The sequence below is a fragment of the Apodemus sylvaticus genome, chromosome 15 (assembly GCF_947179515.1).
Source record: "Apodemus sylvaticus chromosome 15, mApoSyl1.1, whole genome shotgun sequence".
Classification (NCBI taxonomy): Eukaryota; Metazoa; Chordata; class Mammalia; order Rodentia; family Muridae; genus Apodemus; species Apodemus sylvaticus.
Window position 1 is genome coordinate 22,637,570 of NC_067486.1, and position 72,089 is coordinate 22,709,658.

The 72,089-nt window shown below is 37.6% G+C and overlaps 1 protein-coding gene across 1 annotated transcript; it reads left to right on the top strand.

The window, feature by feature from the left end:
* The first annotated feature begins 1,478 nt into the window (after nt 1-1,478).
* On the top strand, nt 1,479-49,843 carry Samsn1 (SAM domain, SH3 domain and nuclear localization signals 1). Its single transcript, XM_052158074.1, has 8 exons — nt 1,479-1,643; nt 22,778-22,849; nt 26,041-26,190; nt 29,161-29,290; nt 31,344-31,495; nt 34,286-34,492; nt 37,746-37,896; nt 48,937-49,843. The coding sequence occupies exons 1-8, from the start codon at nt 1,587-1,589 to the stop codon at nt 49,134-49,136; spliced, it is 1,119 nt and encodes a 372-aa protein (XP_052014034.1). The 5' UTR covers nt 1,479-1,586; the 3' UTR covers nt 49,137-49,843.
* Nucleotides 49,844-72,089: the final 22,246 nt, after the last annotated feature.

Consider the following 72,089-nt stretch of genomic DNA (forward strand, 5'->3'; position numbering starts at 1 on the left):
AAAGAGTGACTTCAGTATTTAATGAATTAGTGAATTTCAGCTCAGACTCCTGGAGGAAGGCAGAGAGGTAGAGGGAAAAATTGAGAAGGAGGGGGGGGGGCAGAACATGGTACCTAGAGAAGACTTCCTGAGAATATGGTGCTACTGTTTTTAATCTGAGGAGTTTATGAACAGAAAGTATTATTTTTCTTGAAGTAGCCCACTTAACAGGAGACAGCATTTGAAACACTCCACAAACTCATCTGACAAGGCCTCATTTTTCAAGGAAGTTTAAGAATCTTTTACTTCTGGATATTTGGATCTGGCTTTTAGTAAAACCTTTAAGATAATATTGGGCTATTCTAGGCCCACTCAGTAGACACTGCATGCCTTGTCTGAAGGGAGGACTGAGCAGTCAGTGACATCATCCAACAACCAGGAATTATCAGAATACAGAACACATACTATGGAGCAGGAAGTAGTTCTTTAATTAATCAGGGATTTATAACAATAATATGCTTGCTTTTTAAATGTTACTGATGCCCAATCATTAATTTCTGGAGTTAGAATTCTATTACAGTTAGGTACTTTTAATCTATACCCTATTACAGTAGCTTTAGGGAACATTAATATTATTTAACTTCAAATTGATCTTCATATAGAGAGATACAATTATGCATTTAGAAAGATACAGACGTATTTTACATTTAAAAATTGGGCAATGAGGATGTTCACAGCTAGCCATCAGAATGAGCACAGGGACCCCAATGGAGAAGTTAAGAGGACTGAAGGAGCTGAAGGGGTCTTATCTGGCATCAATGGGAGTGGAGGCTCTTGGTCCTGTGAAGGCTTCATGCCCCAGTGTAGAGGAATGCTAGGGCAGTGAGGTGGGAGTGGGTAGGTGGGTGGGGGAGTACCCTCATATGAGCAGGGGGAAGGGGATGGGATAGGGGTATTGCAGAGGGGAAACCAGGAGAGGGGACAACATTTGAAATGTAAATAAATAAAATGTCCAATTTAAAAAAACTGGCAATGAAACTGAAAGGTAGGTTCCCTGGAAAATTTGGAAAGGGGAAAGAGAAAAGGTAGAAATGATGTAACTATATTATAACCTCAAAGAATAAAATATTATAGAAATATAAAATGAATTATTTAAATAGTCTCAAATTTTTAATAATAAAAAATCACAATATGCTATTTAATTTCATTTATTGGTTCAGATACTTTCCTCTTGTACCATCTTATTTAATGTGTTAATTTTTTTTACTTTGACATAAATGGAGAAAATAAATATTGTTTTCCAAATCATTATACCCTTAGTAATTACTCTAGTCATGTCAAAGGTATGAGATAGGAATTATATCATAGACTACAGCACCGAGAATACAGTACCGAGTTACCAAATAATTACGGTAAGGAAGGAGAGGAAAAAAAAATCTTCACCAAAACAGACACTGAAGTCACATCCTGACCAGAAGAGGAAGTGTCACATCAGACACTTCCTCAGTGCTATCAGATGCTGTGTATCACGGACAGCAACTGTGCCTGCTCTCAGTTGTCTCTGTAAAAGCAGAAACTGTACTTACTAGAGGTGGCCTGAATTCAAAATGCTAAAGAGGAAGCCATCCAATGCTTCAGAGAAGGAGAAACACCAAAAACCGAAGGTAAGTTTATTTTCTAAGAGAGCAAAACAAACCAAAAATATTTTACTAGAAAGAAACACATGCACACAAATGTATGATGCACACACACACCATATACATCCCTCTCACACATACAAACATATACGTGTATGCCCACACATATACATACACATACATACCCAAACTCACTCAAACACACAACACATTCAAAAAACACACACAGTGACACACACATCATACACACACACACATACACATACACATACACACACACAGAGCCTACACCATCACCCCTACTACTTACATGACGTTTTATCTGTCACTTCTAAATTAATTTAAGTACAGGGCTGAATGCATGAAAATACATATGGAAGGATTTGCATACTGATAGGCAATTATGGTCTTCACAATTGTGTTTGAGATTCAGCCCTTTATGGTGGTAGCTAGGATTGGGTTAGGATACATTTACAGAACCCTGTTTGGTGGCCTCTGCTCAACCATTAATATCATGCATTCTCTGGATATTTTTCATTCCTTGGTTGTTCAATGTCATACCAGTGTACTGAAGGAATGGTTTTATCTGTTAAATTGTAGACATTTAAAATATATAACAATAAGAAGACTGCAAATTGGAGAAATTTTAGGGTTTTTTTTTAGATTCTTTTTGTAAGTTGAATGTAGTTATGCATTTTTACATTGGCACTAGAGAAAGAATTGTGTCCTATTTTGGGAAGACACAAAATTTATAAATTAGTAAATTTGATAAGCCAGTCTTATGAAGAATGTTCTTTTATTCTTTCTCTTGATGGCAGCTGTCATTAAAGATAATACAGAAAAAGTCAAGTTTACATTTTTATAGAACTTAAAACTGGTTTTACTAGTAACATTAATTTCTTTAGTTTGAAATTATGTCAGGACATTTCTGTCCTATTTACACTTTCCTGAGGTTTCTCAAATAAATTCAATCTGTTTGTTTGTGAGATAAATACTAGTTGATTCTTTGTTTTTAAGGAGTTCTTACTTTGTCATCAGTTTCTAATTCTCATTGGGAGAATAGTTTGGGGACTGATTTTTCCTTCTGAACTGAGGAGGAATGTAACAGTCCTCAAAGATTTAAAACCTTCTCTAAAAGATCTAAAGTAAAATGAGAATAAATTATTTCCAAGTATAGGAAATAGTTGATTTTCAACATTATTTTTTTCTAATACAAAAATTCAACAAAGGTTAGATAAGCATCTTTATAAACGCATGGTACAAAAATATATTGCACTTTCTGTTTTTTATTACTAAGATAAAAATTGACAGCAAGCATCCCAAAATACACAAAAAAGTTTTTTTCAACGTATCATTTACATTTCTTCATATATAAATATTATATTTGGTTGTGAGTCTAGCCTTTAACAGCTGAGCCATCTCTCCAGTTCCTATGATTATTTTTATGTACGATCTCCCTGATTAAATGAAAATATTCAGTTGACTACAGCTTTGGGAGATACTACAAAAATTAAGATAGAAGAGTAGCTTTCCTTAAAATGTTTCAAAAATGACATTTTACTATTTCATAAGGACTGTACTACTACACCTTACATTCTCAGCACATCATTTCTCTAAACTGTTTTTAAAATGATCTCTCATTATATGCAATGGTCTTAATCACAGCAATTACTAGAGTACATATGAACTATTAGTTATTTTAGTGTTGTCTGTACATATAAAATAAAAACACACTTGATGCACCTAAGAATAAAATATATCATGATAGTCACACTGCAGACATAAATAGATTTAATTTTGTGCTGTGAAACTGATATCCCTCCAATTACTAAAATTCATGTCTTAGAAACAATTCTAACTAATTCATATTTATTTTTCAATACAAAACTTTTGCATATTTCATGAATAAAAGGTATGATCCACAGGGAATGATAAGAACATGCATTATGTTCTGATCCTAACATCGATGGCTATTCGAAGGAGTACAAATTCCTCCAGCTATAAGAAGGGAGAGTGACGTCTGTCTAGAACGACACAAGAGAGCTACCAAGAAACTGGTTTGAAACACAGGATGTTACTATTTATACTGATTATCTATCAGAGGATATTTTCCATATCCTGACCCTGTGCTGTGCTCTCATAAGTACGGAGGGGATTTCCTTGGTTTTATTGTGACTCACCATATACTACGTTTTAAAACTATAAATTAAGGGTTTTGGATATGGCTGCATGGTAGAGAACCTCCTTTGTCCATAGGTTTAATCCTTTTGCACCACATACAGGAAAAACCTATTATATTTAATATTACCTTAAATAAAAACTACCTTTTTGTTTAAATAGAATACCCATGGGTACTAAATTATCTGGGAGTAACAAGTTCTGGCAACATAATAAGATGACTCTATGTAATTCAAATGTAGCATCTTCCAATGAAATGGTAAGTTGTGGTGAGGGTATGACTCAGTCTATAAAATGCTCTCCATGCAAGCACAATGACCTGCAGTTTTCCATCCACTGTAAAAATTACAGTGTGTTGTTATGTGCCTTTTAATCCAGCACTGGGGAGGCAGATACTGGAATAGACCTGGAGCATGCTGCCCAGCTAGCCTAGCCGAGACAGCAAGACTCAGCTTGTGAGAACTGCTGTTTCAAAGACGAAGGCAGACAGTGGCTGAGAAGGAATAACAGCTGAGATTGTCCAGTGGCCTTCACACACACACATATACATACGTGGACAGAAATCTGCACCCTCACTTACATGTGCATAAGTACATACATGTTTCATATGGTAGCCAGACATATACACAATCTAAACAATTCTCATTCTGTATATTATAGCCAAAAATATAGTAGACTTTGTAGTTGCATTTTCTAATAAGTTCTGTAGTTGTGATGTTAAAAATATTTATAAATCTAATATGCAGTAATAGAATTTACAGAATGCTTATCAATAAACATACTAATAAGTTAAATTTTAAAATCAAATTATAGTTTTGTCACATCATATTTTATCATTTGTGATGTACTTTTCTTTTATGTTTCTGTTTCTCTATTTTGCTAAAGATTATTCTATCCAAATAGATTTTATGTAAAAAGAATGTCACTCAATTTGTTCTAAATATTAAAAGCAAAGATTGAGAGTCTCAAACCAAAGATCTTCCATGTTGGCTACTCTCAATTACCTGAAGACATATTATAAAATAGGCGACTGTATATACTAAAAGGTTAATAAATTCTTATAAGTTTAGTATGCCCCCAAACTTCATCTGGCATACTGGTAATTTCCAATTAAAAATGAAACTTGATGAATAGTGTCAAAGAATTCTACATTTAGATTAGTTAAAAATAACCTTGCTTTGCACCATACTTTCCTTTTGAGTTGTATTTTACTGTTTTGGCACTAGTGCTCAATGCTGTCTTTGGCTTCTGAGATGTGTGAGCATATTCCACATGCAGACCCAATAGGTTTTCATCTATACTGTTTAATATGATCTATAAATGCTCATATTTTTCTTAATTGTCAAATGATTTTATAAATTTATTATCCAAACTTCTGGGCTAATATCCACTTATCAGTGACTGTATTCCATGTGTATTCTTTTGTGATTGGGTTACCTCACTCAGGATGATATTTTCCGGTTCCACCCATTTGCCTAAGAATTTCATGAATTCATTGTTTTTAATAGCTGGGTAGTATTCCATTGTGTAAATATACTACATTTTCTGTATCCATTCCTCTGTTGAGGGACATCTGGGTTCTTTCCAGCTTCTGGTTATTATAAATAGGGCTGCTATGAACATAGTGGAGCATGTGTTCTTATTACATGCTGGGGAATCCTCTGGGTATATGCCCAGGAGTGGTATAATGGGGTCCTCTGGTAGTATCATGCTCAGTTTTCTGAGGAACTGCCAGACTGATTTCCAGAGTGGTTGTACCAGCTTGCAATCCCACCAGCAGTAGAGGAGTGTTCCTCTTTAGCCCAGAAGCTCAGAATACTCAAGACACAATTCACATATCAAACAATGACCAAGAAGAAGGAAGGAGAGGCCCCTGGTCCTGGAAAGACTCCATGCAGCAGTATAGGGGAATACCAGGACAGGGAAGTGGGAGAGTATTGATTGGGGAACAGGGACAGGGTAGAGGGCTGATGAGATTTTTGGGGAGGGGGAAACCAATGAAGGGAAAATCATTTGAAATGTAAATTAAGAATATATCTAGTAAAAAATAAATAAAATCAAATGACAAAAAAATTATTATCCAATGCCAAAATTAAGGGCTTGTATCTTTCTTTGCTTAGATTTCCAATACAGTAAGGTCTTAACACATATGTGGAAGATTATACTTTCCTTAGTCTGTTAACTATGATTTTGGGTAGCAGGTCATGCACATGCTTAAATTCATCTTTGGTTCATTCTTGAGTGTTAAAGAACACATCTAATATGCCCAAGATTTTTCAAGATCCCTAGGAAGCTTATTGTTCTCTCATGGTCAACTTTTGTTTCAGGCGAGCGAACATGCTAGAATGTTTATAAAGAAAAAGGTATGAACCGCACAGAAGAGATTTGGAACTGTAATTAGGACAATGCGGACTTAATATGTTGGCGTATGGTAATCTGTATAAATACATTTTAACCGAGGTCTTCTTTGAGTTAAGAAGATTTAATACCACTGTCATTGTAAAGGGAAACATCAGAATAATGGCACTTCTTGAAATAGCTTTTTTAAAAAAGGTTCTTTTTAATCTAAAGTGCATACAAAATGAGACACCATTAGTGTCACAGATGCTAATTTTCACTAGCAGTGACTGAAGTGGCATTCTTTCCCATTTGCATTTGATCCCAGCAATGATGAGAGGTGATGAGTTGATTATAAGCTGTTTTCCCTGCACTGCCCGCTGTGCAAATTTATGCTCCTAGACAGGGATGACACATAGTTGTGGCATTAAAGAGATGCCTGCATTGCTTTTTTTGTATCAAGGCTGTTAAAATACACATTAACCCTTATTTAACCAGATACAGAAAATGGAGGCTCTTCAGGACCTGGTACTTCCTTGAGACAAGACACTTGAATGCAGAGCCTCTGTCCTTTGAATTTTTTGTTAATACTTTGAGAATTTTATACAATAAAAATGTGATCATATTATCCCCATAGCCATTTTCTAGATATACTGAGGATATTATATTATATCTGTCCAATTTTATCATTCAGAACTGTTATTTTTTTTCTTACTGGTCAAATATAATTATTTGTATGTTTTTTTTTTAATAAGCCACCAAGTCTGATTTCTGTTGACCACATATTCATGGGATTGGGATCATCCACTGGAGTGTGGTTGACTTATCAGGGCCACTCCTTTGAGGAAAGTTAGCTCTCCCTCCCTCTGAAGTTAGGAACTGTCAATAATAGCTCTTCCTTGGGGTGGGAGCTTGTGAGACTCCACCCACCATGCTGGCATGTTGACTCACTTTGTCTCCTGCAGAACTTGCACATGCAGACATAAATGGTGTGATTCCATGGAGCAGGAGTTATGTCATGTCCAGAAGATACTGTTTTGCTCTGTTCTTCCCTAACCTGACTCATGATAATGTTCTACTCTGTCTTCCATAATGGCCCCTAGGGCTTTGTGGGTAGGTAGATACAGATAGATGTCGCTTTTAGGGGTGAACCATCCTCTGCTACTTATTCTCTTCAAATTGATCAGATGTGACTTTCTGCATTAACTACTACCCATTGCACAAAGATAACCCTTTGACGAAGTATGAGAACTATAGCAATCTATTGGTATAAGGATAAGCAGTTAGAAGACAGTTCACTGCAATGCTATCTAAACAAAACAGTACTTTCAGGGCACTACTGTGGCCTGTGAACTACTCAACTCTGGGTTCTTGAGTAGATTTGTACCACCTGGTGTGAATTTCCTCCTAAAAAGTAGGCCTCAAATCCAATCAGAAAACAGTTTGTTACCCCACCCTTGCAATTCTCCAACTCTCTCTCCCTCTCTCTCTCTCTCTCTCTCTCTCTCTCTCTCTCTCTCTCTCTCTCTCTCCTCCCTCTCTCTCTCTCTCTCTCTCTCTCTCCTCCCTCTCTCTCTCTCTCTCTCTCTCTCTCTGTGTGTGTGTGTGTGTATACACCTAACATTTGTGCCCATATTGTACCCATGGACATACTTGAACATGTTGTTCAATAATATAGCTCATGGGACTCACAGCTGGGTAGATCTCCTGTCCTGTAGCATACATAGTACCTCCCAGTATTATGAGAGGTAGCCAAGAGAGAGGAAGATTCCTGGTGAGTGGCAAATTGACTTTTCAATATCCTTTGACCACAATTTTTGGTGTCTATTCAATAGGGTCTCACCATCAAGTTCTGGTTGACAAACAAGAACACTAGTGTTTGCCTGGTGGATAACAGGAACTCCCCTGATCAACAACTCAAAGAACTTATCCCACATTAGGTTCCACTAATTTTAAACATCTTTCCAAAGCCTCGATGACATAGCACTATACACTATTAATTTACAGAGAACAGTGTAACCCTGTACATGGGAAGTATTTCACTCCAGGTTAAGAAAGGATTTGGATTTTATATAATAGCGTTTCTATAACCACATCTGTGCCCTACTGTTGCTGCTGTTTCTTTTTTAATTTAATTTTAATATTCTCATTTAGATAAATTCAGTTCACTGTTTAGTGTTTCAACTAATATGAGTTGGAAAACGGTGGGTCCATCACGAGAAGTAGTATCATGAGTGTACTCTGGACAAGACTTAGAATCTGTCATCCATTTGGACAGATGACATCCCTTTCAATGTATTCACACTTTAAAAGCAGTAAACACTGCTACTAACCTATACCCTCCTTGTATTCAGTTCATGCCCATATGCTAAGAAATGGCTCAAGTTTACTGTTCACTGGTTTAATGAAATCACCGATAATTGATACACAACTTTTGGAGGGATTTTCCTTCTTCCTTCAACATACATTTATGTGTTGGGTGAATTCATAGCTCATTCAATTTACTGTTAAATTGATTAAAATTATTAGCTGTTTTTTAGTGATGAATACTTTTCCAACAAATCACTAAGTTGCTTTAGATTTTCCCATTTTATAGACTGTAAATCCAAAACCAAAATTTAATCTCAAATCTAATAAGCAAGTAGCAAAACTTTGGGGCCAAATGGATTGCCAATATTTAGAAAGAACAGTCAGCATGCTGAAAAATCCAAAGGTAGTAAGAGATTTAAGAAAGCATGGCTTCCCCTTAGTATAATACCTGAATATTTCATATCCTATAGGAAGAATTCAGAGCCACTACGTGGACTATCAACACACTTCGTTTGTTAAAACTGGACTTAATGAGCGATTTGTCTCATGTCTCTCCATGCTATAGAGAAAAATGACTTCATTATCCACAGTGAATGTATTTTTTCAAACAAAGAAATCATGTCTATAAACAATATATCTAAGTTTCTAGGTCATGTCTTACCAAACTGATCCATTTCTCCTTGTTTGCTAATATTAAGAATTTAGGTGGAGTTTTAGAAATAACCCATTCACATTCACTTCTAGAAGTAGGGTAAAAAAGCAGTCCTCCATTAAGAAGAAGGGATGTTTTGAAACTGTCTGTGGTGGTAGCTATGGTGATTCCTACGCACAGGAAGAAAGCCACTGTCACTACAGTTAAATTCACCTCATCTGAAATTAACATGGGAGGAGGCTTGGTTTCTATGGTCAGCAAGAGAAGACGCTGTCACAGAGCATGTAGCTTTGGCCAGAATTGGAGGCCCCACATTGTCTTTTTCTGTGCATTTTGCTCCAGGATCTCTTTATGAATTACTGACAACATCTTATAAAGAATCCAGTGGGATTTTATTAAGAAACACCTTAATGATTACATCCTTTAGTTAGTGATCTCTTTGAAGTTCTTCACACACAGTTGCCCTTCTGAATCACTCAAGTTAGAAGACAGAGGGCAACAGTTTAGCCACAAACAGTCAAAGAGCTCCGACCAAAGTCCAGGTGAGGATGTAATGTTCAGCTTCTTCCTTCTTCCAGCTGTCTTTGATGCCTTACTTCTGACAGATAAGACCTGCACCCTACTGCCCTGCATGCTTGCCTCTCTCATACCCTCCTGCCCATGCCACCTTCTCATCTTTCCTCGTGCAAATGTGCAAAAAAGCTACTTTTTTTGGAGCTTCCATGAGGCATCACTTAAAACATAAAGGAAGAAAATCTGTTCTATGCCTTTAAGCAGTACTTTATAGTTACATATTAGTATCTTCTGAGGTGCTTTACAAAGATTACTAATGTTCCGTCAGGTTTAGGGGGGCTCATAGAGACTTCTGTACCAGATGCTATGATCTCTCTCTCTGCAGCTTGTCCTCTGGAATGTCTCTGTGTATTCATGAACTCATGCTTATTTGACTACTTAGCTGAGTGTCATCTCAAGAAAGCCTGCACTGATGATTCTAACACTGTAAAAGTGCTTAGTAAGCAGAACAGTAGGCAACATGGACTAGAGTCACCCAGACCTGGGCTTGAAGGTATGACTTTGATTATTTTGCAACCAGATTGTGGGCACTTTATTAAACCTTATTTGAGCCTTGGTGCTGAGATTGGGAAAGGAAGACATGATAAAGCCTCTCATGTTGTTGTAGGTTGTTAGCACATGTATATTTCCTGGCTTAACTCTGTTAACTAGATAATCTTGCCATCTTTCCAATTTTGTAATCCTTATTTCATAACTGTTACATTTTCTTGGCTATGGTTTGTTGCACCCCAACCAGTTCTCCTGTCAAGAACAGAAGATATATCTTACTCAAGTTTGTACCCTTTGACTTGAGGAGAACTCAAGAAGGATTGAACTCAGTCTTTATGACTTTCAGACTACATTGGCTTTCTTTCTTTCTTTCTTTTTCTGACTGTCATCAAAAACATTTACAGAATACAAATTGTAGTGATTTTTCAGCATACAGGCACTGAGCATGGTGTGACTAATGGGGAATATTAGTCATTTACAGAAGTAACCTACTTCAGAGATGCCTAACAACCCATCCATGATAAAGATCTGGGCAACGTACAATAAAAAACAGAGCAACTGTTTCTAGAATCAGAATGAAGTGAAAGAAAACAGTAAGCAAACAGTGCATTATAATGTATGAGAAATCAAAGACTGTTAGTAGGACAGTGTTGCTTTGTAGGGTGCATTATACATTTAATATTATATATATAATGCTTGCTTATAAATAATGTATAAAATATAACATATATGTATGATGCTTGCTTTTATAATGTATAGCATATTTTACATTATATAAGCACATATAATTATATATGTATATATAGATATAGGTATAGACAGATGATATAGATATATAGATATAGATATAGAGATAGAGATAGAGATAGAGATAGAGATAGAGATAGAGATAGAGATAGAGATAGATAGATATAGATAGATATAGATAGATCGATCAATATAATTGGAAGCAAGCATTTCATTTAGCTCTGCAGACTTGCTCACAAACATGAGGTGCAATTGCAATAGCATTTTCAGCCTTGATGTCAGATTGACTTTACCATTATCCAGAGTCACTAACCAAATCAGGTCCCAGCAGTGGTGTGTCGCATCAGTGCCATCTCTTCCAACAGCAATAATTCTTTCCTTGGTATGGAGTATGCTTTCTTTGTTTAGAGAAAACTCGCTCACAGTAAAGAGATACTTGAAAGTCCTAACTTTTGGTATCCTTGTTTATAAGTGAGTCAATGTGAAGTTACTTCTGTAAGCTTGACAAAAATTCTTGGATCTGACCCAGAGACTCACCCAGTATACTAACTGCTGTCATTTCTAATAGCATTTTTAGTGTAATAAAGCAAAACCAGTAAATAATGGGTTTTATTTCTATAATTTTGTAGTTTTACTATCTAGAATAAGATTGAAGGCAGATTTAGTCAATATGATTGGAATTAGAGATCAACCAAAGAATACACAGAAACTCTATAGGGATATTCCGTGACTGTTCTATTGTTATATTTGACTTTCTTGTGTAATGCGTATGCTTATCTTGCATATTAGAATTAAATAATGACTATTAGAATTGCATAGTCATCATTTTCCATTGGTTCAATGATAGCTTTTGTTTGGGTTGTTTAAGTTAGATTTTCTACAGATTACTCAAGATTAGGACTAGCTCCTTATTATTACCTCATTATCAATATCTACCAGTTTTAAAGTAGCCATTCACAATGAAAAAAATGAGTATAATTTAAAAAAATATAATTTCTTCAGAAGTAAATGTATTACAGTTATGAGACATGACATTGTGGGCCGCAGAGTGTTCATTAGATCAATTACTTTTATCGCTACTATATATCCCTCAATACACTGAAATATACCTGCAGCCAGATTTGAATTTAGAGGAAGAAAAAGGGTATTATAATGATAGATTTAGTTGTAATAATACATGTATTTGATAATGAAGAATCCCAATGGTGTCTTTCAAAAAGTCTTAGCACCCAAGCTTTTATTATTTTTATCCAGGTATTCCTTCCCTGTTTGGGATTGCATATCATATATTTACCCCACATAAACATGTCTGTTCTTACTAAGGAAAAAAAAAAACACGTTTTAGCTCCTAAGGCCTGGGGCAGCACTTGCTGCCTGGGTAGAGAATGTTTATAAGCTTTACGATATTAACTGCGGCACTCCACCTCAGGCAGCATAAAGCATGCAAAAAAGAACTTTCTGTCAGTTTTATTATTTCTAAAAAGGTTCCCCTTGAAGCAGAAGAGTGACCTTGCTTTGCTGAGCTGACATATGCCACTGGATTAATGGTGGAGCTTGGCTGAAGGGGGAGCTCACAGACACATTACAACTCCAGAAGCTGGGCTGGCGGTGACCATTAATCAGGGCCACCAAAATCATGCCTCAAACCCACCCATTTAAAAGTACTAAAAATGACTTAAAAAAACTTTTTGAGAATTAGCTTATTGTTTGTCATTACTTGTGTTCAAGGAGATCACTGCATGACTAAAATATCCCCCGAGGAGACCTTAAGAAAGGTCATTTTGTTCCAGAGGCTACCTATAGCAGAGAGTGGTTAAAATCTAGGGGGCACACAGAGTGTTTGTGCTCCTGAGTGTCTGATGGAAAATTACTGGATGGAGTCCTTCTTTCCAACTTAACTTCCAAACCTTTAACTATGATTTCATACCAATGCGTACTATGAATGAACTTGACTTCTTTCTGACTATACATGCAACACTAATATATATTACAATCAGATATTATATATTAGATGATAGACTTAGTTGTAGTAACATATGACTGACAAGTTTGTTAGAGGATTTTTCAAAAACCTAAAGTTCGAATCAACATATTAAATGATTTAATATGTTTAAAAGTGTCCTAAGCTTGGAAGTGTCATATGCCCTTTTATCTCACTGATAACAATAGACATTTTCATGAATGTACCACCTTTAATTATTGAAAAGGTTAAACAAAGACTGAACTATTAACTTCTAAAAAGAATTGTTCAATAAATAAGAAGGTAAATTACTCTTACCATTTTTGAACTTTCTTAATACCAAAATTTAAAATTTTGCTTCTGCTTCATACTTCTTATTTAGATGAGTGTTACTTTATATAATACTGTGATATAATCTCATTTGTCAGTAGTGCAAATTGAAAAATTAGAAACTTTAGTAAGAGCCCTTAATAGGAAACAAAACACAGATTATTTTTTTAATTAATTTAAAACTCGGACTGCCATAGCAGGGCAAGGGTATTGGAAGTTCTTCTATCTAGTAATCACCTTCTCTTGCCTGGATCTTAAATATAGCTTTGGTTGTCAGACATATTTTACACAACATATCAGAATGCAGAACTGTTTTTGAAGTTAACTTACTTGACTAAATCATTAGAAGATTAAAATCATTAATGGCATGACCAGTTCATATCATATATTTAATATTAATTACAGGTTAAAATTATCAAATGTGCACAAAAGTTACCTTTTAAACTTACTTGGAGAAGAATATATGTTTTTTTCATTAGAAATTTGAATCCTTTTCAGCATCTAATGAAATGATCATATGTTTTTTTTGATAAAATTCAGTATCCTTTCATGCTAAAAGTCTTGGAAAGAACAGGAATTCAAGACCCATACCTAAACATAGTTAAAGCAATATATGGCAAGCTGATAGCCAACATCAAACTAAATGGAAAGAAACTTGAAGCAATCCCACTAAAATCAGGGACTAGACAAGGTTGCCCTCTCTCTCCATATCTTTTCAATATAGTACTTGAAGTTCTAGCTAGAGCAATTAGACAACATAAGGAGGTCAAAGGGATACAAATTGGAAAGGAAGAAGTCAAACTATCACTATTTGCAGATGATATGATAGTCTACTTAAGTGACTCAAAAAACTCCACCAGAGACCTCCTACAGCTGATAAACAACTTCAGCAAAGTGGCTGGTTATAAAATCAACTCAAGCAAATCAGTTGCCTTCCTATACTCAAAGGATAAGCAGGCTGAGAAAGAAGTTAGGGAAATGACACCCTTCACAATAGCCACAAACAATATAAAGTATCTTGGTGTTTCTCTAACCAAACAAGTGAAAGATCTATATGACAAGAACTTCAGGTCTCTGAAGAAGGAAATCAAAGAAAACCTCAGAAAATGGAAAAAATCTTCCATGTTCGTGGATTGGCAGGATTAATATAGTTAAAATGGCAATCTTGCCAAAAGCAATCTATGGATTCAATGCAATCCCCATCAAAATCCCAACTCAGTTCTTCAGAGTTAGAAAAAGCAATTCTCAAATTCATCTGGAATAACAAAAAATCCAGGATAGCTAAAACCATTCTCAACAGTAAAAGAATTTCTGGTGGAATCAGTATCCCAGACCTCAAGCAATACTACAGAGCAATAGTGCTTAAAACTGCATGGTATTGGCACAGTGACAGACAAGTGGACCAATGGAAAAGAATTGAAGACCCAGAAATGAATCCACACACCTATGGTCACTTGATCTTCGACAAAGGAGTGGAAAACATCCAGTGGAAAAATGATAGCCTTTTCAACAAGTGGTGCTGGTTCAATTGGAGGTCAGCATGCAGAAGAATGTGAATTGATCCATTCTTATCTCCTTGTACTAAGCTCAACTCCAAGTGGATCAAGGACTTCCACGTAAAACCAGACACATTGAAACTAATAGAAAAGAAACTGGGGAAAGCCCTTGAGGACATGGGCACAGGGGAAAAGTTCCTGAACAGAACACCAATAGCTTATGCTCTAATATCAAGAATTGACAAATGGGATCTCTTAAAATTACAAAGTTTCTGTAAGGCAAAGGATACTGTCAAAAGGACAAAATGCCAACCAACAAATTAGGAAAATATCTTCACCAACCCTACATCTGATAGAGGGCTAATAGCCAATATATACAAAGAACTCAAGAAGTTAGACCCCAGGGAACTAAATAACTCTATTAAAAAACGAGATACAGAGTTAAACAAAGAATTTTCACCTGAAGAAATTCAGATGGCCTAAAAGCACCTTAAGAAATGCTCAACATCATTAGTCATTAGGGAAATGCAAATCAAAACAACCCTGAGATTTCACCTCACACCAGTCAGAATGTCTAAGGCTCAAAACTCAGAAGACTCCCATGAAGAAGTATGGAGAGGGTCCTGATCCTGGAAAGGATTGATCTAGCATGGGAAGGGAATATAAGGACAGAGAAAAAGGAGGGAGGTGATTGGAGAAGGGATGGAGAGAAGAAGGTTTATGGGACATATGGGGAGGGGGGATCCGGGAAAGGGGAAATCATTTGGAATGTAAACAAAGAATATAGAAAATAAAAATATTAAAAAAAAAAACTCAGAAGACAGCAGGTGTTGGCGAGGATATGGAGAAAGAGGAACACTCCTCCACTGCAGGTAGGATTTCAAGCTGGTACAACCACTCTGGAAATCAGTCTGGCAGTTCCTCAGAAAACTGGACATGACACTTCCGGAGGACCCTGCTATACCTCTTCTGGGCAAATACCCAGAGGATTCCCCGGCATGCAATAAGGACACATGCTCCACTATGTACATAGCAGCCTTATTTATAATAGCCAGAAGCTGGAAAGAACCCAGATGTCCCTCAGTGGAGGAATGGATACAGAAAATGTGGTATATTTACACAATGGAATACTACTCAGAAATCACAAACAATGAATTCATGAAGTTTTTAGGCAAATGTTTGGAACTGGAAAATATCATCCTAAGGAGGTAACCCAACCACAAAAGAATACTCATGGAATGCAATCATTGATAAGTGGATATTAATTAGCCCAGAAGCTTTGACTACTGAAGACACAATTAGCATATCAAACAATTCCCATGAAGAAGGAAGAAGAGGGCCCTAATCCTGGAAAGGCTTGATCCAGCATTGTAGGGGAGTACCAGGACAGAGAAAAGGGAGGTGGAATGATTGGAGAATGGTTGGAGAGAAGAGGACTTATGGGGCATATGGGGAGGGGGGAATGGGGAATGGGGAAAACATTTGAAATGTAAACAAAGAATATAGAAAATAAAAAAAATATATCTATAAAAAAAAGAAATTTGAATCCTTATCCTTCACACAGCTTTTTCCTATTCCATGGTGCATAGAAACTAAGATTGGTAATAAGATAGTTGCTGAAGGCAATTTTGATCTTTGGGTAAGGGTGGTGGATAGGCTGCTACCTTGGCTACCTTGGCTCTGCGTGTCTTTCCTTCCTATGTCCGTCCTCCCAAGCACTATCTGTGTACTGTACCCACCATACAGACATGTGGTCAGGAACTCTTAAAACCTAGAAGAGACTTCTGAATATTTCTCAATGCAACGCCCTAAAAAGCTTTAAAAAAAACTATCCTTACTAATTTGTATAAAAAACCAATTTTAAGTTTGAGATATTATTGCCCATTCAGACAATAAAAAAATCTAATGAAATAAAAATGTTCCAAATGTAAAAAGATTAGCCATTAAAATTATTATGTCCATATGACAATAGTTTTTTCTGCAACATCTGAAGAGGAATTACAGTTTATATTAGTAACATTTAGTGTCTTCAGGAAGAATTTCTCAAATATAGTCATTACCCCATCGCCTTTTTTGTTATTTCATTATTTTTAAAGCAATATTACCTTTGGATTTGGTGATTTATAAGAGTACTTCAGTAAACAACAATAGAATCTCTTAGAATGAAAAAATGTTGAAGCAACTTAAACATTTGTTAAACATTGTTTTGATGTGAGATCATTTCATGTCTAAAGTTTTGATCATTTAAGGTAATATTCCACAGAATTAAGATTATAGGTATGGGCCTAGACATACATACATGATAGTATTATTAAGAATGAATACTTTTATGATCATATGTGTGGGGGCATGCATGCACTTACCAGCTTATCCATGTAGCTTCCCATGCATATATGGACCCATGCATGTGGGGCTAGAAAAGAGACTCTATTGTTCTTGGTAACAGCATCTGCCTCATTTGGGATAGGGTCTCTGGCCTGATTCTCACTCCTCAGCCTGGACTGGGTGGCCAGCAAGCACCAGGCACCCACCCTTCAGTCTGAGTTGCCTTTCTACCAGGCAGTAGTGTTAGTGTTGAAGGCATGAGCTTGCAGTTCTTGTTACTTTTTTAGCTTGAAGTTCCCTGACACCCCACAGACTGTCTTCCATTGACACCACATGATGCTGTGATTATTTAGCACTGAGGCAATCCTAACAGGTTATTTTAAGTGAGTTAAATGTGATTTTCACTCTCCAACATCTTAGCACCTGAGTCAGCTGGAACAATCAAATCCTCGAATGCTTTTGGATAAAGGGTGACAGACGGGTTGAGGTTTAACGTTTTATAATACAGTATTAATGGTGAACTCAAACGGAATTTTGATCGTGATAGTGGATATTAACAAATGTCTTATGAGTAATGTTTAGCTGTGAGAACTTGTTGGCAGGGAGTATATATAACTTCTAATTTGCCAGGATACTTCAAAATACTGTGGGTGTCTGATCCACATATGCAAATATTTTCTTTGAAATAGATTGACACTTCTACCAGTGCCTTGCTCAATTTTTAAAATTTATTATTTAATCCTTTTTTAAAGTCTGGACTTTATCCTGGTCCTCCCTCTGACAGCTCTGCATCCCATACCTCCTCCACCTGTCTCCACGAGGATGTCCTCATGCCCCCACCCCTACCCCACCAGAACTTCCACCTCCCTGAGGCCTCAAGTCTCTCAAGGGTTAGGTGCATCTTCTCTCACTGAGGCCACACCAGGCAGTCCTCTGCTGTATGTCTTGGGGGCCTCATATCAGCTGGTGGTTCAGTGTCTGAGAGATCTCATAGATCCAGGTTAGTTGAAACTGCTGGTCTTCTTATACGGTCTCCCTCATCCTAAAAGGAGGCCTATCCTGACTCCCCTGCAAAAGGCCTTGTTCAACTTTTATAGTTATAGTGTACAGAGACTTTATTTGACAACTCTATAAGTTGGTAGCTGGATACGAAAGAAAAGTAAGGTCACATTTCCTGGTTTTGGTCAAAAGCTTGATTCATACTTTTAAAAGACTCCACAGTTTTCTTTCATGTTCATATTACAGACAGGAAGTGGCTTAGGTAGCTTGCTCAGGTCCCTCACGCTGTCCCTGTCAGAGAACTAACCCTTTTCACAGCGGTGAATATGTTCCTACGTCTCTGTAGTAAGAGATGCACACAGGTAGTCAGGAGCTCTTTAAACAGAGAATTCCTCAGTATGGCTCCTCATATAGATTTTGAACATACCATCCATCCTTGTAAGCTTCAGGACATTTGATCTTCCAAATCCACTAAAAATGTTGGGTGTGGCACCACACCCAACACTGAGGAGGCAGGAGCTGAAGGATATCTGGAGCTTGCTGGTCAGTCAGTTCAGTCTGATTAGTGAGCACCAGGCCAGAGACAGAAGTGTGTTCTGGTTCTACCCTTTGCCCTGCCCCTGTGCCCACGCACATGTCTCCCCGTGCCCTCTGCCCTTCCCTTTGAATACCATCTCATTTGGGCTTTAGTCATGAAGACTATGTCCTGGTTGCTTCCCCTTCCGCAGACATTGATAGTTATTTTCTATATCCAGTATTATAGTAGAGATTGGCAAAATAGTAATTTTATAATTTCATCAATTTTAATAACTAGAATATATACATATTCAGAATAACTTCCCATGATCAATTGTTTAGTTAATTCTGAAATATATTTCATTCAGAAAGGTCAGATTATTGTTTTTTTATTTTTGTTTGTTCTCAGAATACAGCTATTGTATTTCCCAAGACAAATAATGATATTTCTCCCCCACATGATGCTAAATCAATGAATTCTGACATGTTAAGATATACTGAAATTATTTTCCTGTATATTACGTGTACTACTTCCATTAAAAGTAAAATAGCATGCTTTGGGCTACAATCTATCCAAACACTCAAAACCTTCAGTATAGCCCCTTAGCTATTTGGAAGGTGTGTCTGTGCTCAGACAAAGCACCAGGCATAAAGTTGTATGCATAAAATCTAATTTGTGAGCTAGAATTGACACAAAACTGGGTTGTCATTGTTCTAGACCTTTATATATGTGAGTGCAGCTAGGAACAGAATGTTTTTAGAAGTGGGTTGGGAAAATCTAATGGTGCTTTCCATTGGTATTTAAGACTGTGGGGTTTATTTAAGCATTTTGTTTTATATCTGCAATGACTTTATTTTATTCTGATAATCTTGAATGGTAATGGCATTGTTACTGATTTTAATCGTTTTCAGTGTTTTCATATGTACCAATCCTATTAACCACGATGATGGCAAATGTTTAAGAGTTAGTTTGCCACCCTATTTGGCCCTTGCAATATTTCTGTGTACAGATTGCCAAGTTACTTTGTTTTAAAATGACTTGTAATACGTTTTCCCTTAAGCAATCAACTCAATTTAAAGTTAGGTAGATGTGTTTCATTTGGATGTTAAAGTTTAGGGACTTATATTTGGAATGAATTTGGGAAACTGTTACACAGTTTTGTATTCAAATCTGTGAAACAACACATATTCAGAGAGACGTATTTTCTTACTGCCATGCCTGATCACTTGTTTTCACTTGCATCTCTTTGAAAGAAAGCCTGCTTTTGCCTTCAGGAGACATGCAGAATATTTTCTCACTTACATAAATGGTCACTTGTTCTGCACACAATTCTCTGTTTTGTGTTATTAGTTTTACTACATGCTAGCGAGTTCAATTTCCATTGAATTAGGGAAAAACACATTTCAGTGTTTTTTAATTTATACATACATACACAATGCATATATATATATATATATATATATATATACATTCTACTCATCCTCTTGATGGATGTTGGGGTTTACAGGATTCTGGATAAAATATTACAATGAATGTATAGTAATTCATATCTTGATATACTCATATGTTAGCATATTTGGATGTTAGTCTGGCATCGAAATTTAGAAATATGATTGCTATGACAAAATACAAATATATATGAAAACTTACCAGATGTTGCCAAATTTCCCTCCACAGATGTTGTGCCATTTTACAAGTGATTTACGGAACATAATTGAAGGGTTGTATACTTCATTTGGCTGGGGCAGAGCTGGGATTGAACGTAGAGCCTTGCCCATACTTGCCAAGTATGTGTTCTGTTTTTGAGCTACACGCCAAGCCCTTGTATATACTTCCACAACATGTAAAGGGCAATCACGATCTAAAGCCACCATTATCAAATATTGCCTACAGTTTGAATTGCTTTTTTATTCAAGCTGATTTTCCCAGAAACAGTTTTTGTTGTTGTTCAAGTAATTGATCTTGACCAGAGCCTCTATCAACAGCTAGTGTCTGCAAAATGATCACACTGTACACATTTGTGAATATTCAAACATATTCTCTTTCATTAAGGACTACTATGTAGGAAGCAGGATTTGCTTCCTCATAATTCACCTTTTCACCATAAATTTTGACAGTAGAAATTATAAATCCATTTTTTGTCCATACCTCATAGTAGACATTAACTCTTTTCTGACATAAGCTATAACCTATAAATATATTATGAAACCATCTTCTCGGAAAGTAACTAACTTTTAGAGTGGATAATGAAATATGGTAAGTGCCCTTTTACATAAGAACTGAAAGTTGTTTCTTAAGAGTATCTCAGGGTGGGCAGACTGACTCCCTGGCCTTTAGATTGTTGAGGAATTAGTGTAAATAGGACTGACAAGATCCAAAGTAGTAGGTTTTTATCTTTAAAAAAATCACTATTCCCATATCTGCTTTTCTTTCTTGGCATAATGGGGGAAGAATTAATTTTAAGAGGCGGTGGGTATTGATTACTTAATAGCACAATATAGTGTAGAGAAATACTGAAGAAAATCTATTCTGTGCCCTCCCATGAAATAGACCCCGTTATCCAGCAGTGGGAAGCATTCTGTACCTCATTAATATGTAATAGGCACCATCCATTGGGCTGCATATAGGTTCCTGAGGCCCAGGTTATAATAGTCCTTAAGAATCTCCTATGTCTACCACACAGTAATAAGTGTCCTTGATGGATCCATTTGTAAGCAGGTCAATAGCTTTCCTCACTTCCCTCTGATCTTCAAGTCTTGATGGCCGGAGGGAAAATGTCCAGTGGGCAAGGTAAAGTGGGTTAATCTCCAGTTTGGGACGCTCTGTCTGAGATGACTTGGTATTTTCCACTATGGAACACAATTTCAGCTAACTTGTCTCTACTCTCACTACAAGCAAGATGAGCTGTGAGCTAGTTGAGCAAGGGAGGCGAGTCAGCCAAGGGCAAGTTATCTATGGCAGCCATAATTCTTGGAACAATGTTCTAGAGCACAGTGTCTGATAAGCTAGCTACACGTCACAAGTCCAGGGTCTTCTTACATCAGTTCATTTTATAAGAGAAATACCATATTGTAATGGCAGTTGGTGATGAGAGACATGTCTAAGAATGATCCAAGGATAAAGCTTCTCTGGCAAAGAATTTTTGAAGTGAGAGACAAGTTCTGAGTGGACAATAACAGATTCTACAGACTACTGACTACAGCCATCACCCTCCCCCTTTTTTCAAATTGCTAGGTTACTTTTTCAGTAAAATCTATCAATTTCTAAAACATATTATTTTGAATGAGGTACAATACTTAGGACAAGCTATCTTCTTTGGATTTTTAGGTACACACACACACACACACACACACACACAGACACACAGGATCAGATACTGACCACCCTAAACAATGAATACAATTAAATAGATAGTGAGAAAGTCAATTTTTTGACTCAGTGATTTTGAAGAATTTTGAAAAATGATTCAGGAGAGCCATTTAACTTTGAGGCTTCTCAAGTTTATTTATAATTACCTACCTAGACTGAGTCCCATAAGAATAATCTGACATTATAACACTAGGGGTGTAGGAAACTTCACTGCACAATGGGGAGAGGGAGTAGGAGCTCATTGTCAGTCCATGTGGAATGAAGGGACTCAGCCTGCCTCTCCATCTTGCACAGTGCATGCCTGCATATTCAGTTTATTAATAGCTCCACATGTATGCATTTCTTTCTGATAACCAACAGAGAATTTAAAGCTAACAAGAGTATATTAGTGAGAAGTGCACTTGGACTAGTTTTGTTTTTCAGTAAGCTTAACTTAGGAAGCAGAAGAACAATTTCTCAGACCCTTGTTTAATTTCATGGTTGCATTTTACTGGTTGCCCAGATTGTTGGTAAATACTGCCTGACCTTTCCTAGTGCAAATGAGTTAATGTTTAGCTTACCTAAGGAAGGCTCAGTTTACAATCTTTACAGGCTTCAGCTGCTTGGGTCAAGAGCCTAAGTAATACTGTGAATGATTTTTTTTTTTAAATAACTATGGTCTTAACCACTATTACACAAATCAAAGGAAGATATTTTAGAAATTTTTAGTATAAAATATGAATAATAAATATTTATATATTCAATGCCTTTTGATAGCCTAGAGGACTTTTCATAGCCTTCCATATTCAAAAGGCATTTCTGGGAAGCTATAATAAATTTATTGCTTTCAGTTGTGAAAGTCACAAACCTTAAGTTTCTTTTCCTTTCTCAATTTTACAGCGCAGCAGCAGTTTTGGGAATTTCGATCGTTTTCGGAATAATTCCGTATCAAAGTCTGATGACTCAATCGAGGTTGGTATTTTATTTCATCTTCATGAATATTATGATAATATATTATAAAAGTTTATAATGTAAAAGGGTACTATTATTTTTCTGAGTTAGGTGAGGAAATGAAGTGCATTTTTCAAGTCATGTAAACTTACACAGAATTTTGAAATAGATGAACAAATATTGAGGGCCTAGCACCGTGCTGGGCATTAAGGTAAACGAGCTATTTAAAAAGCTTACTCACTGTTTGGGCAGAAGAAGAATTTCAAGTTAGTTATAATTTGAAGATAGTTATAATTCAAAGTGACATTGACAGTTCCAAGTCCCCTGAGCATTTCCATGCTGAAGCAGTAGGCATGCCAGGCTGATAGCATGCATGCTCAGTGGGCAAGTGGCCGTGATGGTCATTCTGGTAAGAGGAGCATGCTGCTATAGCACTGAACTCTGTCACTTCTAGTGTATACAGTAAATGTCTTACTGCGTACCACAACATGCATATTTGTAAACTAAACACGCTTTGTTTAAGTGTACTTTAACATTAAATTTTGTATATAATAAAAATAGCAGCACCAATGACAGCTATATTTAATGGAGTGCTTGTCATGAACAAAGTCTAGTGTTACCAATTTGCTTATCTAATTAGGAACTATTGGTATTTCCATTTATGTTGAAGAAATATCTGTGTTCACTGATCATAATTCCTTTTCTACTACAGAGTTATCAAATGCTGAAGGCAGAACTTTACCTCTCTGTAACCACACACTGCTGTATTCTGCTGCTATTTAGTTTTTAACAAACCTATGAAAGTATCTCAGGTTCGTTCACTGCTGATGGAATAAGTTCTAGTGGTTTTGTAATTTGTTAAAGCACTTAGCAGAGCTGGTAAGGTAGTTTCTCATTTTTTAGAAACCCAGTATCAATTCTTCATCCTTTTCACAGTTACCTGCACAATGGCAGGGTTTCTGTCAGGAACTCCGGAGTATTGTTGTCAAGGAAGATGGAAATACCTACTTCATAATGCGCAGAGACTGGAAGCAATAGCCAATAGCACTTTAAAAGATCATGACAACAGAGCTGTAGATTCTACACAGAAAATGCCGTTCAGGCTATGGAGAACTTCACAGAAAAAAAAAGTAATTCAAAGTATATAAGACAGTTTCTCTGAAGTTTCTATAAACAAGGATAGGAAAACCAAGCAGTATTTGTATTGCATTACTTGACGCTTCAATAATAGTATCAATATCAGTTGTAACTGAATGGCATTTATTTCAGTTGATAAAATAAGTTTAAAGTTAAAACTAAGTTTAAACCCAGGAAAGAGGAAAGAAAAGGCCAAATACATTTTTAAAGAGCTTCCCAATTCTTTTTTATTCTGATATTTTGAATTAAGCAAAGTCTCTTTGCCTTTGTAACCTTGAATGTAAAAATTAATAATGTGCAATGAGGGTTTAAATTGGCTGTCCATTCATATTTATCATACGCAATTTGGGGCAAGATATGAGGCAAAATATAATATTGATTAATAATGATGTTAACTATGTGCTTAAACTCTCATATTAAAATATTCATGCTCAGTAAACAGAAGTTTCCCGTCCTTTTTTGTGTTCGGGTGTGAATGACTGTTCACCTGTCAAGCATGGTAAGCAGTATTCATGCAGACGACCTTCACAGGTCCTTGCTTCCACATCTGAGGTCTCAAGAACATCTAATCCAAATATGTCTTCCAGTGGAGGTGGAAAAACTGTCTTAAATTTCTACATCAAGAATTTCATTTCTTCAAAGGTTACTGAGGACCAGTTAATGTGCCTGGAGATATCCCTGAGACTAGAATGAAGTACATAGAGGAAGCCTTTACTCTGTGATGGTCATTAAATGAGCAAATACTGTCAAATAAAATAAGAGCAGAGATGAATACTCAGGTAAAAGGAACAAGAAGTGTGGACAAGCATGGCGAGTGACCAGTCAGATGACTTCTTTCGTGTAGTATGTGTTAAATGGAAACTTGGACAACTTAGAAAATACATTTGTGGCTATCTAAGGAAGCCAACACAAAAGCAAACCTAAACCTTCATGATAAGAAGATGAAAGCAAAGAGATGCATCATCATGACCATATTTGATCACCATTTCTTTCAATCTTACTATACATCTGTGAGTCAGAATCGCCACAAATGACTTGAAGTAACTGTCCTCAAACACTGTGTTTTTTTAAAATGCTGCTTTGAAATCTGATAAGTAGTGAAGAATAAGTTCTTAAAGATATGTTCGTTATATCATATAAATTCTATATGACATAAACACATATTTTAGAAACATAATATTGATTTAAGATAATGTTAATTATGTCATTAAACTTTAATATTAAAGCATTTAAGATCGCCACCAAGAAGTTTTCCATCATAAATTGTACTATGTCTTTTATGTTATACTGTTGAGTTTTGCAAGGAAACACCAATACTTATATTTTATTCTGAGTCAGAGGAGAAATCAGTTTTAGGAAGATTGCTAAGGAGTACCAGGTAACAATAACCCAAATAAAAGACTTAATTAGTACTATGTTTGCAATATATGGACGTATTTCTTTATTAATGAATTGAGCCAAGTAATATTTACTATTACCTAAAGTGAAAATGGGTATCCATGTACATTGCATAAAGACACTGTAGAATTCAACTGATTTAATTGACTTGTCAACCTCTTTAAAACTAACTTTGAGCATGCCAATCTGATTGAGACCCAGCAGGCTATTCTAACATTCTTCCCTCACAGATGGGTGTTAAAGGCCTTTCTAATCCTTCCATTAAGTGTTCTCCAGTCTACAGATCTGTAATCACAGGATGCCTGACGGTTACTGGTTACTTCTGTTTTGTTTATCTCAAAGAAGAAAACTAAAGTGGTTGTTTAATAGAGCTATTAAACCATAAATGCACAAAGAATTTCACTTGTAAAGATGAGAACTTTCAGCAAAGTTATGCACGCACCCAGTTGGACAATATGTGTTCTACCCAGTGAGTATACTGCACAAGAACAAAAAATTCCAGGATGGATTCTCCCTAAAGAGGTTATCAATCAATGCTCTTTGGGTTGGACACAGAGCTCAGATGTAGCTAGAACCTTGCCTAACCTGTGACATACTGAGCACTGAAAAACCCTTGACTCAAATACATGATCCTTTCTTCTTTACTATCTTGACTTTTGTAAAACATTCTCTACCAGGTCCATGACAGGGAATTGACAAATGGAAGTGAAGGACAAAGCAAGACTTCAAGCAATGGAGGAAGTCTAGGTAAAAAAGTGAGGGCAATTTCATGGACAATGAAGAAAAAAGTAGGAAAGAAATACATCAAAGCTCTCTCTGAGGAAAAAGTAAGTATATTTTGTCATATATACATATATACATACACACAACACATGCACACGCACGCACACATGCACACACACATGTGTGCGTGTGTGTGTGTGTGTGTGTTAAAAATATTCAGTAGGCTCTTCCGCTAGACCTATATTGTTTGGTGTTTTATGAAGCACTTTGACATTTTTTTCTTCATCTATCATGCCCATAAGTTTTGTAGTTATTTTTAAAAAGTGACTGTGCACATGAGTACCATGAAGTGGTACAGATATCAAAGAACAACTTTACACAGACTATTCTCTTTGTATCTTTGCACAAGTTCCTTGGATTGAATTCAAGTCCTTGGCACAGCAAGCGCCTTTATGCTGAGCCATTTGGATGGCCCAGTTCCATGATTATTAAAGCATCACTACTCACATTTTAAAAGAAGATAAAGAACACTGTGAATTCTTTCTTCTACTCTGAACATTAACCATTCACAATATCCTCCTGCTTGTAATATCCAAAGAATAATTAAAACTCTAAGTGTTTTATTCAAACTAAACCTGATTTAGACTAAGGCACTCACCTCCCCAGCCTGCCTCACCACATTAACCACTTATGTCATTTCTATTATCTCTCTAATATGATCCAGTCTGGACAAGAGAACCTGAAGTGATGTCTGAAAAGAGGGATCAGAACATATTGGAACCCAGAGTAAAATGTCGGAATATCTTGTTTAAAAAAAAAATCCCTTTACTATAGAGCAGTGAAGCTAGTCCTCTTTTAGAATTGACTTCCAATAATAAAAAAAACACCAAGGCTTACCAAGAGCAAAATGCCTGTGAGCTCTAAGAAGGGCAAGTGCAGAGGGCAAGGGTTGCCATGACAAAGCTAGGCTGGCAGTTATAAAGTCAGTCCACTTCTCAGAACATTTTGGCAGATGTGTGGGGGAATTCTTGAACCAAAGCTTCCCACTAGTATCACCTTGCTTTTTAGCAGAATAGGCACATATACTACTTACATGTTTTCTGCCCCCAAGCCAGTACAAGGTCTGGCTTCCATGCAAAGTCACAGATAGATGTGAAGGGGAATGATCAGAACTGCTTGGGTGTATTAGTCATATTTCTGTTGCTAACGACATAACACAGTAGACTGATAATTCACGAAAAGCCTTGTTTTGGTCATGGTTATGGTCCAACGGAAGGGATCATATCTCATGTTATTCTATTTGGTGGTAAGGTTTCAGGACAGCAGAAGATGCCATGCAATGACAAATACAGAATGTGTAGAGATGTGTTAGTGTCTACCACTTTGCTAGTAAATCCACCAATCCCAGTCATTGGAGTTTCTGTTATGATGACCGCATCCAATCACAATCACCTCCCAAAGGCCCTGCCTCAAAACATTGAAGTCAGATTGTTCCCTTTTATGATACTGCACAGTGGAAACTGATTACACATGGGAGTTTTTGGAGATGACAGACAAAATGGAATCCTAACAATCAGTCTCTAACCCCCAAGGCTCTCGTGCTTCTCACAATACCCATGACAGTAAGATGCCATCCCAGGGCCGTCCAGGTGTCACCTTTCCGTGGCCAGCAGAGTGCTTGCTCTAGGATGCTCTTCATTCCCTGCTTAGAGAGTTACTATGCAACTATGTTACTATGTAACGCCTCCCTTCTTTTTACTACACTGCCCTGTGTATCAACCGTAATTGTAAGTTCAGGTTTATTCTTATCTTTCCTTTTGCTTAGACAAGTGTCTTTAGAAGAAAATGTGAGTTCTATTTTCTCATAATTGAGGTCAATTATTATATTATAAAAGAGTATCTTTATACATTTTCAGGTGGATTCTGGGGAGTTTTTATCTTACAGTTGAAGTCTCTGGAATTCAATTCTCCTAAGTCAACTAACTCCCTCATCCTTGTTTGATTTACTAGTTTTCTTACAGTCTACAGTCCATCTCCTTCACAGCACATATATGTATCACACTAACATTCTATGTACTGTTATACTATTATTATAATTTCCGACTACTTTAAAGAAACAAAAAGTATAGCTTATACAATATGCACAGTCCATTTAGACTAGAACATAATTGGTTGGAAACAAAGTACTTTTACTCTGTTATCTTGTTTATTAATGTAGCCACAAATTTTAGAAAGGTTGCAAGTACCTAGGCTGTGCTTTAGAACCTTTCCCTGAATGACTCAAAGAAGAATAGATAAAAGCAGAGAATCAAACTAAACCTATGTATATTAAAACTTTTATCAATGCTCAGTAAAGCTCAAAAATAAGACTATTGAATTACATTGTGATGGGTATTAAGAAATTCATAGGGTTTTGTCCAAACTTTCTAAAAATGGAAAACATTTGAGATGTTTTCAAGGAAATGTAATTTGTTTTGAAATTGTCTGTCTTTTCTAATTTTATGCAAGATTTGGTTTTCACTTGACTAGGTGGCAAGCACAGTGTGAGATTTGTAAAGCTCCTTAGATAAGGCTGACTTTAGAATTGCAAAGTGAGCATGTTTTATTCATATCTAGTGATCTGGTAGCGTGCAAATAACTGACATGAAACAAATGTGCAGAGTTTAAAGCTGTGGTATCAGATCTCAAAGGATTAGTAATGGTGGCAAACAGATAAGGAGAACATGAAAAGTAACTGCACTTTAGCAGAAAAGGCATTCATGCCAACACATCTAACATTTCTGATTAAGTACTCTTGATATGATATTCATCTTTATTTGCAAAAAATAGACCATTATAATTGCAGTTGAATTCCACAATAAGCAATGTCTCATCTAGAAAATTTTCCCAAGTATCCTCTAAACTGTTTCCCTAGAAAAGGAACTGAAGATTAATGACTCTTATATTTTATGCTGATGTATTCATGAGTGTTTTATTGTTTAAATGTGTCTTGCTTGTTGAGTCAGTGCACACCGTGAACTTCTCCATGGAAATTTGATCTGCACACTTAACCTCTAATACATTTTCTCCTGAAGGAGGAGGAAAGTGGAGAGGAAACCCTCCAGTATCGGAACAGTGACCCCGTGATTGGAACACACACAGGGAAGATCTCGCTCAAAGCCAGTGACTCTATGGACAGTCTTTACAGTGGGCAGAGTTCCTCAAGTAAGGCTCATGAGTAAGAGGTGTCACCGCAGACATGGAGCCTGGGATACGCTAATTGAAAACAGTGAATGATCACTCTGAGATTGCCTATCAAATTAGAAACAAAGATCCAGATACTTGATAATAGAGAAGTTGGAAAGGTTAGAACATTGAATACACACAGACTTACCAGTGATTGCGATACAGAGCACAGCATATTTCTGATCCTCTAGCCTACAGGGTTCTTGGGAAATGCCTCAAAAAGTTGTGTTAGGTAATAAAATCTGATGCCAAAATTGTGTGCTCTGAAAACCTAGTATTATCTTGATCCGAAAGACATAAGATTATTTGAAAGAGAGAAGTAGAAGTCTGTTCTTTACTTTCCTTTCATGGGCCTTCTTTGATTTTTCCTTTTGGTTTTTGTCCCTCCTTTCCTCCCTCTCTCATTCCCCCACCCCTCCTCTTCTCCATTCTCTTCATTCCTGTCTGTCTGTCTGTCTGTCTGTCTGTCTCTCTCTCTCTCTCTCTCTCTCTCTCTCTCTCTCTCTCTCTCACACACACACACACACACACTTTCTCTCTCTTAATTCTCTACTTTTCTGCTAAGTACAGGGCATTTGCCTCAATTCTGTCATTTCCACTTACTGTGAGTAAGGAGAGACTGAAGCAGTTAATAAGACTGTGGGAGAGATATCACCAGTGGGTGGGAAAGGAGATTAGCAGGAACTGTAAGGAGTGTGGAATCAACTCTGATATTGGTCTAAGAAGGACATTACTCAACATCAGTTACATTTCTTGCTACGATGGTTACAAGAAAGACCTAAGAGTGCTGGTGCCTTATATCTTTTATATAAATAAACTGTTATCTATCCTCCAGTCCAGTCTCTTCAGGACTTTGAAATGTCACTGCAAAGGTTATTTTCTGCTTGTCTTTAAGTCAACTGCTTCTGTTATTCAAAGATGTCTCACAAAGAGCAGATGATTTGAATATTCTCAATTTTCTTCATATTAGCTAAAGAACAGCTATTTTTGATAAAAGCTAATGCAGAGGCTTTGAAGGATGTTTTGGTGTGTGTGTGTGTGTGTGTGAGAGAGAGAGAGAGAGAGAGAGAGAGATTCAGATTTCATAAGTATCCAGTTCTGCTAAAAGTTTTCAAATTCAAGGTTATGATACTGAATGGGAGAAGAATTGTATTATCCCACGATACACTGCGAAGCCAGCACCCACACTTCATCCAGAAGGGAGGCATGGGGGAGGTAGTGTTTAACTTACATGCTACATTTCTCTTCACCCTCAATGCGGAACCTACAGGACTTTTGCCTTATTTCAAAATCCATGTTAGTGAAACTACAGCTTTTGCCTCCTAGAGCAGCAAAAGGTCAGCCTGAAGGAGGAAGTGGGGAGACCACGAGTGTGTGTGGAGGGGAGCAGCCAGGCACGTTCACTGCTAACAGACTTGACATTACAGATGGGAGGCAAAGTGGAGGAAAACAGAATGTTCTCTCTGTTTGCTTTGCTCATTTTTGATTTTTCTCACCTGAAGTTCAAGATCAGAAAAGAAGGGACCAGAAAATAAGCACTCAGGCAGTTTAGGATAATTTGGAGGTTCACACTTTTGGGCAAAGAACCTCTCTACCCCTGTGGCAAACAAGCTGTCACCTTTTATAGGCAAAGATGTTTCTTTCACATGGCCTTTGGTATACAGTAAGAATTCTGGGAAAGACTTTTATTACAATTACCTAAGTTGTATAGTACATTGTTTTCAATTCTGAAATTATCTGTCAAGGTCAAAGTTCGTCTGTTGCTCCAACTTAGCAAGTGGACATTGTTTAATGTTCTCTGAGACAGATCAGATCCAAATGAGGAGATCTTTCAAAATGAGATGGTATTGGAATAAAGAATAGCGAGAGTATTCAGACTGGTGAGAAAGCATCAAACCCAGCTCAGAAGAGAGGGTGCCCAAGGGGATGTGCCTGAGAGCTACATATGGCTAACATCTGTTGCTCTAGTTTGAGGCAATGGTATAGGAAGCTAAAAACCTTGGATACAAACTGTTCACCTTTCCTTAATCAGGTGGAGTAACAAGCTGTTCAGAGGGAACAAGTAATCGGGACAGCTTTCGACTGGATGATGACAGCCCCTACTCAGGACCATTTTGCGGCCGCGCCAGAGTGCACACAGACTTCACACCAAGTCCCTATGACACTGACTCCCTTAAAATCAAGGTGGGCCAACATACATATGCTTGCTGGTTTGTCAAACACTAGTTGCATGATATACTTCAGGGACTGAAGGCAGTTGGCAGGAAGGATGTATGTTCTTCCCATACAGTAAGTTGGATTGCTCACAGCGGGGAAGAGTTGGAACTTAGCATGAACTGGGGTGCAAACCATCCTTCTACTGTGACCATTAGTATGAGATAATGCAAATTCAGAGTCTGTGGGGGGAGAGATCGATTGTCTGCAGTTTTCTGAACTCTGCAACTCTTAGAAGTAGCCAGCTAGATACGCACACCAGATTCATACTAGAGTAAAAATAATGGAGCAAAAGAGAGGAGAGAAGACAGAATGATCTAGCAGGAACCCAACAGAGCAAAAGCTGGGGGAACCAGGTTTGGCTAGTTCTTCCTATGTGAGTTGCCATGGAAACCAGAACTTTTTTCCCTAATGATGACCCTTTCCTAAATTTCTTCTTAAAACAAATTACCCTCAACTTTGAGGCTTCAAATAACACATATTTATTCAATCCCAGCTTTTTCAGGTCAGAAACCTAGGTATGTATGGCTTACCTGTTTTCTGTACAATGATATTTCTGACTTAAATCAGGCCGCCAAATTAAACTGTGATATCCCCTGAGACATGACATCCTTCTTTAAGGTCCCATGATGTTGGTAGAATACAGTCTCTCATATCTCCCTATGAAATTACATCCATGTGGCACTGAGGTGATTCTTAGGAGCTCTCAGAGTACATGATAAAGATCCCACAGTTATCACTTGGGGGAAACTGACTGAGTCTTTGTCTGGATCAGTTGCAAGCTTTGATAAAATGTGTAAGTTTAAAAGATATGAAATACAAGACCTTGAAGTTAAACATGATAGGAAAGGCCCAGTAAACTCTTACCACTTCTAGGAACTCATTAGTGCTTCTGGGGAGTTTGCTGATCTCCTTGATGGATTGTATCTGGTCTGACATTTCATTCTCTCAAGAAATGCCAAGACCCACACCCAAATATACAGACATACTATCCCAAATTAGAGAGACCGTCTTTCAATCACACTCTATTCTAAATGGCTAGAACAAATAAAATTGTGTTTTACATCAATTATACATTCACAGACCAGTAGAATAATATATATTTATGTATAGCTTTAAGGCTAGAGCCTTAAAAGCAGCAAATATTGGTATTGATCACATCTTTGGGGATATAAAGTTATATCTCAAATGTGTAATTATGACTCTTGTAAATAGGCACTTATTTTCCCAGAAATAAAATTTTTTTCATAAAGAAATATTCCCAGGAATTTTTTTTACTGTTTCAAATAACTGCAGCCTGTAGTCAAATATAGTTTTAGATATAAACATACAAAACGCTAGTTGGTTTGGCCACATCAATGTGCCTAGTTCATGTTTCTATGAAAATATAAAAGTGATGATGATTTTTTTGGAGGGGGTCTACATTTTGGGGAAACCCAGTGAGGTCACCATGTTACCTGGAAAATCAGGGTCCTTGCATGGAGTCTCCTTAATAAAATAATTTAAGAAGGGAGTCAAAATTAAGGGAAATTTTATTATAATTTACAAAGAATAAACACAGGGCAGCAAGCTATAGGTTTCAGCAGCTACAAGGAAGAGGAGGAAGAAGAGGAACATAGAAAGACACACCCTTTGAGTTAGCTCTGTGGAGAGGTCACCCATAAGGCAGACAAGCAACTGAGAAGTAGTGATAGATATAAGGGAAAGAGTGAAGCCAAGTGTTAGAAAAAAACACTTAGGGAAGTGATGGGAAGGTGGAAAGGTAGAGCTATGCTTTCCTAAGTAACTCAGACCGACCTGGACAATTGTCTGCAGCCCTGTTCTAGGGTTGACGACTCAGGGAAGTCAGAGTTGTCAGAGTACCCTAGCTCATTAGAGAGCTCATTATTCCTTTTTCCCTGGAGTATGGCTTAAGATCAACCCACTTCCCAAGGGTGGTCCTTGGGCTAATTGGTCAGACCAAATAGATTCATTCTTTTATATTTTGAATAGATCGGAATGTTAGGAGTCCACCCCGACCAGAGAACTATCTTTCCCTGTGGGTCCCCACCGATCACAGCTCAGTGCAGCTGTGACATGTATGGAAGAGTGCCATCAAGAACCAAGCAGCACACCTGGCCAAATGAATCCTTCTGTTACATATTCAGTAAATCTTACACTTTCATTACTTTATGTGGAGAAAACAGTCTACATGGACTTATTTTGTACTGCAAATGTGTTGTGTCATGTGAGCTAAAACCATGGACAGAGTCTACCGTTTCTTTCTTCCCTGCCTCCCCTTTTAGAGGGCGCATTGAATGATGCTTTCATGCTTTAGTCCTATATTGATTGTGGAAGTTAGAATAAAGACTGACCCTATCCTTAACTTCATTTAGGCTCTTGAGAACTCATATAATATCACTGTTTCTATTCCTGTAATGCTTAAAGCAATAATCTGATACCTCATGCTTTTTACCTAGCAAATATATAATAAGCAGGATATAACAGTATACATTTAATATATCATGTATATTGTTCTACAAATGTAAGTTAGTGAGTTAATATAAGGTCAAGAAAAGCATCTTCAAGCTTTCTGGTGTTTTCTTCATTCCATAGTGAAAACTGTCTTGAAGAAGTGAACTCACATGGATTTCTGAAATCTTTGTAGATTTTTTGCACATTACCCTTGTTTCTCTTTGTTCCAACAGTTCCCTTCTTTTTACATGTTATTAGAGTCTGACGATGCTTCAGAATTTGATTTGTATTTGTCTTCATTCCTAGAAAGGAGACATCATAGACATTATCTGCAAAACTCCAATGGGAATGTGGACAGGTATGCTGAACAATAAAGTGGGGAACTTCAAATTTATTTATGTGGATGTTATCTCAGAAGAGGAAGCAGCTCCTAAGAAAATAAAGGTCCGCAGAAGCAGTAGAAGAGAGAACCCCCAGAACCTCCAGGAGTTCTTGAAGAGGATTCACCTTCAGGTTAGTAAACATTTGGTCTGTTTGGTTTTATTGCAAAGGGGATAGAATAGTGGAGAAGGGTGGGCCATTATTTAACACAGGGTTGTTAAAAATACAAGATTTACAGCACGGGAAAACCAGATTTTTTAGAACAGCTCTTATTTTTCCTTTATTACTTTTATTATGCATGGAGAGGACTTGATGTAGCACCTTTTGTACTAAACCCTAAAGTTACTTAGCAGCCAGTGACAATAGAAATTAGTGTAAAGAAATGGGAATGAAAAAACTATATATATATATATATATATATATATATTATATATATATATATATATTATATGTATGTATGTATGTATATATACATACACTCACACACACAAATGAGAATATATATCATGTATTATTCCTATATATGATAGATCATGAAAAATGTTGATGTGAGAATGATTAAGAGAATAAGAAGAATATAGTGACTGAGAAGAAAAATGACAAAAAGGTCAAATTATTACATAGAAAGATCAAAATGAAGTAGAAAGAAAATTACTACAAATAGGCATCTCCAAAGAGATATTAGTCACTGGTGGTGTAGTGATCACTGAGGAGAGGTGTGTGCCATAAGACCTTCACATGAACCCGTTGCACCACTGGCACTCCGATCATCTGACTATAACCCTATTTCTCATATTAGTGCCTTGTTAAATCGTATAATGCACAATATAGTACAGTAGGCACTGTAGTCTCCATTCACGGGCTTAGATTCCACTTGGAAAATTAACTCTTCAGTACTTTGACAAAGTAAGTAATTCATCGAAACTGCATAAATGATATTTTTCCTAATTGGTGTTTCTGAGTTACTCAGCTACTGTTTCACCCACATGCTGCTTAAGTTTCTCTACTGTAAGACTGGCACAGTGTGATCCTCCTGGGAGGAAATGCAGTTTGAATCCTGCCTGTACAACCCAGGGGGAAACACCTAAGGGTGTTGTACTCAAGAAGTCACAGTGGGTTGTGTAAGAATGGACACTTGGCTATTTTGCATTCTTCTAAAATGCAATTTTTAAAAAAGAATTATCATTCTCCCTCCCCCGTTTTGATTAAAATGTGGCATGGAATATGTTTACTGATTGTGGAGCCTAATAAGTTTCTCTCTTATTTGCATGCATTTAGGGCCGAGGCTTCACTTCTTTCCTCTCTCCCTCCCTCCCTTCCCTTCCTCCATCCCCCTTCCCTCCCTTCCTTTCCTCTCCTTTGTTCTTTCCTTCCTTCCTTCCTTTCTTTTTCTCTTTCTTTCTTTCTTTCTTTCTTTCTTTCTTTCTTTCTTTCTTTCTTTCTTTCTTTCTTTCTTTCTTGCTTTCTTGCTTTCTTGCTTTCTTGCTTTCTTGCTTTCTTGCTTTCTTGCTTTCTTGCTTTCTTGCTTTCTTGCTTTCTTGCTTTCTTGCTTTCTTGCTTTCTTGCTTTCTTGCTTTCTTGCTTTCTTTCTTTCTTTCTTTCTTTCTTTCTTTCTTTCTTTCTTTCTTTCTTTCTTTCTTTCTTTCCCACTACAAAGTATTCTGTAGTACATGGCACACTCCCAATTCTGAGTTTGGAGGCTTGAATAGATTTAAGTAATCATATTCAATTTTAGTAACTGAAATAAAGATATTGAAAGTATGATCAAGTAAAATGGGAGGAATTTTTGAGGAAGCTTATAAAACATTTTAACTTCACTTTGCATATTCAATCTGTCAGAACAGGCATTATAGAAATAACACATATACTTTATTATCAGAAGTCTATGCATTTTAAACTAATATATGTTGATGATAGACAAAATATTCCTACTAAGGAAAGGAAATACTACTATCTTCAACTCTGAGCCTTTCACCTGTAATTAAAATTTTAACTTAAAAATTAAACAGCTCTGTGATTTGTAAGATATACAATAATTTTAATCAGTTAAAATGATGCAATCCTTTTGTTCACAGAATTCTGTCTGTTTTAAGTTTATTTTTACTTTTTACATTTATTTATTTATTTATTCATTAGTGTGTGTGTGTGTGTGTGTTTAGGTCAGAGAAAAGTTGCAAGCGTGAATTTCTTACCATTTTGTGTTCTGGAACCTAATGTATTGAGGTCATCAGCCTCGGAAGCAAGCAATTTCACTATTGATCTAGCTCACCAAAGCTCAAGTTCATTTTTAAGCTACACTAAGATAATAACGAGAGCAGATGATTTCATGACCAAGAAATCAAAAGGATAGATTGGTTCAGAAATATTTCTATAACTTAGTCTATTAGAAATATTCTTTTTTTTTAATTTTTTTATTTTTTATTGATATATTTTTATTTACATTTCAAATGATTTCCCCTTTTCTGGGTCCCCACTCCCCACAAGTCCCATAAGCCCTCTTCCCTCCCCCTGTTCCTCCATCAACCCCTTCCTGCTTCCCTGTTCTGGTATCCCCCTATAATGTTGCACTGAGTTTTTTCAGAACCAGGGGCCACTCCTCCATTCTTTTTGGACATCATTTAATATGTGGATTATGTCTTGGGCACTCAAAGTTTCTAGGCTAATATCCACTTATCAGTGAGTGCATACCATGATTGATCTTTTGAGACTGGGTTACCTCACTTAGTATGATGTTCTCCAGCTCCATCCATTTGTCTAAGAATTTCATGAATTCATTGTTTCTAATGGCTGAATAGTACTCCACTGTGTAAATATACCACATTTTTTGTATCCATTCCTCCATTGAAGGACACCTGGGTTCTTTCCAGCTTCTGGCTACTACAAATAGGGCTGCTACGAACACAGTGGAGCATATGTCCTTTTTGCATGCTGAGGAATCCTTTGGGTATATGCCCAGGAGTGGTATAGCAGGGTCCTCAGGGAAGTGTTGGTCTTTTGGCTAAGATCAAGTATAGTATCTGTTCTTATTAGAAATATTCTAATAGACTAAGTTTTCTACAGAAAAACTTTTAAAATGTTGTCTGTGTCAATTAAGCTATGTAAGAAGTAACAGTGCCAGCTGGGAGAAATGGTGCAGCTGGCAAATGACCCCTGTCACCACCACCGTACATTCTGGTGATTATTTCTGCCCACATTTGCCCTTCTGAAGGTTAAGAACGTACATTATTTTTCTCTCAATTGCCCTTGAGTTTGTTTGTGTAAACAAAATGGCATTAGGCAAAAGTTTCATTTGTGTTTTGGTTCTCACAGGCAATTCAATTTAGAGAAAATAAATATTTGAGCCTTACTAGTTTACAGATTATACCTGTTTCACCTCCTCCTCCAGGAATATACTTCAACACTTCTGCTCAATGGTTATGAGACCCTGGATGACTTGAAGGATATCAAAGAAAGTCATCTGATTGAATTAAACATTGCTGATCCAGAAGACAGGGTGAGGCTACTGTCTGCTGCTGAGAGTCTTCTGGATGACGACAGTAAGTACAGGTGTTCATCTGTTCCCTCCCAGTCACCCACGACCTAATGTAAACATGGGTTCAGTAAAGGACAGCCTCGGAATCATATAAACATTGTTTCCTATAACATGAGGGTATTTTTGCACAATACTGGATACAACTCTGTCCAAAACTTATAATTAGGGACAAGACTTCCAGTATATTCTTTGGATAGAAAAGATTTCTCTGCTCTCTTGTTTTGCTTCTGCCAAGCTATTAATTTACACACAATTGAAGGTCTGCATTCTCAAAGACCAGGGGACTTAGAGACAAATATCCTAGCGACAGCAGGAGCCATTAGGAAGTAATGCCACACATGTCTTCTGTAGCACAACACAGAGTCTGGCTCTAAGCTAATGAGCCTTCCCCACACCACAAGAAAATTCATTTCATTACCATATAGTCACATCCTGTGGGGGGTGGGGGGGTTGTGTTGCTCTTTGTAAATGTTATAATAGCTTGCAAAAATATTCAGCGCTCCCTCTTATTATCAGAGATGGCTCTCTGTATTTGTAAATATAAACTAAAGATGAAATAATGAGTGCAGATTCATTTGTGGCTGAGTACGAGTTATAGCAGCTGGGTTTTAAAAACAGAGTAGCATTCGTTTTTACAACTGCCGGTTCTCAGAACGCCATTTCTATTAAATCTAGTCAAGCCTCCACTGTGGAGTTTAGTGTGTGCCACAGACTGCAGAGTATTTTGTAATGAGAAGAAACAATGAAACCTCATCCTTAAATACATGCAAAAAAGACAAAAGCTAATTAGACTCCACAGATAAGTATGCATAGCTGTTATGGTGTGGACTCATGAACAATAATTATAGAAGTGAGGTTGCAGAAACACCGCGGGAGTCGGAGTCAGAGGGGTGGAAATCACGTGATTACAATGTACTCATATATGGAATTCTCAAGAGACAGGAAGATGGGGGGCAGGAGAGAGAGAGAGAGAGAGATGAGAGAGAGAGAGAGAGAGAGAGAGAGAGAGAGAGAGAGAGAGTGGAATCTAACTTCAAAGCTTAAAAATAATTTAAACCATCCAGTCAGCCTTCTCTTTCAAAAATAATACTAACAGTAGCTTTTCGTTACTTTCTTCAAACATGTAAACGCAGTAAAACTTCATTCCAAGGTCTATACTTTTATTTGCATCCTTAGGGCTATTCCCAGCTGAGACAGATACTGAACCTCCCTGTTTAAAGTGAGAGTGTGAGGCCAGGAGTGCCTTGTGCCTCAAACTTAGGTTCCTAGGGATGTCAGGGAGGGAAGATTCCAACCCAGTATTTGGGAAGCAGTGCTGGGCTTCTTAGCACTACAAGAAAACAGCTCAGAGAGTGAGCAAGTAGGGAGACATGATTGGCACCTCAGGCCTCTTGACTTCTTTAGTGAGTTATACTGTACCGGATCTCACGTGTTCTACCAAACCGAGCGCGGTCTGTCTATATTGGTTTCACGTGCATTAGGAGTTAGTGTACTTCTTGACACACTTTCTTATCTTTTTCATACTTGAAGTCTTGCATTTGCACAGATATTTATCCATTTCCCACATCTTCGGCATGCATGACTAACCCAGCACAAGAAGAAATGATTGTAGGCTTCATTTTTTTTTTAAGATTTATTTCTGGGGACTAGGAGAAGAGCACGGGAGGAGGATGGACGCAAAAGGCAGGCAAAGACCGACTTAGAAACGGAGACAGCTTACTCAGTAGCGTGAGCCCAGATAAAATCGGCCCATGTGAATTGATGCAGAGATGCTGCTCAGGGACTCTCCGCTTCTTTTACATCCTGTCATCTTAGTCCGTGGCTCCTCACCAGACACTGTGAGCTAAGACACTAACTCTGTAGGTTTCTCATGTTGATCTCGCATAGTGACATAGCCAAAGAATCTCCACAAGAATGTGAGCACGCAGTGCAAGGGGAAGAAGGGGGCATCTCTGCGTGTTTGAAAATCGTTACTATTCAAACCATCTGTCTTTTCCAATTTCCAACTGATAAAAATATTCAGAAATAAACTTTGAGGGAGTGAAACAAGAAGACAAGGAGGAGACGGAGACGTGGGTCTCTGAGCAAATGCACTACTGGAAAGCTCAGAGCCCCAGCCTGCAGGGCGGCCCAGGAAATATAAAAAAATAAATATTTTTAAATGGAAAATTTCTGCTGCTTCATCAGTTTCCTAAAGGACGTTATTCGAGCATTCCAGCTCAGGGAGCAAGCACAAATTCAGCTCAGCACTCAGTAGGTTGAGGCAGGAGGATGGGGAGCTTAAGGTCAGTTAACTTTTGACCTTATACAAATACAGATTGCTATTGATTTTGAAACAGGAGGGAGGGAAGAAGGAAAGGAAAGGGAGAGAGGGGAGACAAACACAGAAATAGACAGAGAGAAACAGAGAAATAAAGACAGAGAGACCCACAGAGAAATGGAGAGACTGAGATAAAGAGACAGAGACAGACAGATACACACAGAGAGACAGATACAGAGAAAGAGATAGATAGATAGATAGATAGATAGATAGATAGATAGATAGATAGATAGATAGATAAGACAGACAGACAGAGACAGACAGAGAAATAAAATTGGTGTTGAAGAAAAGTGGCAGTATCATGACCTCACCCTCTGAGAAGGAAGAAGCCACTGCAAGCTTCCTTGCAGCAGAGTTTGAGAGGGGAAGGTATGGGTCCCAGAAAGCAGTGCTCTCAGGGACAAACAGAAGGAGGCACCAAAGGGAAGATGTGCACTGCACTTCCTCAGCTGTGTCTCTCATTACCTGTCTATGCTAGCCAGAGAAGGACTTACGGAGGTAATGATCTGAGACCTGGATGATACTTTATCACCTTCGGACTCCCAAATATTACCTTGCAAGGTAGAAAACCTAAAACATGAATAGTTAAGCAGATTTTTTGAGCCCATATATCTGGGACTTAGTTCTGCACACCACGGAGACTGTGTATGTTCCAGATTTTTCTGATCTCTGAAAATAAAATGCCATTGTCTAGAAACATTGTGTGGCTTTCACTGTTAGACATACAGAAAGGACAAATGGCAGAAATGACTTCCCTGCACGAGACTTTAGAATATGGTACTTGAAGGTCAAGAGATGCTAATTACTCAATAAGAGCCTCTTTTGTATAAGCATACACACCGACACTAAGTTCAGGAGACAAACTATAGAGAAATGGAGATATGACTTGTGTCACTTTCAACAAACAACTCCGAGGTTATTCTTAGTTTAACCTTATGGTATAAAGTAGTGTTAGAATACACATGTCAAAAAGATGCATTTCATGGGTTAGCCTTCTCTGATGGAAAGCTATTTATCTTATATGAAACTGCATCACTTAAGAAATAAAGAATGACTCGTATTTGTTGATAAGATGGTGAATTCTGATGACGCGGCACCATGCCGCTGCCGGCTTATTTTTATCTATCCGACTTGGTGAATCACATCCTCTACAACCAAGCTGAAGATTAAATGCACAACCTTCATGTTCCTTGAATGATAAAGACCTTGAATATATGGCTATATAAAAATGCAACATTATTAAAAAGAAAAAGAAATACATTTCACTGTCAGACTAAAAATAGTTCTTTGAAAAGAATGGGCCACATAAATTACCCTCCTTTTATCCGTGTAACTGTAATGCTATCATTGAATCGGAACAGCTCGGCAAGGCCAGTTAATGCCTATGTTCTTCCACTGTTGGGTTAAACATTTGGAGAGTTTTGGCTTTTCCAATCATTCGATATAAAGATTAAGCAAACTGGGCATGTGTCTTGAGTGTGAAAACTTTGCAATAAGCTCCGTGTGAATCTTTAATATATTGGGAGCTTGAGGAGGATGGGAGAAAGGACACAGTGCGGGGAACAGCAATTTAAAATTAAGAAAAAGACAACATTTAGTTTGTCTCCAATCAGAAATAGATAGATAGTTCTACTCTCACTTTGACCTTTGTAAACTGGATTAAATATTTTAGGCCACTGCTTGGCGTGAGGCACAATTCTTCTGCTAGATGAGAGAAGGGTAAATGAGAGGTATTCGACCTGATCACAGTTTTTGGGATAGCCCCTCCTGCCAGTTGTTCGGGACCCACAAGCAAGCTGCACATGTGCTACACATGGGTGGGGAGGTCTAGGTCCAGCCCATTTGTTTTCTTTGGTTTAGAAACTGAGAGCCTTAAGGGTCCAGGTTAGTTCATTCTGTTGGTCTTCCTGTGGAGTTCATATCTTCTTTCGGGCCACAATCCTTCCTCCTATTCTTCCTTTAAAATTAGTCTCTGCTTTGGGAGAAAATGTTCCCAACAACTTGGAGAGAATGGTGTGTGTGTGTGTGTGTGTGTGTGTGTGTGTGTGTTTTCCTGGAAGTGCTCTACAAATAAACATTTAAAGCCCCATATCCCATTATCTTACTCAGAAATGTTTCTGTAGAATAAAACAGCTATCTGCTCTTGATAGTCTATTTCTATAGCTTCTGTTTCTTCAACAGTTTCTTTCTGTACTTTTGCAATTATGTTACTGTGTCCTAAAATGTGTCTACCAAAATAGGTACGACGGTCCTTAGGGTAAAAGGGTAATAGAAATATCTTTCTTTCTTACATACATGGTTAGTTAAATTCTGAATTGAAAAATAATAGTAACAAAATAAGCTGACTTCACAGACTTGCTACTCCAGATATTTTAGGGACTTGTAAGTTTTGATTTCGGTGCCAAGTGAGGAGGAAGGGTAAAGGGTGGGTCGTGTGCCAGCTGGTTGGCACCGGCTGTGGTCACAGCAGCTCCTCATTGCTGTACCACCCCCAGTTGTGCCCTCCAGCCTGCCCAAGTTGATGCAGAGCAAATGGGAGGGCCCTGTCAGGAGCTGGAACACGAGCTGCTAAAGGGGAGATCTGTAGTGATGCCAGACAGTCGTCCAGCAGTTGGTCCGGAGGCTTGCCAGTCTAACCTGGTGCCTAGCTCCTGACATGTGTACCTGGGTTTTGTAACCCACCTGGCATAGAATATGAGTTTTGACTCAAAAAGGATACACATTTTTAGGAAAGCTACATTAATAGTTCACATAAATGAGGGGAGAGGATGGACAAATTGTTTTATTACCATTTGTTTACACACACACACACACACACACACACACAATTTAGTCTATTTTTGGTCATAGCTGTTTGACTTTAGGATTCATTTCCTTGAGTTTTATTTTTATTGTTACTATCTGAGGTTTCATTTATGACAGATAGCATATTCTACATAATAAAAATAAATTGAAATCAAAGCACTTTTACCCTTTCCTTAGAGAGTAATTTCTAGTGAGAAGAATTTTCACATCAGTAACTTAAAAATTACTGTAAGCTCTCTCTCTCTCTCTCATTCTCTGTGTGTGTGTGTGAGAGAGAGATAGACTGAGACAGAGAGAGACAGAGAGAGAGAGAGACAGAGAGAGGCAGAGAGAGATATTCTTGTACTTGTTTTTGTTTACAGTGTGACTGTGACCTAGCCTAGGCAAGGCTTTGAAATGATCACCTCAGTCAAACAAGATGAAATCATCTAAAACATGTGATTTTCTAATAAAGCTCTTAGTCCTGCTTCTTACTTCTTATCTAGTAGGAGTCTAACAAATGCTGACAGACTTGATATATACTCAGTGAGGATTTGAAGGAAAGAGAGTTACAAATGAGGAGGGGTTTTGCCTAGTGTTGTAAAGCAATGTTGCATGCAGGCCTACCTTGCATGTATAAGTTCTGCAAACAGGCAAATGAAACGTTTGGGATGTGGCTAAGATTTATTTCATGGGTATTCTCATTATATATGCATGTATGTACAAGAGTGCAAATGATTTTTGGAAAGCAACTGTATATGCAATTGAAGTTTTAATGTATGGATAGTTTAAATATATAGAAATTCAAGGTAAAGGATTTTTCCATTAAAGTTACCAAAAAATGCTAGCTTAAACACTACTAGGTCTAATTAACTTAAAATTCTATCAATTACTTTGTTATCAGACATACTACAGAAACAAGGTACTTTGAAGATATCAAGAGCCTGATATTGGTCTTCGTACTGATATGAACATACGCGCATAACTTTAAATGATTCATTCTATGTTTTTCTTGTTGCTGTGGCTAAGTCACTGATGTGAGGAAACATAGGGGAAGAAAGGATTTTGTCTTAGTGGTTTGAGATTATAGAATTGCAGAGTTTCAGTGTTAGGGACTCAAACGGAGCTCAGACCTGAATGGGTTTGTAGCTAGCCTAAGATGCGGATGCCTGTTTCTCTTCAGTGGTGATGGATCACAGTCACAGGGAGATCATGAAGCCAAACAGTGCCTTCGTTACTTTCAAGAGGCCATTAAATCCCTTTTGGTCATCTTTGGTTTGAATTTAACTAGTGTAAATATTATTTTGTTAGTGTAAAACCACTTTCCATTAATAACTTACTTTGGTCAGGCATTTGGGAGTCACAGAATTGTTTTTTGTTTTTTTCTTTTTCTTTTTTTTTTTCATTTAAGCAAACAAAATAGTAAAGCTAAAATTCTGGGAAATTTATAAAACCTAAAAGGTCAAGCAAAAATGGGAAGTTCTTACCTTCACTGAACCTTAAACTTTTTTTTAGAAAATAATAACTATTGGTATTAGTATTAGTACTATTTATTAGTTTCCCCCTCCCCCTTCCTCTCAGTACCTTGCCCCCACCTCCTCTCTGCCTGTCCTATTCTCTTCCTCCATTTTCCTTCAGAAAATAACTGGCCTCCCATGGATATCCACCAAACAAGGTATATCATGTTGAAGTAAAACTAGACATCTCCCCTCAGATTAAGGCTGGATGAGGCAACCCAGGATGAGGAAAAGAATCTCAGAAGCAGGCAAAGGAGTCAGAGATAGAGAGCCCCTACTACCACTGTTAGAAACCCCACAAGAAGACCAAGCTGCATACGTTTAACATATATACAGAAGGCTAGGGTAGGCTCCTGCAGGCTCCCTGGTTGTTGGTTCAGCCTCTGTGAGCCCCAGCGAGCCAGGTTTCATGGTACTCTGGTTTTTCTTGTGTCTTTAACCCGCCCTGGCTCCTACAATCCTTCCTCCCGGCAGGACTCCCTGAACTCTGCCTAATGCTTGGCTGTGGGTCTCTGCATCTGCTTCCTTCAGAACCTTAAACTTTTTAATGTGTCAGAACTGAGAGGATTGCTTTCCGCAGAGACTGGGGTGCTCTTCCTAGGAAAAGGATCAAGTTTTATGTCTTTAAAGTGTTCTTCACTTTCAGTATAATTCAGACTGCCTACACTTAATTAATTAAATGTCATAACTCCAATATACTCCAATATAATTATTTTATGATAATTATATTAGCTGTCTTATGTCTTAATCACTATGCCATTTTTCAACATCGATGACAATCTTAAATCTATGATTTTTGATTCACGGACCATATATAATTCTCTAAAAATTTTTGGTAGAAAATAAAATATTTTCTCAACAATCTTTTCTTAACATGGTAATTTCAATCTTATAATGTAGCATATAAAACCAAATTTTAAGCTTTAGTGTGGCTATTGACTGATTACAATAAGAGAAACATATCAATAATTACTAATAGTTCATCATACATTTGAAAATGCATGGCCTTTGGGAAAATTTCAAACTGTTCTGTGGCTATATTGAGTAAAATATACTATTTTATTTTTTCCACTATCTAAAAATAAGATATAAAATATTATAGATATCTGAGAAATAACAGAAAATCCACCTAATATTTAAATACTTCCCCTTGTTTATTAATTATATGAACATATGCTCTCATACAGTTCCAATACATAGTATAGAAAATATGTTATTTTGTTGTTGTTTTGTTTTGTTTTTTATGTATCACCAGAATTATTTTAGTATGTAAAGATACACTCTGAAGTACTCTGGGAAGTCCATAATTTTGACATTAAACTGTTCCTTTTTTACAATGTGATTTGCCTGGTTAGCTGAGATGATTGGACCGTAGGACATAGCTGATGTAGGTTGTGGTTTCCATTTCTAGGTAGGTCAGTTAGCCTTGCTCTGTTTTGCTGACACATGAACAGTCTAAATGACTTATGGAAAATATGGACACATAACTGTGAGTTTATTCTCTCTGTAGGCATAAAAGAAAACCCAAACAAACAAAATAGCAACAGAAGCCTAAGACAAGATTCTTAGCAATCGCTGACATTAGTGTCCGGATAAAAAGAACAAGGAGATGTGGTCCTCTGAATGCGAAGCTGGAGAGCTAAGGGGCTGTCCTCTCCATGGCGCTGTATAATGACCCGCCTTTTCTTTTTATAGTTACAGTTGAGGGGATCCAGCTGATAACCTGCCTGAAATTATTGCAGGCCTGGTGGGGGGCATCTGAGGAGAACAGTCATGTTTTCACTTGACGAGGAAACCATTAGCAAATCACTGCTGTTCTGCAAATTACTGCGCTGCTTAATGTTCAGACTGAGAAACGACTTTCTTTTTTTCATAAAAATTGCAGACTCTCTCACAGTAACGAACTTGTAGTTAAAAGAAAGCCATTTCTACAGTTCAGAGGCGAGGAGACAGCAGTTTTCAGGTGGAAACCAAACAAATGTTCTTTCATTGCTAAAACAATGGATGGGCTCTGGGAAGGTCAGCTTCATGGACTGTTTTGTGACCATGTGTGGTGAATGTGTAGAAGCTTCTGTGGAGGAAAACAGAAGCTAAGTGGTTTGTTTTGCTTCATTTTTTTTGTTGTTGTTGTTTTTGTTTTTTTTTTTAAGAAAAGGGTAAATAATTTTGGAAATTAAAGGTCTTCGAGCCTCAGTTTTCTATCTTCAGAACTTCTCAACAAATTCTACTCAACCTGAATAGGACATGGGGACAGGAACAAATGATTCTTAGGATTCCAAGTTTTGCTTAGAATTTCATTCTGAACACAAGTTGGGTTTTTCATTTTACCTTGAGGTAATAGACCCACACTTAAAATGTGGCCTTTGTGTCCATCAGCAGGACTAAAGGAGTAATGCCCTGAATAAGGCGTTCTCTGCAAATGTGGCAGGGTATCCAGAAACTAGCCTGGCTGGCCTTCTCCAAAAGCATTGGGATAATGGAACTCAGAACTGACTCCTTTCTCTTCAGTAGCATTACATAAAAAGGCAGAGGCAGGGCAAAAATAACTCCTTATAAAGTGGTGACCACACTCAGCTGCCTGTCCATAAGGAGGACTTGGAAATACAATTGACCGATGATATTTATCTAGTCCACTTACTAGGTCAGTCTCCTCTGACTTACAGGTCTTTGCTAATAAACAGCAAATACTTCAAGGTAGCTGAATTTTTGATCAAACTATTCACACCACTAGACTTCAATAGCAAAATACCAGGAAACTTGAAAGTTGGATCAAACACTTGCCAGGAGAATATTGTTTATATATTATATAGTTTATTGATATTACATATCAGGAATAATTTGTTCTGGAGAATAGGATAAATGTGTCTTTGTGGTTTGAAAATAAAATTCTTCAGGAAAGGGTTAATGTTTCCTGTTATGTTGCATTTTGAAGACAAGTAGACCAGGAAGGGGTTTCAGTTTTTCTGAACAAGTCACTTATCATGTAACTACAGAATCAGAAAATGTTAAACACATATTTCTCAATTCATCTCTAAGTGTCATGCACACCATTCTGATACAGGAAAGGGAACTTATTTCCCTACATGTAGGTGTACCCAATGTCACTAGGGCTCAGGTCTTGTGTCCATCAGAAGTTAGTGAGGATGGATTAGATAGATGGCAAAGCGTCAGGCAACATGGTCAACATGAATCCTTAGAAAATGCTCTCTAAAAACAGAACATGCCATGTAAGAGAAAGACAGACTCCTAAAAAGAACTCAATTATCACTGTGTGAGTCAAATGAAAACATTGAAGCCTTGCTGTATTTTCTTTTGACTGGAATTGGGTAAGTGCAGGCCAACATGATTAAGAATTTAAGGCACAGCTCTGGCCTCAACTACAAACCTATGAGCTTGGTGGTCCGTCCCAGTGTGGGAGAAGTGAGTTGAGCAGTGACCAGTCCCAGCTCTCAGGTGAAAACAGAGGATGTGCTGCTGTTGTCAGAGCTCAGAGATGACAACTAGAGATTCATTTTCTCTCTGGAGAACTTGGCTCTCGATGCAGCAAAATACCTATCTCCAGTGTCAAAGAGGACAAACGTCCCATTGACAAAGTGCAGGCTTATGATAAAGGAACACAGAAAGGAGTCACATTATAAAAAAGTTGCCTCGGATCTGTAGAGATACCTTTCGTTCAAGTTTTCATAGTCTTTACTCTAAAATGTAATCTGTTTTTGTATAAAAGTACTTTCGTGAATCAGTCATAAAATAAACTATTGTTAGTCAGACTTAGAAATTTGCATAAAACAAACTAGAATTTCCTAAAGTAGTTCTAAGAAATAATTTGGAATTTTATACTCAAAAAGCTGCCTCTTTTCCTTATGTTTATTTCCACGGTGAATGCAGATGCAAGACAATTTTGATTATTTCAAAAAGTATTAACCAATTTCTAAGTATTTGAAGACCTGTTGTATAGTTGCTTACAGTGAGTAATCTTTTAGTTATTTATCCACGTATTCATAATTCCAGAACTGTTCATCAAAATCACTTGGATTATACTTCAAACTGCACATGACTTTTTCTAATGATCCCTTAAGATATATTTGGACCAGGCGTCTGTCATACTGTGGATACAATCTGCTTTCTTTGGCAACATACTATTAATGTAAATGGAGAGTCCATATTGGACTTTGCTTATACATGTAGTTCACATGAACAACATACAGCTCAAAGGGAAGAGGGATGAAGTCGCTGACACCCAAGAGTCTGAATATCTGAGAGTACCATTCTTATTTATAACAAATTAATGGGTGTTTCACTCACAGGAGTTTCCAGTGTAACAAACACAGGATTGGAATAATTTCAATAGGATAATTGTTGAAGGTGACAGTCATATAAAAGTTGTCATGGTTCTTCCTAACCAGGGTACCTTTTCCATCTACAGCTGCTACAGAGCACGAAACGGAACCTGTACCTCTGTCCTCAAACCCAAACATCTTAAGTGAATCACAGTTAGAGGACTGCCTGAGGGACTCTGGCTGTTATATCTCATCAGGAAACTCAGATAACGGCAAAGAAGAACTGGAGTCAGAACATCTGCCTGACCTGGTACAGAAGATCGCCATCACCGAGCCCAGTGACTGAGCACACTCGCATGTCTACACCCACAGATGAATTCCATTTGAAGTCTTTGTCTGCTATAGAGTCAAACTGAAGGGTACCAAATGCATCCCAAAGTGCAAAGTGTTTTAATCTGAATGACTGAACACGCCAATTTATATCTCTCAATAACCACTGAATGTGGATAAAATGCCTATTTATTAAATACTATGTGTTAAAGTTTACCTGCTTATATTAGAAAAAAGATATAATGCAAGCCCATATGTGGTATATACTGTATTTACCTCTATTTCATAAGTGTAAAAATATAGTCATGGAGACCATATACTAACATACATTATTGAATATGTTACAGAAGGAGTTTCAGTTGAACTAATTTCTACAGGTAGAATATATACTCATTTTTTAGTTTTTTTATTGGATATTTTCTTTATTTACATTTCAAATGTTTTCCCCTTTCAAAGTCTCCCCTTCAGATATATACTCATTCTTTAATTACTGGGAAAATGGAGACTGAGTTTAGAGAATTTGTTGTATTTAAAGATGGAGTTTTACTAATAATTTCCTGTTTGTTTCTTCACTCTGTTATCTGATATGCAGATAGAGTTAACAATACACTGTCTATTTTGGTCTAGTAAACATAGTTGTAGAGATGTTTTATCTTTATATGTAAATATATTTTTAATTTTCCATACCCTAATAATAATAAAATAAACTATGTATATATTGTATCCGCTAGACTAAAATTATTGGAAGTATTTAAAGATAATTTAAAGAAAGTTTCTATTAGACCATGTTATATAGTCATCCCTAGGTAGGATGGTGTAGCGATTCCCAAACCATCTTCTAACTCCAGATCCACCTTACTGAACTTCCTGAATACTCCAGGTTTCAGCTTGATGTGCCAAACCTTTCATTTTACCCATAAAATTGCCTCTCTTATTTTTACCCCACCTTTTTTTTCCAAAACAAGGAGCTACTCACTGAAATAGAAACTTATGCTGTTCTTTGTTCTTCGTGTGTTTTCCTCAGAAAAATTTACTTATGAAGTCCTTATGAAGCTTCCTCTAGGTAGTCTTCCAGATTCATGGCATCCGATTCAGACTCAGGGCCTGCTATCACGTTTTGAGCTCTAGTGTGGAGTGTTGTAACATCTTTCCAATCAATATCCTATCTTCAAATCCATCCCCACATAGTCTCTAGAAATATCTTTATGACGCTGATAAAACCATTCTGCTTGCTTGAAGGATTTGATGGCCTCTCATTAATTTTGGCACACGTGTATGTACAAACGTTCTTTGCCAAGCAAGTACTTTTAACCTTTCTTGTGAGTCCTCTCTCTGGCCCCACTTTTCAGTGCCTAATCAAACCATACCAATCTACTAACAGGCTTCCAAATTCATTATTCCTTCCATGAATCTCCATGTACTAACTGTTTTTCCAGTGCCTAGCCTGACCCTTTTTTTTTTTAAACAGCTGAATCATCCTTCTACTTGTCCCCAAACTACCATAACAGAGCTGCCTGGTCTGTGGAAGTTTTGTGAACCTCTTCGAAATTTTCCTCTGAGTGTTTTCACATCTCTTTCTATAATGCTGGTTACAGAAATTCTCTATTTATTTACATGACAGCTGTTTTTTTCACAAGACAGTGATTGCTTCATGACAGAATTTATTTGCGTAGGCTTTAAATATCCAGTGTGTAGCCAAACCTATTACAGAAGGAATGTTTAGAAAATAGGTGCTACAGTATTTTGAGTGTGGCAATTAAGTTTCCACATAAAACTGGAATATTGTCTTTCATATAGGTTATTAAGACACTCTTAACCACCCATAGGAGAATGACTTCAAGTTATCTAGAAGTTTTTAAGAATCTGTGAAGTTGGAGAGATGGGTCATTCTTTAAGAGTACATGCTGCTCAATCGTAAGATCTAGAGATTGGATCAAGGTAACCAAGTGGGGTGGTTCTCAAACCTGTGTAACTCCAGCTGTAAGGGGCAGATACGCTACAGAGATTCTGGCCTCCATGAATATCATACAGACACACTCATACAGTTAAATACACAGACACCATGCATATACACACAGACACATACATACATGCACACACACACATCTTAAAAGATGAAATAAATAAAAAGGTAATAAAACTCAGGCAAGGTAAAATATTCTGAATGCTGAGAACAACACAATAGTTTTAGTCTCTGGCATCTTTAACACACGTAATCTCACCAACAGTGCTGCATCAAGTGTGATGCGCCTGCATACCTCCCTTTCCTTCCCAGCAAAGTGGACATTTTCCTGACTATGGTGACCACTCTTAGTAGACTAGTCTAGAAACTATTCTTCAATGCAGCACAGATACTGACATCATTAATTTTTAAGCTGTCTTATACCTACTCTTTCAAATTGTTCAAGAGAATGTAACTTTTTTTTTTATGGTGACGGGATTCTAGATTGGAAAGTAACGATGGAATAATAAACAATGCTAGATGCAAGAGTCTCCTACTGAGTTAAACTTTCCCAATTTCTATCCCTTGAAAAATGAAAGTTTCATGCTAGCTGAGGATTTAAGGATATCCTAACGAGGCTTTGGGGAGATAATAGCCAAGAAAGTCTGTTCTTAGAAAAGGGAGAAGAGAGAAAAGTTAAAAATGAAACAAAACAAAAAAATCAAAAAGCAAACCAAAATAAACAACAACCAAAAACTCCAAGAAGTGTAAGTAGCCAGGAGAAAGAGCTGATGAGGGCAAGTCTATAGAAATCAATCTGCTATCAGTCTGATCAATGCCAAAGAAGTCAAACCAGAAGGCAAGCAGATTCTCACCAGACACAGAGCACTGACTGGAGCAAGGCAGAAAAGCAAGACAGACCTCACCTAAAGCCAGTGAATGAAGGGAACTCTATCTCCTCTGGCTTTTTCTGGAAGAGAGTCTGTGCTCTTTAAGAGCAGATGAGAAGAGAGTCTGAAAGCCATGACGTTAATATTTACAGGATGTTCTTACTGGCTCTGTTGGTTTAAACCTGGCAAGATGCCCAATCACATTCATTATTTAGACATGTTCAATAAAGGTTTTTTGGACCAAAGAATGGGCATCAGGAAGATAGTAGAATCTACCTGTTTGGACTAGTAACTCAAAGGTAGTTTTATACAGCTGTAAAACCTTTCTTATATGCCATGATTGACTATCCCAGAGGTTTGTGATATTAGCAAAATTTAGCTTTGAAAGTAGAGTGTTATCCCCACTGAAAAAATAAAATGTTCTAATATAAAAGCAATATTCAATACTTGGGGTTGAATCCTACACCATGTACACTGAAAGCAAGAACTGTATCACGGCCCTGTCCCCCTCTGTCTCTCTCCATCTCTCTTGTCTCTGATTGTCTCTGTCTGTCTGCCTATCTGTCAGAGCCTTTCTCTCTCTGTTTCTGTCTCTATAAGGTCCAGAGTTGCCTTATTCTTTGTGATCCTCATGCCCCAGCCTTCCAAGTTACTGCGATTGCAGGCTGCACCATCAGATCCACTTCAGGTTTTCTGTTTGTTTTTTGATAAATACAAGATTTAGACCATTTCAAATCTGGTTTTCCATTTATTCTATAACTGATATTTATAAGCCTGAACAGTATCTTTAACTAAAATATGTTATTAGTGGCTTTTTAAATTTTTTAATCAAATTGCTAAGGGAGATAAATGGAAAAAAAACTAAAAAGAATTATCAGTAGCTGACTGTCAGGTTTCAGTCAAGTTCCATTTCACTGAGGTTATAGCCACGTGTTTTGCAACTTCCTGAGTGTGGCAAAATTGATGACATTTAATGTTGAGAAATTTCCGCTGTAAGCGTTAAGTTCTGAGAACAATATATGATGACATTTTAGATAGTCCCTCCTCTTACACAGCACTACTCCATAGTGCCACCAAAAGACTTCCTATCTAAGAAGCATCGAGGCTTCAAATACTCTTAGAGGGAGTGACCCTACTAAATTTATGAAAAGGTTCTGAGTAGTCAATAAAATCTAAATAGAGGTTAACTTTGATAGGTGTTTGAGGTGCAGGAATCAAATAGAAGTCACCCTGATTTTGCTCTATCTCCATTTAACTACTGAATTCCTCTGCATATTCTTTGTATATGTATACCTATAACATCAAGGTTATGGAGTTGAATCATCTGCTTTCGAGAACTATGTGACTATATCCAGGCATTTATCACAAAAAAGTGACACTTTTTCATCTAAAAATGGTATTACAGTATGTATACATGAAGTGCTCAACTCAACCCATGTAGTATTTGTATGAAAACCACTACAATGTTTATATCCACAACTTCATTTGCCTCCACTTAGCTGTAGCCATAAGATGGAAGCAGTACTCACTGTATAATCATACAGGTATTTACTTATAGTTTCTTGAAAATTTTCAAACATAAATGGCCTGAGGCCTAAAGAATAACTTTGTTGGCCAGAAGCATGAACAAGAGTCAACTTATTGTGGAGAACTCAGCTCAATGTGTCTTATATGACACATTATTTTATTGTTTGCACCTGATCAGTTCAGAAAGATGCTACACCGTACTTTGTCTGCATTCTATACTCTTGTACATGAAAGGAATAATTATTTTAATTATGAATTATTAAATATATAAATTATTTACTTTAATGGATGAAAAATTAAAATTGGGATTGACATTTTCATGGGCCTTGTTTTCTCATGAATTATAGAGCCTCAGTTGATTGAGCTACAGGCAACAGAGCAGCCCTTAGGAAATCACTGTGAATGTAAGTATTTACATATATAGAGAGCTCACGCACTTTAGGCAGAAGATTCCATGGGCCATCAAGATGCTAATATGTTATAAAGGTAACATGTATTTCTGTTTTCCATCATTCCCCTCCCACAGCTGCATCATGAAAACATCTCACGTGTCCACTTCCAACACTCACTTGTGTTCTGTGTTAAATTTTACAAATGTAAAAACTATAAGGGAGCGAAAGTAGATTCTGTGATATCTTTGACCTTCTGGGATCCCAAGTGAGCCCAAGAGCAGATCACTGTTTCCTCAAAGGGACAGATTGGAATAGTGATGCACACAGCTAACAGGATCATTTTCCCTTTAAGTTCTTGGGCACCAGACCAATAAAACGGTCAGGAACTCTTTGCAGCTTTTGCAAAGGAAGATGGGGTGCAAACCACTTCTGGCGTACTTTGCCTGTATAAATTATACTTGTTTGCAATTCATCAAGCCGTTCATTCTTTTATATCCATATGTAATGTAAAGGATCATCTTTCTCGGAAGCTCAATAATGATGCACAACTCAAAATGTGATAGAATCAGCTAAAAGAAAGCAGATGGAAGGCTTTTCCCTGATATGCATATTCATAAAAATATAGAGAACTCAACAAATGAAGATACACAAGAGCCCGTACCCGAAGGCTACACGGACTCCCGCACAGCAGTAACTTTGTTTTCTGCAACTGTTCCTCAAACCTTTACTCATTTCTTCCCGAAGCATTCAATGAAAATGCCCTGAGGGCGAAATCTGCCTCTCTCTACAGAACCCCTTTGAATTTTTATTGTGCCTTAGAATCTGAGATTCAGGAAGTAATGTTTAAGTATTTTACTAGGGACTATAATTAGAAGGCAAACCACATACCAAAGTGAAATCATAAGGAATGCTTTAGAGATATAAACCACATGCATTTCAATCACAATATTATGCCCCTCCTTCCCCATTCCCCCCAAAAAGAAACCCTAATGAGAGAGGAATGATAGTGAACTCTCTGGATCATGTTTTTCTATGTTGTTTTTTTAAATGTGTGATTAATTAGAGATGAAGGCAGTTCATTAAGTGTACTGAGGAAGAGGCAATACTGCTTGAAATATTGTTAAGACATTTTCAACAAAAATCTAAAATAAAAAAAATCCAATAGTAGCCGGTGTCATAACTGAGGAAGGGACATTCGTGCCACATCAAATGCTTCCGACTCCTGAATCTCTTTCCTATTCACTTCATCCAAGACTGTTAATCTGAGAAGAGATTTGTGTGAAACATGATGCCTAATAAAATATGTTCTAGAATGTGAAATGTCTGCAATGTGGGTGTGACACAGGTTTCCTGACATGAACACCACTGTGTGAAGATACTCCCATATCCACTCCGAGCTTATTTCTGTGGCCTCCATCTTGGATCTGTACATTGGAGGTACCACTTGGCTTCAGTGAATGGGCAGCTCTCTCAGGAAACTGGTGGGACAGCAGAGAATATGAACCCCACAAAATTCGTTCTACCCATAGAATTAGCGTATGCTAACAGTCCCCTTCATAAAAACTCACTTGTTAGTCATCAACAGATAACTTTACATGTGATTCTTTTAGATTCTAAGTGTCTCCTTTCCTCAACTGTTAGAGCTGCACACTTAGTTTTTCCTAGATATTTTTGGTTATTCTCCTCCCTACTGTGCTTATGCTTCTGTAATTAATTTCCTTATAAATATGACCCCTTTAAATTAATTTTATAACATTGTGTCAGCTGCTTCCTATAGAGAATTATGGTAGTGCATTCATCTTTGATCCTTCATGACTGCTAGTTACTTGGGTCCTTCATGAACCCAGTGAGCACTGCTCTATGCCTCTACCACGACTACATTCCAATGGTCCCAGGTGATTTACTTCTATCTTACTCCCAGTCTTGGCTCCTGGTGACAGTCATATAATTCCAGGACTAGAAAGAAGAAAGAAAACACTTTTCCCCTCATACCACAAAACCATACGCCCTGCAAACTTTCAACATCTTATCTGTTTCATGACTCCACATATATAATTATTTTTCCAAGAAGCTAAGAGTTATTGAAACTGTTGTAATGACCATGATATAATAAGATATTATCACAATACAGTTCAGGCCAATCTAGCTACCAGAAACTCCCCCTTAGCAATAACCACACCCACAGTCCTTTTATATGAAATATAGGGTCATTTCTATTAGGACAAAAGACATCTACCAACATTAATATTCACCCATTAACTATGCACTAAAACAGAATGATGCAAGGGCATACTTCAGCTAATAACTAATGTATCAGAAATGTTTGACACTAACAGTTTCATGGAGTTTATATAAAACTGATATCAAATACAAACTAGGATTACATTGACAACTTTTCTTATCTAAAATTCTCTAATTCAAAGTTACATTTTATATACAATATCACTTCCTAATAATTGTCTTTCACATATAAAACTTTAGGACTCAAAATCTTGAAGGAATTTATTTCAAAATATGGATAGCCAGATAATTTCATGGTTAACGGAAATACATCTTCAAATATTAAGCATTTAAGATGTTAGCATTTAGTAGGCTTTCTGACAGAAGTTAAAAGACTATTAGAATGACTGATGAATTGCTACAGTACATTAGCCCTCAGAACATGGAAAACGTTAGAGGACATTTATGCAATTTTGAGTATTCTTGTATTTTTGTATCCTACCCTCTCCCAACTAAACTGTACTTCGTGTGACTTTGGTTGTTTTTAATTGTTATGCAGAGATTTTTGCTATTTTGAGGAATTTGCAAATTCCATAGAAAATTATAAGCCTAAGGGTAAAGAGAGAAACTATATTAGAAAGGATGCTGTGCATAGTATCTATCACATAATAGGAGATAAGCTGTATTAGATAGGATGATGTACATAATATCTATCACATAGTAGAAGATAAACTGTAATAGGAAGGATGCTGTACATAATATCTATCACATAGTAGAAGATAAACTATTAGAAAAGATGTTGTACATAATATCTATCACATAGTAGGAGATAAAACTACACTGTTGGTAAAAATTTTTCTCTTTCATGGTTAGAATAATATTATTAAGCAATCAAAATAAAATAAAATAAAACAAAAAGTAAAATAAACTTGTTGATTCTTCCTTGATCAGCAGTAAGGTAAATAGCAGTTTAGTTGTTCTTAGCTAGGGAATGATGAAAACAGATTCTTCCTATTTATTAGGAGTTATGTTTCAAAATGCTTTAGAAATTATTCCCGTTTTTTTGTCTTTGGTTGCTCCAAAGCTTAACATACCCTAATTGGTCATGATTCCCTCCTCTCGGTGTACTTAGAGATGAAATACACCAACACCAGTCCATGAGGAGTCCCATATGAATAAGGCAGTGCCAAAGGGAGACCAAAATAAATTCTTACTGTGGGAGCAATCAACAACATCGTGACCTTGCTCTGGGCTAGACGGTTAGTGCTTGTGCAGGTGAGTGTCATAACGTGAAGACTGGATCCTAGCAGACCCTAAAGCCAACTACCTAAGCAGCAGTTCTTCCATAGTGTTGTTTATTATGTAATTCTCCAGTATAAATTATTCCTGGGACCATGAGGAAAAAAATATACTGTTCTATGTCATTTAGTATCTTACTGCTTAGTCAATAATGAAGCATGGATGGAGCAAAGGTAGTAGGCTGAAATAGTGCTACAAAGACAGCAAACTCTAAATCAGGGAACCCTGTGCCTGCTACTTTGAGTAAAGGGTCTTGGTAAATGTAACTAAGGATCTTGAGGGAGGAATAGAAGGCAGGTTTGTGTGGATTCCTAAATACAATTAGACTTGTGATTATAAGGAATGGAGGAAGGGGCCTTGGGAGATGACAGAGGCAGCACGAAGCCCTGAGTTCAAATATTCATAACCTAAATGCACCACTGCTCACATTTATAACTCTAGCATGGAGGCTGAAGACGGGTGAATCCAGGAAGCTCACAAACCACAACAGAGAAAAAGTCACCAGACATGGAATGCCAGCACACACACACACACACACACACACACACACACACACACACACAAATCCATGTACTGGTGTTTGCAGTAGGAAAAAAAAAGCCTAATATATTCCATTGGAAAAGTTTCTTCCTCTTTATTTTTATGTGCAAATATTTGGGAAACTCACAGACAAAATCTTATTCAAGGTCACAGAAGATAATCTTGAACAGCTTCCAGTTCTGGATAACAGAACTAGAGAATTAAAGTAGTTTTTTCCCCCACAGTTTCAAAAGCAGCTACTTGTACAATAAAGGTTGCTTAATTAAAATGTATCCAACTGAAACGCCATTTATCTGAAACAAATGTTTGTGCTTCTGATATCAACCAACTCTACACATGAATAGCTAACAATAAACAATGGAATGAAGCCCAGTGAATATCAATTAAAACAAATTGCTCCTTTAATAAAGTTTGCCCCCAAAATACACATTTCCACATGGGCACAAACACACATGCTTTGTGTATATATGTCTGCGTACTAAATTTCTCTGGTGGATTCACATGGTATACATCTGAGTATTTTATCCTCCATTTATTACTGAAGCACTAGGTTAAGCCACTGGTGAAATCTGCAAATCACAGAGGAAGGTTACTGAATGAGAAATACTCAGAATGGTCAGGCTCAGGATATAGTGCAAAAAAAATGGTGTATCTTGGTTCATAATTGTTAAGCAATAGAATAGCAGAGATGGAAGCCAAATGTCAGCCTTTTTAAGAGCTCAGTCCTGACTCAATAAAAACATGTTACAAGACCTAAAATACATTTGTGGTTTCTAACATTCTTAAGCAAGAATACCAATTTGCGTTTTTTTTTTCAAGTAATTTTTCTGTACGTGGGCATAACAGAAATAGCTTGCCCAACAGGTTAGGCTCACGTACTCCTTAGGCAGGCCTATATTAACTATAAAGGCAGTCTTTGGTACCCATCAAAATTGTTATGATCAAAGTTTTTCACGCTTGCTTGGCTTTCTTTCCTGTTCTAGAAAAGCTCAGTCATGTACGTTATGAGGCAGAGAAAATGATCTGTGTTCACCAAAGTGTGTTTATTAGGCCCCCGGGCATACCTCGGCTCTCTTCCATTCATCCGAGTCCATGTGATAAGTTCTGACCGAAGATAGTGACTGGACCATAAAATCTCTGGTGAGATTCCTGTCCTCAGCTCCTACAGTTCTCCTTACTCCTTCCTTCAGGGTCTCCTTTTACTGCTTCACCTATATGGCTAGACAAGGACTTTGGAGCCTGGAAAGGAAAGAATGTGAAGCCCAGGTTCATTTTCTGAGGAGAAATGAGGTTATAATTTTTAATAAAATAAAAGCCAAGAATATCAATGAAATAGTAATTATTATTATGTAACTGTTTTCTATGAGCTTTTCCTACTAGCTATGCATGTTACCCCTGGTCTCCACGTTAGAGAATATGAGAACCTGAGGAAAGGAGGCAGGGCCCTGGAAGTAGCAACCTTACTGAATAATCCAACACATCTTGGTTACCTTTAAGAAAATGCTAAACGTGCTTCACAGCGGTTGATTGAACAATGTTCTATCCAATAGCCAAGATTCATGTCCTCACATTGGAAGTATTCACAATCATTTTCAAATATAGACATTTATTTTGGTTGCTGTTCTAGAGGGTTCTAGAACACTGTGAAAACTTCAAAGTCAGTTATCAAGGTTAAAATGACCAAAAGCAAAAGTAATACATTGTCAAAGATCCCTTCCAATCTCACAGGTCATCCCCCTTCTATTTGTAAGAGTCTCAGACCTCAAGAAATTCAAATTACTCAAGGACATATTTGATTAAAAAAAAAAAAACCTTTGGGATCTGGCTGACTTTAAGTATCTTCAGAGACTGACCTGAGGAAATCCAGAGCCTGGCATTATCAACAGGGACAAGGGGAGATGGTAGAGTGCACGGGGTAATGGCAAGTGTTCCTTTCCCTTTGGCTTCAGCATGTCAGCATTTATGGGAAAAAGTCGATCAAGTACTTACTGGATCTGCTTAATCAAGCATAATTGTCACCATGTGACTGGCAGCTATTGGAAGCTCCTGTGTGACACGGAGCCAGAGCCAGTATGCAAAGAGCTACCTAAATTACAGAGAGCAAAAGTAAAAGTGCTTTTCGTTAGCATACAAGTCAGCATTGCATAAGGCAAGAGCAAAGACTGTACAACTCACTCGGGGTGGGGGTGTTGGAAGGCGTTTATTTTGTCACTCTAAGTGCTTAAGCACCTAAGATCCATTTTTTTTTTCAGATGAAAAAGTCAGGTTAATGTCTACACTGTAATGCTCATACTGAGCTTGAAGAAAAAAGGCACCTAAGGAGAATTGCTCTTTGCCAAGTTTATTATATACCTGGAGTCACCATCACTAAAAACAATACCTATACAAAGTAGGAATAAAGAGGTACTTCCATTTGATGCTTTTAAGTTTATACCCTCAAAAAATCCCACTTAACATCTTTCTTTCCTCTCTAAAATTTAGGAATTCTATTGCCCTGAATTCTTCCAAGGTACATTCACAGTGATAGGTGCCACCAGAGCCCACGTCTCTGCATAGCAGACATATATACATGTATTACAATGTTACAATTGTCCACTTCCAAGTTGTAAGAAATAATAACTCATTAAATGTTTATGAAATACTGAACCATCACTGTTAGGCCAAGGAAATTCAATGAAAGAAATTACTTCCATATACTGAATATTAAATGCTAATATAGGCACCTGGATTTGTGTAGATTTCCTGCAGTGTTTTTAGTCCCTGTACCTTCCTTTATTTACTCTGCTATCAAAGGGATAGAGTATTCATCTGAACAAAGACTCCAAATTCTTCAAACCTGATTGAAGTTATACATTTAAGAATAACTTATAATACATTCTTGAGATATAATTCAGACAAGAACATTACTATTAATATAATTCTCCCTTTCCCGGTGAGCTCAAAGTTGTCTTATGTTTTAATGCACATTACCATGTCTATAATTAATTTATTTAATAAATCTCTCATTTTAGGTAAGTTAGGGTATTTATCAGTACTGGAATATCTTATACCTACATAAGTTCTGAGATTATACTCTCTGGAAATGCCTAAAGACCAAAATGTATTTTTTTAAAAAAAATTATTTATGGGCTGACAAAAGGTTCTGTGGGAAGAAGCCATATTGCCAAGACTGCCAAGCTTAGCTATTCACATGGTAGAAGGAAAGAAGTGACCCTGAAATTGTTTCCTCACCTCCACATGCATGTGGTAGCAGGCACACACACACACACACACATATACACACACACACACACACACACACACACAGAGAGAGAGAGAGAGAGAGAGAGAGAGAGAGAGAGAGAGAGAGAATTGATTTTCTTTGTCTATTTATTATGGCGCTGAGGACGCCAGGCAAGCATTTGGAAGTCAGAGCATGACTTTGGGCACTCTTCCCTTTTCCGACCCATATGTGGGTGCTCTGAGGTTGTAACTCATGACACCAGACTGGCCCAGCAAGTCCCTTTATCTGCAAAGCCAGCTTAGCAGCCCGACAAAGGGTGTCATCTGATGCACTGGAAATAAATGTACACTTGTAGATCTTCTTGTGATATTTCATGGTGCAATGTGTCAGCTGTCCTGCCCATATGACTCTAGCAAATATTAACTGATACATTCTAGGCGGAAAAATCTCCAGTAGACTCTTGGCCTAATGAAATGGTCTTTGCTATCAAAAGGCTCCCAACCTAATTGCATCTGTGAGTACAGTAACAATGACTTTAATCACAGCACCATCATGAACAAAGATGTATCATATAGCCAAATCAAGGAAGGCACATGGAATTCAGAGACAGACAGCACTATTGGTTGCCATAGTCAGATATTTACGGGGTATGCCATGATACAACTTGCTTACATTCCCATTTTTGAATCATATAATTTTGAAGGAAAAGTACCATGTAAAAATATAGTAAGTTATGAGATCATATCCTTAGCTATATAAAATATAATTTATGAAAATTACCAATTTAAAATAAATTAACAATAATTACTCATGAATAAGTTTCATGTTACCACAGTAGGCACCTTGCTTTATCCATTCCAATTTGACTGAGTCTATTAAGTAGTGCATACCTCTTTTACCCATGTTAGTGGCTTTTTTAAATGCTTACTTTAAATTTTTAAGCAAAGGACACCATCAAAAGGACAAATCGGCAATCAACAAATTGGGAAAAGATCTTCACCAATCCTACATCAGATAGAGGGCTAATATCCAATATATACAAAGAGCTCAAGAAGTTATACTCCAGAAAACCAAATAACCCTATTAAAAAAAATGGGATACAGAGTTAAACAAAGAATTCACACCTGAAGAACTTCGGATGGCGGAGAAGCATCTTAAAAAATGCTCAACTTCATTAGTCATCAGGGAAATGCAAATCAAAACAACCCTGAGATTTCACCTTACACCAGTCAGAATGGCTAAGATTAAAAACTCAGGAGACAGCAGGTATTGGCGAGGATGTGGAGAAAGAGGAACACTCCTCCACTGCTGGTGGGGTTGCAAATTGGTACAAGCACTCTGGAAATCAGTCTAGCGGTTCCTCAGAAAATTGGGCATGTCACTTCCGAAAGGTCCTGCCTTACCACTCCTGGGCATATACCCAGAGGATTTCCCAGCATGTAATAAGGATATATGCTCCACTATGTTCATAGAAGCCCTATTTATAATAGCCAGAAGCTGGAAAGAACCCAGGTATCCCTCAACAGAAGAATGGATGCAAAAAATGCGGTATATATACACAATGGAGTACTATTCAGCCATTAGAAACAATGCATTCATGAAATTCTTAGAGAAATGGATGGAGCTGGAGAACATCATACTAAGTGAGGCAACCCAGTCTCAAAAGATCAATCATGGTATGCACTCACTAATAAGTGGATATTAACCTGGAAAACTGCAATACCAAAAACATAATCCACACATCAAATGAGGTACAAGAAGAACGGAGGAGTGGCCCCTGGTTCTGGAAAGACTCAGTGTAGCAGTATAAGGCAAAACCAGAACAGGGAAGTGGGAAGGAGTGGGTGGGAGAACAGGGGGAGGGAAGGGGGCTTATGTGACTTTTGGGGAGTGGGTGGACAGAAAAGGGGAAATCATTTGAAATGTAAATAAAAAATATATCGAGTAAAAAAAAGTAACGTATAATTCACTCAGTGATCAGTTGTAGGCTAGCTGTTTAATATTAGGAACTGGGGATATTTAGAGATTTGGGCTCACAAAATAATGCTTGCATATCTGCATTGTCTTGCTAGCTAACTGAGAAGTCGGCATTCAATATACAGCATAGTAAAACACATTATGCATATATCAAGGTTAAGTGAGCATTTAGACACAAGAATCTCTACAGTTATAATGGTACTCAATCCAGAAAGCACCATATCATATCAGTTGTAACCCTGTGCCTATAAACATGAGAAAGACGTGCATGTTGCATCTTTTCACTTCTAATTTCCAAATTTTCCATTACTTCTGACAATACCGGGGTAAAGTCCTGGGAATGAAAGTTTCTAAACATTGTTAGCATGCCTTAAATAACTGGGTTATGCTAAGTACAGTTTGCATGGTGTTGGTTAATCCATCAACCAGCGAGTTGTGCCATTGGAATGACACATGTCTGATTCAGTGTCACTACTTCACAGAGAGGTTTGGGCCTAAAGGAAGGAAGCATCTGTTGATGGGCTGTTCACAAACAAGAAGGATTCAGCTTTGGGTGGAGATAGAGCACCAAGCTCAAATTACTTCATTCTATGCTTTCTAGCCATGTACGGGACAGAAAGTAGTGCAAAATTAGATATTTATCAAAGTGCTCTCCAGGGAGATGAGCATTTTGGTTTCATTTCAAATCCACTTATATGACATGTTTTTGTTTTAATTCCAGGTATGGGATATGGGGCTGATTCTGATTGTCCACACCTGCTAACCATGATTGTCTCGTGCACTGGTAGGGGCATGGTTTTTACCAGATGTAGATAGCTTATGTTTGGAGTTCTCGGGATGCTTGAGAGGATATAAATGCAAGAACTCCTGAGACTTTCTGTGGCAGTAGCCAATATCCTGACAGTGGATATTGGACTTACCCCAAGAAAACTGCTGTCCCTAATCAGCACAAGGTCGTCTAAAGAGGTCTATGTCCCTTTCCCCCTCTAACCTTCTGTCTCTCCTACTTAGTGTTGGGTGGTTGGAAGAGATTAGGGTAGAGTAAGGGTTGGAAGGGTGATAGGTGTAGGAACACAATAAGAAGCTCAAAAATGACCTCCACTGCTCAGTCTTTAAATTAGGCCTCATCAAAATACAATAATTATTTCTCTCATCATTGTAATCATCTTAAATGTATGTTTCAAAGTGAAAAAAAGATCCTAAAGTGATCCAATAGAATACCCACGATAGCTCAATAGAAGGGTTGATAAGGAAGCTTATTTAGTAGTGTGCTTGTCACAAAAACAAGGCCTGAATCCTACCCCCAGAACCCAAGTTTGAAAGACCAGGCATGGTGTCATATACATGTAATTTCAGTGCTACAGAGGAAGAGAGTCAGGCTAAAGACTCATGCCTTAGGCGCAATGACCAGCTAGCCAGCCTGGCCAAATAGACTACAAAGGGACTAATGGCAGGTCCCACTGAGCTACCTTATCTAAAATTAAAGGGTGGGTGGTGCCTGAGGAACAATACCTCTGAAACACACACACACACACACACACACACACACCAGTCTAAATATTAATTATGCTAATAATTGAATCAAAAATAACAGTATATGCTTGACTTTTAGAATCATTGAGTGTGCGACCCATCTTAAAATAAGAAAACATACTCTCGAAAATCTTTTCACAGCTTTCTATAAAATACGGGATTTATGCCAGCAAATTTACAAGTAAAGCTTCCTGGAAGATGTCTTAAGGACCCTTTTTCGGGGCCTTGTGATACAATGTTTTTTTTTATGGGGAAAATGAAATTGAGTCAAAATTATCAGCAAAAGGTTATTTTCATTCTTTTGCAAACTAAGACTAATTAGTTAAGAGGAAGTTCCCAAGAAAATTCATTTCAGCATGGTACATCTTGAACAGGCTCATGGAGTCTCAAATTGAAGATCCCTACCTTCCCCGGGACTCATCATTACCTAATGCTAATTACAAAGGCATGGTAATAGAGTGCCCTAAATCAACCCTGCAAGGTAGATCTGCTATCACTGCAAGAACCATCTCCCCGCAAGCTGGCAGGGAAGGATATGCTTGCCTTTCAATTGGCAGAGCAGGCTCCTTGGCTGGCATAGCAACCAGGGCTGCCTTAAATCTTCCTGAGCTACACCCTGTTAGAGTAATTTGGTTAATTGAAAACGTCTGTCTGTGAAGAAATCTTTCATGGTGTCAGTATCATTTGCAGGTTGCTAAGGGAGATCTCCAAGGCAGTAACACTGCCTGGCTGCCTGCAGAACCCCAACTGATCTATAGCAGCAGCCAAAGTCATAGTAGACAGGTAACCGAGGGACCATCCAATGGCAGGCCAGCTACTCTCTCTTGCCAAAGAGTATACATGAGCAAAACAGCTTTGGGAAAATGGAATGCCTTCCACATAGCTGCCAATGTAGATAAGGGATTCAACCATGCCTTGAACAGTTCAAGTAGAGTAGTATAAGAATAGCCCCCAAGTAAAACAGACTGACCGTCTCTAATTCAAAAAAATAAATCCATGTTACAGGTCATGTAATAGAAACATGCAAGAGAAGGAAAGAGAATCACACTAGGTGTACTTTTGCGAGCAAAATGGGGAAGCAATTGGAACACTGTGCTAAAGGTTGTACGGGAGGGAGACTTTAGTAGAAGTCCAAGGAATGAGATGTTTCTTAGTGTTACTTCCTAGTCATTTCATGTCATCTGACAGCTGAGTGTGGTATCACATGCCTGAATGTTAATGTGAAAGAGGCCAAGAGCAGAAGACCATGAGTCCAAGGTTAGTCCAGGCTACATGACAGGTGCATACATCAATACATTGTTATAGGAAGCATTTGAATGAAAGACATGAATTGATCCACTTACACAATCCAAGGGTTGAGAAGCTATGGCCAGACAACTGTAGGTTTGAATCCAACTGGCTGCATTATGGATGCTGCTTTTAACTAGCAAGATAACATGCTCAAATAATTTCAACAGCAATGACAACTTTCTATTTTCTATTTTTCCTGAACATTTAAAGCGTTAGCCTGTGAGTGGAAAACAAGCCAGTATTTGTAATTCCTGTATGAAATAGGGTGAAGGGTTAGAGCACATATTGTCTACTCTACCCAAACACCAAAAGGACAACCTGTTATCCTTGTGGGGAAAAAGAACTCTTCCTCTGGGAAGGCAGATCCTCTTGGTGCTGTTCTTCCTGTCTGGGCCTGCTCACAATGGACAGCCTCTCACTGCCCACATCCCTGACTCCATGAGCTGAGCATCCAGTCCCAGTTTCCTCAAACTCTGATTTCCAATCCTCATGTATCCTGCGTGATTCTGTTTTGTTACTTCTCCTGTGAGCATGCAATGGATTAAGTTTGACCTTTCTTGCTTGCCGTTGCAGACTCCCCATTCACCCTACCCTTAAGCATTCAGTGAGATTAGAAGAATGACAATCAGTTCTGAAAACAAGATTTCATTCTTTAACACCTGGCACTAGGCCATGTGTGCCTCTTCTCAAAGTCTGTTTCAAAAGGATTTAATCCTTAGTGAGCATTCTTTTGTATGTCATGGAAATAAGCCCATCTATTTGAAAGGCCTCTCCAGTTAAGCAGAGATGTCTTCTGAAGTGTACTCGTGTGTTATTTGCTTGAAATTTTTTATACATATTTTCTTTATTCATCTCTCATACATTACATCCAACCATAGTTCACTGTCCCCTATCTTGTCCCGCACCATCACTCTCCCTCAGATCCACCCCGACAAAGCCTCCCATCAGAGAAGAGCAGGCCTTTGAGGGATCTCAATAAAATACTACATAATAAGCTACAATAAGACCAGGCACATGCCACCACATCAAGGCTAGATGGTGCAACTCAGTAGGAGGAAAAGGGTCCCTGAAGCAAAAGAGTTCAGGATGGACCTGCTCCTACTATTAGGTTCCTTGAAATTTTCAATGCCTTTTCTTATCAAAACTATCATATACTGAGTGACTTAACCCAAGAAACTTATAAATATGCATCAGCTCACAAAGGCTATGACAAGTAGTGTTGAACGAAAAAATAACAGAGGTCGGTGAGTTTGAGCTAGAGAGAATGGAGTAATTATGTGCTGTAAATTATATATGATAAATAGGCATTAATAAGCTATGTTCCATTTTTAAACAACCGTAAGGGGCAGAATGAGGAGGCTTTTGCTGCAGAACCTGGATAGCAACTCAAGTCACCTTCAGACGGTCTTAAATTACAACTGTAATCCATACGATGGAAGTGAGGCTGAGACAGCTCAAGTTCAAAGCCATAGAGCCAGTAGCTGTGGGAGAGAGGGATGAATTCCCATTCTGTACTTCAGACATTAAAGAGCCTATCGTGTCCTAGTCGTATCTTCTCTGCACATCTATCAAAACCCAATGGACTGACCTGTCCCATTTTTGAAATGTCCATTTTGTTCTGGTCCCATCATGCTTTGACTACAATAGCACTATAAAAACTTTTGAAATAAGATAGTATGATATCTCCAGCATTGTGCTTCAGATCATCTTGAAGCATTCAGTATCTGCTCATTTCTATACTGTTTAATTATATTTTCTATTTATGTAAAATTATGTATTCAGTTGGGAATTTTGATAGAAATTTCATTGGAAAAATTCAGTTCCAGGAAATATGTTTAATAATAGTAATTATTCTAAGTCATGATCATGGGATATCTTTCCATATATTTAGCTTTTCAAGATATTTCCCTAATGTTTTACAATGTCCACTGTATAAATGTTTAATCTCTTTCTTTAAAAAAAATTAGATATTGTCTGAAGGGGAAACGTAACGGTTCTTTGGAAAGTTGTGTTGGATGGTGTTTTACTGGGGCAAACATATGAAGGAACATTTCCTTAAAGTGGGCACAGGTGAAAAGCTAAGGCAGACTTGTGAAGGAACATTTCACTGAAGCAGAGACAGGAGAGAGGATGTTCTGCTAAAGCGAGCATGTGGAGGGACACACAATGAAAGATTCTTTGCTAACACACATGTATCAGCCCACCTTACGTTGTGTAGTTGAGCTGCATTTGTTGGGATGCCATAGAGAGAAACGCACCAAAAAAATCTTCTGGTGATGTACTGCAGTTTGGTGCTGCTTCCGCAAACTCTGGCTGATCGGATGCACAGGCTGAGACAAGGTCCTCGGAGGACGCATGATGTCTGGAGGGTATAAACAGGTATCCATGGAGCGATGGAGACAGACCTTGGCTTGCTGGTACAGCTAGCAGTGCAACGCTTGTAGACCTCGCATCTTCACTTATCTTTGCTTCTTTCCCTCTACCTTTCTACAAGAAAGGTTAAAGCTTCAAGAACAATCATTAAAAATAGGATTTGAAAAAATTTAAGTTAGAATTGTCTGTGTGTGTGTGTGTGTGTGTGTGTGTGTGTGTGTGTGTGTGTAGGTCAGGCCATTGCTCTTAACTGCTGAGTCATCTTTTCAGCTCCTTACTTTTTTATAATACAGAAGACTACTCTGTGAAATTATTTTTTTTTCTTTTCACCTTTGTTTGGGTTCTGAGCCTCAAAGGCTCCATAATTACACAGCAAATTTCTTGATCCACTGAGGCATCTTGCTGGACCTTCATTCCCTTATAAATTTTTCTTTTAGAAAATTAATTTTGTAAAATTTCATGCATAAGGGTATTTTGTAAGCATGCATGTCAATGCCTCAAAAGTGTGCCTGGTGCTTACATATGCCAGAAAATAGGTGTTGGATACTCTAGAACTACAGTTACAAGTGGTCGTGAGCAGGTACGTGGGTGATGGAATCTAACTCAAGTCCTCAGGAAGCACTCTTAACTGCTGAGCCATCTCTTCAGCTCCTTAATTAAATTTTTTAAAAATACAATTCTCTGGCGAATCAATGAGGCAAAAGGGGGATCCCAGGTATCCAAACTTGCCTTAAACACACTCATTGTTTTTGAGAACCAGCCTGCTCTCAAATACCAGCATCCATTCCTTCTTAGTGAGATGTCCTATCACACACCCACCTGTCACAAGGCCCAACCACCTCAAAGGTTTCTCCATATCAACAGTGCTCACTGAGGACCAAGTTTCTAGAACATTAACTTTTGGGTGACACAATCATACCAGTAGCGGGAGGGGAGGAAATGCGTTGCTCCAAGGGTACACAGTCTCAGAAAAGAGCAAGGGTTCTGTGTTACAGAGTGGTATATTTGCCCAAATTAACTGTAATGAATTGTATATTTCAAAATGACTGAAAGAATAGATTTTAACATTCTCACCAAAAATGTTGGTCAACTTATGAATATGTTGACTAGCTTGAAATATATGTATAAAGCACAGCATTATACATTATGTTCTATAAATATAGTCTTTTGATTTTTCAATTACAAAATTATAAATAAAACAGCTTAATAAAGTTGTATCAATAAAGCATTGTGATGGGTTTATAATAACTAAAGGTATAACTGCATTATAATATAAAGGAGGGAAGAAAAGGGATTCAGGCTATAGAAGCAAAAATATAATACATACTACTTAAAACAAGTTAATAGTAATATAAACAATATCTTGCAGTTAAAATATTAACTTTTATTCTCAAAGCAATCATTAAAATACTATAAAGACAAACAAAAACCCAAAATAATGTTATGAAACTTTTCCTGAGGAGAAGTGAACAAATTTTTGCCTTTCCAAGCTAGGGAATTAATGACAGGGTAAAGTAAAAATTTCATCAAAGTCCAAGTTGGAAAACCAACAGTTTCGTTGGGATTACATACAGGAGTATAAGTAATGTCCAGATTATTTTTATCTCAACTTGATGTAAGCTAGAGTCATCCGAGAGAGCCTTAATTAAGAAAATGTCTCTGTAAGAGTAGTCTTTGTTTTCCCCTACATCTGCAGGCTCTCTTCTCTTTGGTTCTTGGTCATCCAAGTAATGCTTGGTATAAGTTTCATCTCATGGGGTAGGCCTTGAGTCAGATCAGTATTGGTTGGTTACCTCAATAAGCCTTACATCATCATTCCTGAAGCATATCTCACAGGCCGGTCACCACTGTAAAGGTTTTGTGGCTGGCTTGGTGTTATGTTTCTGCTTTTATAGCACACAGAGTACCTTCTGTCCCAAAGACACTACAGCTTGCAGTGAAGCTCTATGCAGGCACCAGCCTGACTTCTCCATATGAAAAAGGTTGTGTAGGTGTTTTCTGCAGCAATGGTGCCTTGTTGCCATTTTAGAGAGATAAAGATATTGCTTTGTCAACAGCCTAGTTTGTTTAGGAATTCCCATGAGTCCCGTTTGGCTAACAACTCAATTAGTTATAACACAATCCAAATACTGGAAGCTTTATTAGGAGGCAAGAAATGTCCTTTTTAGATTCTTTTTCCCAACTGGAGACAATGGATTTTTTAAATGTTGTTCGGTCACATGGTATCTACATTCCATCCTAAGTAAAAATAGACTGACTGCTTTAATTCCAAACCAACTAGCTATAATACAAAAAAGGTACAGGAAAAATGTAAATTACATATCAGCAGGAACATATAAACACTTGATATCACTAAATAAATACAATTACCTAGTAGATTCCAACAAGACACTCCACAATAGCAAGGGAAAATCACATTATTTTTTTGTTTGTTTTGGTTTTTTTATTCGATATATTTTTTTATTTACATTTCAAATGATTTCCCCTTTTCTAGCCCCCCACTCCCCAAAAAATCCCATAAGCCCCCTTCTCTCCCCCTGTCCTCCCACCCACCCCTTCCCACTTCCCCGTTCTGGTTTTGCCCTATACTGCTTCACTGAGTCTTTCCAGAACAAGGGGCCACTCCTCCGTTCTTCTTGTACCTCATTTGATGTATGGATTATGTTTTGGATATTCCAGTTTTCTAGGTTAATATCCATATATTAGTGAGTGCATACGATGATTCATCTTTTGAGACTGGGTTACCTCACTTAGTATGATGTTCTCCAGCTCCATCCATTTGCCTAAGAATTTCATGAATTCATTGTTGCTAATGGCTGAATAGTACTCCATTGTGTATATATATCACATTTTTTGCATCCACTCTTCTGTTGAGGGATACTTGAGTTCTTTCCAGCTTCTGGCAATTATAAATAGGGCTGCTATGAACATAGTGGAACAAGTATCCTTATTACATGCTGGGGAATCTTCTGGGTATATGCTCAGGAGTGGTATAGCAGGATCTTCTGGAAGTCTCATGTCCAGTTTTCTGAGGAACCTCCAGACTGATTTTCACAGTGGTTGTACCATCTTACAGCCCCACCAGCAGTGGAGGAGTGTTCCTCTTTCTCCACATCCTCACCAATACCTGCTGTCTCCTGAATTTTTAATCTTAGCCATTCTGACTGGTGTCAGGTGAAATCTCAGGGTTGTTTTGATTTGCATTTCCCTAATGACTAATGAAGTTGATCATTTTTTAAGATGCTTCTCCACCATCCGAAGTTCTTCAGGTGAGAATTCTTTGTTTAACTCTGTACCCCATTTTTAATAGGGTTGTTTGGTTTTCTGGAGTCTAACTTCTTGAGTCCTTTATATATATAGGATATTAGCCCTCTATCTGATGTAGGATTGGTGAAGATCTTTTCCCAGGTTGCTGATTTGTCCTTTTGATGGTGTCCTTTGCCTTACAGAAACTTTGTAATTTTATGAGGTCCCATTTGTCAATTCTTGATCTTAGAGCATATGCTATTGGTGTTCTGTTCAGAAACTTTCTCCCTGTACCGAAGTCCTCAAGGGTTTTCCCCAGTTTCTTTTCTATTAGCTTCAGAGTGTCTGGCTTTATGTGGAGGTCCTTGATCCATTTGGATTTGAGCTTAGTACAAGGAGACAAGGATGGATCAATTTGCATTCTTCTGCAGGCTGACCTCCAGTTGAAACAGCACCATTTGTTGAAAAGGCTATCTTTTTTCCACAGCATGTTTTCAGCCCCTTTGTCAAGGATAAA

Bases quoted from the DNA above. Each gene is read 5' to 3' on its own strand.
- Samsn1 (XM_052158074.1), top strand. From the start codon at position 1,587: ATGCTAAAGAGGAAGCCATCCAATGCTTCAGAGAAGGAGAAACACCAA. The intron at 1,644-22,777 runs GTAAGTTTATTT...TCAATTTTACAG, and splicing joins AGAAACACCAAAAACCGAAG to CGCAGCAGCAGTTTTGGGAA. The intron at 22,850-26,040 runs GTTGGTATTTTA...ATTCTCTACCAG, and splicing joins AGTCTGATGACTCAATCGAG to GTCCATGACAGGGAATTGAC.